General features: G+C 38.9%; 2 protein-coding genes, 2 non-coding genes and 1 pseudogene across 5 annotated transcripts; 3 read left to right on the top strand and 2 right to left on the bottom strand.

Annotated features, from left to right (window-relative positions):
* The first annotated feature begins 2,989 nt into the window (after window positions 1-2,989).
* LOC143550535 (E3 ubiquitin-protein ligase WAV3-like) lies at window positions 2,990-4,438 on the top strand. Its single transcript, XM_077041162.1, has one exon. The coding sequence runs from the start codon at window positions 2,990-2,992 to the stop codon at window positions 4,436-4,438; it is 1,449 nt and encodes a 482-aa protein (XP_076897277.1).
* Window positions 4,439-20,548: 16,110 nt separating this feature from the next.
* Window positions 20,549-25,548, top strand: LOC143550533 (E3 ubiquitin-protein ligase WAV3-like; annotated as a pseudogene).
* A 4,738-nt stretch (window positions 25,549-30,286) lies between these two features.
* On the top strand, window positions 30,287-36,471 carry LOC143550520 (protein ENHANCED DISEASE RESISTANCE 2-like). Of its 2 annotated transcripts, none has more exons than XM_077041151.1 (18): window positions 30,287-30,413; window positions 30,702-30,755; window positions 30,817-30,895; window positions 30,974-31,065; window positions 31,150-31,196; window positions 31,278-31,375; window positions 31,798-31,893; window positions 31,964-32,028; window positions 32,102-32,173; window positions 32,263-32,409; window positions 33,161-33,423; window positions 33,502-33,747; window positions 33,817-33,918; window positions 33,995-34,045; window positions 34,912-35,055; window positions 35,136-35,231; window positions 35,418-35,519; window positions 36,269-36,471. In XM_077041151.1, the coding sequence occupies exons 3-18, from the start codon at window positions 30,849-30,851 to the stop codon at window positions 36,368-36,370; spliced, it is 1,770 nt and encodes a 589-aa protein (XP_076897266.1). In that variant the 5' UTR covers window positions 30,287-30,413; window positions 30,702-30,755; window positions 30,817-30,848; the 3' UTR covers window positions 36,371-36,471. The 2 variants fall into 2 exon arrangements, with proteins under 2 accessions (XP_076897266.1, XP_076897265.1); XM_077041150.1 differs by having other exon boundaries at window positions 31,275-31,375.
* A 702-nt stretch (window positions 36,472-37,173) lies between these two features.
* LOC143550553 (U4 spliceosomal RNA) lies at window positions 37,174-37,326 on the bottom strand. Its single transcript, XR_013138339.1, has one exon. It is a non-coding gene; the product is annotated as a U4 spliceosomal RNA (small nuclear RNA).
* Window positions 37,327-38,561: 1,235 nt separating this feature from the next.
* On the bottom strand, window positions 38,562-38,715 carry LOC143550554 (U4 spliceosomal RNA). Its single transcript, XR_013138340.1, has one exon. It is a non-coding gene; the product is annotated as a U4 spliceosomal RNA (small nuclear RNA).
* Window positions 38,716-72,089: the final 33,374 nt, after the last annotated feature.

Here is a 72,089-nt window from a genome sequence, read left to right as displayed (position 1 = left end):
TTGTAACTCTTAGGTTTGTTGGCTCGTTCCAGACTTCATCGGGCACGGCCTTAGGGGAAAAGGAGGCGTACATGCCTAGTCGTGCTTGCACGACGAACACGTCGCTAGTAGCGAGCTGTTCCCGTTCGCCTGATGAGTCCAAGGGATGACGAAACCAACAGGCCCTGATCATAAGCGGACCGATTGGCTGGCCTTTGGGCGCTTTGAAGGGGGGAAGCGTCCCCCTACGCACGTTCTAAGATGAGATCGCGATTCATAAGAAGCTGCATATATTTGCTTCCTATTTCAAAGCTAATATTTTTCTACAAAATGGTTGACAGACCAGAATTAGTATAAAGTAAAACAAAATGTTTTAACTTTAAAAACTCACCGTCTGTCAGGCCCAGCCCCAAGGGAGGGCGAGGGGGGCGACGGACCCGGGCTCACTCTCCCAAAAGGTCCGTAATTGTTAAAAAATAAAATTTCTATTTTTATATATACTTTTATTTTAACAAAATGACCTACAAAATGACTCTTTGGTTGAGTGGAAGGTGTTTTAATACTATGGTAACAAAGGTTATTGGTTCAATTCCCATAATTAGTGTTCTTTTTTTATAGAAAAAAAAACTTTTATTTGTGTTTTACATGAGTCATTGCTTGTTCATTATTATTTGTTTGTTTTAGGCTTTTAAAGTTAACTTTATTGATAAAATTGTCAAATTATCTATTACATAGTTGAGAACGCGATTTTAGGGCCTCGCTTTTTTACTTGTCCTAGACCCTAAAATTTTAAGAGGTTCTCAGAAACAGTCCTTCATTCTTCAAGTTACCAAGGCTTTCTTCATTGATTCCTGAATTCTCTTCTCAATATCCACATGCGTGGAAGATATTAGTCTTATTTGTTTTTCACCCTGTATCACAATTTTTATCCATTCATTAAAAATTAAAAAAACTTTTAGTGTATTTGTAAAGATAAAAATACACATACTAGTGTTCAGATAATGGTATGAAAGAAAAAACCGGCTAATCCCGTAACCATTTTGCAGTCAAATTATCGAACTGAATGCACGCATGTCAGGTATGTTTTTTTTTATCACTCCACGAAGATTTAATTCATTCACTATTATTATTCTTCAATCATCCATATTAGTTAGATAGTCACCTGGCTAGGAGAAGAAGAGAGATCATCAACCGTGGTTAAAAAATCCATGTAATGGGGACTTTTGACAACAAAATGACTGACCTAAATACACAACACCAAAAGATTTATGTATTATTAATAGGTGTATTGTTTTTTATTTACTACCAATTATGTTTTTTTGGTCACTGTTGGTTCAAATTAATGAATTAGTTGTTGACGGTACCATATTTTAACGTATTTGTTCCCAACGGTCCACGACTAACAAAATCCTAACGTTGTTAGTTCTAGAACATCAGAAAAAAGTTTTTGGTCAGAAATATCATGTTTTCGTACAAATAATGATATGCCGCTTATACCTAATAATAATATCATGTTTTCATACAAATAGTTTATTCGGGTTCGTCCGAAACCTAGAAATAAACCCAAAAACTACCCGAATTACTTCGGTCTGGGTTCACTTTGACTTTTTCTCGGGTTCGGATTTTCGAATTGACCGGGTTAGTTTGGATTCAGGTTAAGGTTTGAGTTTTTTCAAGACGGGGTTTGGGTCAAAAGTAACAACTCTACTCCGGATGATGTTACAATGATTATTATTGTGATTATAATAGTCTTGACAATATATAAAATTAAAATATGTAACGTTTTACCAACTATGTATTTTCTTATTAAAATTTCTAGCATTATCTATATTAGATAAAAAAATTCAAACTTTGTAATCTCTATCAAACAGAACTCCTAAGAATCATAATCTTATAATCTGTTATAAGAAGTTGAAGATATCATTTACGAGTTTAAAAAGGTTATTTGAAGATCTTTTTATCTTATTCTACCTATATAAATATGATAATTTCCTTTTTATAAAACTTATTCCCCATTACAAATTTAGAAAAGATTTCCACACGGTTAATTTCTACACTTTATATTAACCAAGACCGACCTAATTTTAGTATTTTACCATTATATATGTCCTCTTCTTAACCTAACCGTCCAAACCACGACTTAATTAAAAACCCATTATCGATCGCCTTTCTTGCAATCACATACGTTTTGCCGTCATGAACTCCGAAGCCTCTAGCGAATCTTCAAGTTCTCAGGTTTGTTTTTCTAAAAACTTTAATTTTTTTTAACTGCCTCAAAACTTTAGTTACTTTTAATTTTGTTTAATTTGTTTTTATATGGTTGTCATGGACATCCATGATATATGCATGATCTTCACCAGCCATAGTCATGCATATATACCCTATTCATACTTTATGAACCCGAATCTTAATTTGTTGTACACAGCTTGCTTGAATTAAAATTTAATAATTAAAACTTTTTTTTTCGGTTATTTTGAATTATATCATACTTTAGGTTTCTGTTAATAGTCTCGAACGTTTCAATCCGTGTTTTTTTATTCATTATTATTTTTATAATGGTTATGAAAGGGACACAAAACCTTATTTTGATTTAGGACATCAAACTCGTTGAGCCGGCCCTGGTTTCAATCTAGCTTCGAAGCAAGGGCTAGGTTTTACTAGTTTTAAGTTATATATATTTTAGGTTTTTATTTTTCTGTTACTAGTTTTATATCAGTAGCAAAGAGGTTTTGTGTCAAAACACAAATTCATACGCATGTTCATGTCACACAAGTTAACAGCCGGCCAAAGTCCCCTTGTTTGATTGTTTTTGTGTTTTGAATTTTTTTAAATTATATAACAAAACTGCATACAAAGACTTTTGTGCTGACTTAATTTTAATTTTGACCATGCAGATATGTGCAATATGTTTATCCTCAATGAAAGCTGGTGAAGCCAAATTCACATCAGAGTGTGCACATTCATTCCATTTTCATTGCATTGCTTCAAATGTAAATCATGGAAACCAAATATGCCCGATTTGTCGAGCAAATTGGAAACAAGTTCCACAACAAGCTGGTTTGCATCCGGTAAACAACCCGCTTCCGCAACAGCAGAACTTTACCAGCTTCTTCTTCCCCGTCCCAAATTTACCGCTTCCGCAACAGCAGAACCCCTTCAGCCCCTCCCCCGCCCCAAATTTACAGCGTCCGCAACCGCTTCCGCAACAGCAGAACCCTTCAGCCACTTCCACGTCCCAAATTCACCGGTCAATGGGCCTGCTATGTTCAATGATGATGAAGCATTGGATCTACATACTTCAAACAATAATAATAATATTAATAATGCATCGGGCGGGTCATCTTTGCAAAGGGTGTTAATGAAAACATACACCGAGGTGCCTGCGGTGCCTCGGTCCAGTACCGTGGATGATTTCGCGGTTTTGATCAACTTAAAAGCTCCGGTTATGGCTTCTGAACGGGCCCCAGTGGATCTTGTGACTGTTCTTGATACTAGTGGTAGTATGACAGGCAATAAGCTGTCATTGCTTAAACGGGCCATGGGTTTTGTGATACAAAATCTTGGACCGGGCGATAGGTTGTCGGTTGTTGGGTTCTCAACCACCGCGCACCGCCTGTTTTCGCTCAGGAAAATGTCGGATACTGGGAAGCAACACGCGCTCCAAGCTGTCGATTCGTTGGTGGCAGATGGCGGGACGAGTATAGCCGAAGGGTTGAGAATGGGGGCGAAAGTCTTGAATGACCGTCGGGACAAAAACCCCGTGGCGAGTATGATTTTGTTATCAGACGGGCAGGATGGTTATTGTGGGACAATGAGTGGTGGTTGGGGTTCGAATTCGGGTGGAGGTCAAAGCCGGTCAAACTTACGGTCACTTGTTCCACAAGGTATCGATGTCCCGGTGCACGCTTTTGGGTTTGGGACAGATCATGATGCTGTGTTAATGCACTCGATTTCCGAGATGTCGGGTGGGACGTTTTCGTTTATTGAGACCGAAAGTGTAATCCAAGATGCGTTCGCTCAGTGTATCGGTGGACTCTTGAGTGTAGTGGTCAAAGGTTTGCAAGTGATAGTTGAAAGTGCGAACCCGAGCATTGGGATCCAATCTCTAAAAACCGGTAGTTATACGAGTCATTTGGCAGCTGATAGGAAGTCGGGGCGCATAGAGGTCAGGGATATGTATGCTGATGAGGAACGGGATTTTATCGTCTCGGTCAACATCCCGAAGGAAATGGAGTTGACTTCTTGCAATGAGACCTTGTTGTTGAAGGTACATTGTTCGTATACCGATCCGATGACTAATGAGACGGTGAATTTAGTGAGCGAAAATGTTACATTCGAAAGACCGGAATGTGTTGGTAATGAAAATGTTGTTTCAATTGAAGTTGACCGACAAAGAAGCCGGTTACAGTCAGCGGAAGCCATGGCACAAGCAAGAGCCGAGCGGAAGAAGGTGATCTGACACTTGCGGTTAGTATACTCGAGAACTTCAGGAATGTTCTCGCTGGAACCGTATCGGCTAGATCCAGAGATAGTCTCTGTATGGCACTAGATGCCGAGCTTAAGGAAATGCAAGAGAGAATGGCGAGTAGGCATGCGTATGAAAGTAACGGAAGAGGTTTCATGTTGTCGGGTCTAAGCGCACACGCCTCGCAAAGAGCCATGGCTCGTGAGGCCTTTTTCGGTTCCTCCTTTGGTGCTGCCATGCCCCAAGTTTATCAAATCCCAGCGATGGGAGCGATGGTAAAAAGGTCCGCTGGGTCATCCAAGTGAAGCATATGGAATTTGCAATTTGATCTATGATTTTATATAATCGAAACAAAGAAATAAAGTTATGGGAATCAGGGCATAATATGTTGAAAGAGTGGTTGATTTTCTTGTTTTCATGCTTATTTATTTTTTTTCTTCCGTCTCTTAGACTATAGTTTTCGCATCACCTTTATGTTACATGTAGGGTATTATTATTTTTGCCGGTACTTTTCTTTTTCTATGTTATTTCACTATTTTTTCTTAGCTGCACTTTATGCTATATGCTTTATCTAGTTACTTTTTTTTTCTTTTATATTTATTTAGTTGCCAGCTATGTAATAGATATGTTTGTTTGCTTGGTTGATTTTGAATGTTGGGTTCTTGTGACGTTGATAAACAAAAATGGCTAATTTGGGGTATATTAGTATATTACACAAGTTTGTTCATGTGCATTAAAAAATCAAAATTTTAATACTAAATGAACTTAAATAACTGAATGAGTTGAGTATCTAGGAATAATATGTTACTTGTGTCGTTATTCTTAACATGCTTATTTTTTATTTTCCTCAAATCAAAGGTAGTTTTTAAATGAGATGGGATAAAGTTGACCAAAGTTAAATCGATTAATTTAATTTGGCTTAGCCTGCAATAGAAAATCATCAACAACATGGTCATGGGCTCATGGCCTATTCTTTTTCTATCTACTTGGTATTTTGAAGCCCATATTTTCAAAGCCAACAATCCACCCAAAATAAGCCTATCAATGATCTATCATGCCTTTCATAAGTTCTGGTATTGGATATTTTGGTTGGCAAGATGCGTTAATTAGGAAAAAAATATATACTCACACCGGTAAGATAAACTAGTAATAAGGGTTAAAAGCAAATTCAAGTGTCCAACAGAAAGTCAGGTAATCTCTAAATACCACTAGTTTTGTTTTGAGATTATATATATATTTTATACTTTATATCATAAGCACTTTGATCATTCTGTTATATTTAGCAAAAGTTCACGTTAATACTCAAACTCATGACCAGGTAGAGATTAATATCAAACCAAATTAATTGAATCAATTCATATTAAAAGTAGTTGTTGGAACTATAGAAAACCTTGGAGAAGAGTATATGAATGTGGTGGATGGTGACTAGACTTTTTTTTAGGGTAAACTTTAAAGTTTGGTTTAATTGATATTTATTCTCTTCCACTTCTTATTTAAATTATTACCCTGCATACTTTATGATTACACAAATAGTCGCACAACTCGATATCTTTTTACAAAATTTCATAAATTTGGGATATGAAGAAGCAAATCCCAAAAAAAAAAAAAAAAAAAAATGGAGATCGGTGTAAAATTTCCTTGAAGTTGAAGGAGAAATCAACCAAATCTCTCTAAGGTTTTTTTAGGTTTGGTTAATATGGGTTTCGGTATCTAAAAACGCAAAAGGAATAATTTTCTTTTTTTAAGAAAAGCAACAACTCTAAAATAAAGTAACATAACCCGATAAAGCAATGTATTATTCGATTACAGTTGTTATTAGGCATAAATAGAAAAAAATATGTAACAATAAATAGTTGATCATCCATAATAGATAGGATTGGAACATGTGGAATGTGTAGAGTGTTTCGGTGTACCTAATACTGATATGACGCATATACTTAATAATAATATCATGTTTTCCAACTAATAGTTTATTCGGATTTTTCGAGTTCATCTGAAACCTAGAAATCAAACCCAAAACCAACCCAAATTACTTCAATTCAGATTCGGGTTAGCTTTTTCTCGGGTTTGGATTGGATTAGTTTGGGTTCGGGTTCAGTCAAGCTCGAGTTTTCTCGGGATGGGTTTCGATCAAAAGTGACAACTCTACTCAATATGATGTTACAATTTCCCATCAATTTAAAACACCCGTAAATTTTTTATACGATATTTAAAAAAAATTACCATAATACAAGCATTTTTTTCTTTAATATGAGTGTCACATTGCTATATAAAATTTTAAAAAAAAATTATACATAACATAATTCGTATAACACAATTGGATAAAACACAATATGGTAATGCATAATTTAGTGAAATACAATTTGTAAAACACAATCAAGAATAACAGAATGACCATACCTGTAATATCAAAGAGTTATTTCATTGATCCTAACTTTTAAAAACCAAATTGTGTCAGGCTTTATAATAGATTGTGCTTTTTCCACAAACACAAATTGTTCTACGTGTAAACAAAAACAAAATAATGAATTAAATAACTTAACTCGCAGATGTGTTTAAGAAAAAAACAATGAGTTCACATGGAACCCACCTAAAAGGCTAAAACACAATTGTGTGTGAGGTTAACAAATATACGATCGGTAAGGTACGATTTGATGATTGACGACCCCAATTCAGTTAGTGTTCGGATATACCATTTGAAGCTGTGGCTATAGTGGTTGTAGTGGCGACGAGCATATCTGAAATGATTCCGGATTGTGAAAATGGGTTTTTGAGATTTAGATAATGGACCAAAACATCCTCCTTACAAACAAAAGTGATATTCTTTATTTCAACCAAACTCAACTCTATTAAACACAACTCCAAAGAATAAGAATCTTATAATATTTTATAAAAGATTATGATCTTTTTTTTTTAAATCTTATTCTACCTCTATATATATACTAATGATAATTTCCATTTTTACAAAACTTTTTACAAATTTAACGGTTTCTACACCTTTATATTAACCTAGACCGACCTTTTACCATTATATATATTATACTAGGTTAGGTACCCATGTTTTACATGGGTTTGACAAGTTAAATTATGTAAGTGATAACTTTCGATAAATAAAGTTGAGTAATACATTAAATACGTATGAAGTTAAATTATAACAACTATTCACAATCTTAAAAATAAATCATAAATCTCTATACTTCTTTTGATACAATATTAGACGATACCCTAGAAATATGGTAACAACTAAAGTAAAATAGAATTATGAGTGCATAAATGGTACAATCGGAATAATACGAACCAATCATCAATAGAAGAAAGCTTTTGATCAGTCGAAGAAGGTGCAGTAAAATAGAATAAATAAGGTTTTGATCGACAATATTTTTATGGATAGAAAGAAAGAGATTACGGTTATAGGGGAAAAGAAGGCGGTTTGGATTCAGTTAAAGATCCACGTGTTTTTAACAATGAACCCGCTAAGTAAGTTTTATGAGCTAAAATGTTTCATATATATGTAAATGTTTTCTTATATATATAAAAACGATATAATTTATATTAGATAAGTTAAATAATGAAAATGTTGAGTTTATAGAAATGTTTTATAAGCAGATCTAACGTTTTTTAAAAATAAAATACGTTTTGTAAAAACAATTAGAGAAATCATTAAACAAAAAATATATTAAAAGAACTTTAAAAATGTATACTAAATAGGAGAGAGAGGCGGGAATAAAAAAGTAAGAATGTATAAAAAAATGACATGTGAATAGAAAACTTTTATATATTATATAGTACATATATAGATTGTCTCATTATCAGCTTTCATGTAATCACATACCTTTTGCTATCATGAGTTCCCGCCGACGTTTTACCTCTTGTAGATCTTCAAGTTCTAAGGTTTTTTTTCTCAAAACTCTAGTTATTTTTAATTTTATTTGACTTGTTTCTATATTTTTATTCTTGTCAAAATTTTATATTTTATTTTAGTGTAATGTAATAATGTTTAATGAGCTGTTATGGACATCCATGATCCATGATCTTCACCATTGTCATGCATATCTACCCTATTCAAGGTCGACTCAATGAATGGAGAGGCCTAAATTGAAACAAGATTTTGTGGCTTTTTCATCACAATTGTTAAGAATAAAAAAATTGCTTATTACAAGTTTTGAACTCATAACTGATATTTTAATAACAACCAAACCTATCACCACATCAATACATTACTTCGAGTTTTCTTTACCTATTATAATTTAAAGTTTTTCTTTTAGATTTGGAGGCCTTAATTAAGCGTGAGTCTAAAACCTTAACTTGTTTTCGTTTTCTTACGAGCCACCCTAACCCTATTTATACTTTAAGCACCGCTTGCTTATATTGAAGAATAATATTTAAACTTTTTTGTCTTTTTTTTCCGGTTATGTCAAGTTATTATTTTATTAGTTTTATATTAGTATGCAACGAGGTTTGTGCCAAAAGTCAAAACCCCAAGTACACAAGTTCACAACCGGCCAAAGGCTTTGTGTTTTGACTATTTTTAAATTATAGTACAAAACCGTATACACAGACTTTTGTGGTGACTTGAATCTTAGTTTTGACTATGCAGATATGTGCAATATGTTTAGCCTCAATGAAAGCTGGTGAAGCCGTATTCAAATCAGAATGTGCACATTCCTTCCATTTTGAATGCATTGTTTCAAATGTTAATCATGGAAACCGAATATGTCCGATTTGTCGAGCAAATTGGAAACAAGTTCCACAACAAGCCGGTTTGCATCCTGCAAACAACCCGCTTCCACAACAGAAGAACTTCTCCCACCTCTTCCCCGCCCCAAATTTACCCGTCAACGAGCCTGCTGCGTTCAATGATGATGAGGCATTGGATACACAAACTTCAAGCAATAACAATATTAAAGGTACATTGTTCTTATACCGATCCGATGACTAATGAGACGGTGAATTTAGTGAGGAAAAGTGTTAAAGTTAAAAGACCGGAAAGTGTTTGTAGTGAAAATGTTGTTTCAATTGAAGTTGACCTAGTCAGCAGAAGCCATGGCACAAGCAAGAGCCGCAGCGGAAGAAGGTGATCTGGCACGTGCAGTTAGTATACTCAAGAACTTCCGGAATGTTCTCACTGGAACCGTATCGGCTAGATCCGGAGATAGTCTCTGTATGGCACTAGATGCCGAGCTCAAGGAAATGCAAGAAAGAATGTCGAGTGGGCAAGACGAGTATGAGAGTAATGGAAGAGCTTATATGTTATCGGGTCTAAGCTCACACTTCTCACAAAGTGCCTCGACTCGTAGGCGCAGGGCCTCAACTCTCGGTTCTAGCATGGGTCAAGTTTATCAAACCCCCACAATGACAGCGATGCCAAAGCGGTCCGCTCCGTCATCAAGGTGAAGCTTATGGAGCTGCTAAGCTAACACTATAGTTTTTGCACCACCTTTAAGTTACTATTCTTACTGGTACTTTCTATATTATGGTTACTATATATGTTTGTTTGTTTGCTTGCTTGATTTTGAATGTTGGGCATATGTTTATTTGGGTTATGGTGATGAACAAAAATGGCTTATTCGGTTATAGTTTAAAAATCAAAATATAATACAAAATCAACTGAAATAATTGAATGAGTTGAGAAATTGATTGTTAACTTAGTTATAGTTTTTCTATAACCAAAGTTTGTATTTTGTTTATGATTATACATTTTTTCATAAAAAAGACTTTCGTTACACTTATATGTGAATAATATGTTACTTGCTATGCTTTTAAAACACGTTTATTTTTTTTTTCCTCAAATTAGAGGTAGTGGTTAAACAAGATGGGATAAAGTTGGCCCAAGTCAATGACTAAACTGGTTTTGGCTTCGCCTAGAATCTAAAAAATGAGTGTTTTCGACTTGTTAGCAAACCGTACGGATACATCAAGTTTCTTGTAAACAAAAGTTAATAATGATGATTAAAATTTCATGATAAAGCAAAATGAAAAGTTGGTTGTTTAGACCATTCGTAGTCACAACTCTTTATTCTTGGGTGTTTTATGTCACGTGGCGTTTAATCGGTATTTTAAACTTTTGCAAAAAAGTGTTGTAGTCAAAGCTCTGCTCAATTATTTCTCAGTCATTTTTTTTTCTTTTTTTTTAAGTTAAAACCAAGTAATTTCATTAAATAAATAAAAATTACATTAAAATAATAAAACTACATTTAATTAAAAAAAACTACATTAAAATTAAAATTAAAAAGTACTAAGAAAAACGGCACCTAACTTGTGCATGTATACCATCAAGTTCGTGTCGAAATTAGCACCGATTGGATACGGGTATTGAGAGGTTGGTTGCATCGGTTGAGTGGTGTTCGGTTGTGGGTTATTTGTGTCGGGTTGCCAGGATGAGAATTGACCAAAACCGAAGCTTGAATGGATACATATTTGTTGTGATTTAAAAGAAAACTAGGATTGAGCTCATGTGTTACACGGATTGTTAAAAAATAAAATAAAAAATTTAAATTTAATAATATACATATTAACATATCTTATGGATTCATAAGATATAAATAATTTACTAAAATACATAGATTAGTAAGAATAATTTGTATTTGCATTTTAAAAGTAATAAAATGAAAGGTTGTGAATTTATATCAATTAAGAAAAAGAGAAAACTAACATCAATTAATCCTAGTTGAGTTAGTAAGCCATAAGTATTTTAAAAGTAAGGTATTGAGTTTAATTCCCACTAACAACATATTTTTCATTTTATCATTCATTAAGGAAAAATTGTAAAAATAAAAACTTGTATATAAAGCAACACAATTTTTCACTTATCATTCAATTAGACCCTCCGCTAAGTGTTCAAGTTTCTACTTTTACAATTTGTTTCTTCATGGAAATGAAAAATAAGGTATTGAGTTTAATTCCCACTAACAACATATTTTTCATTTTATCATTCATTAAGGAAAAATTGTAAAAATAAAAACTTGTATATAAAGCAACACAATTTTTCACTTATCATTCAATTAGACCCTCCGCTAAGTGTTCAAGTTTCTACTTTTACAATTTTTTTCTTCATGGAAATGAAAAATATGTTGTTGGTGGGAATAGAACTCAATACCTTACTTTTAAAATGTTTATGACTTACCAACTCAATTAAAATTAATTGTTGTTAGTCTTCTCTTTTTATTAATTGGTATAAATTTACAACCTTCCATTTTATTACTTTTAAAATGTAAATACAAATTATTCTTACTAATCTATGTATTTTAGTAAATTATTTATATATTATGAATCCATAAGATATGTTAATATGTATATTATTAAATTTAATTTTTTTTTATTTTATTCTTTAACAATCCGTGTATTACACGGGTCGTATCCTAGTTACTGCACTATGGCATAACTTGATCCGCTCCAAAAATGTTGGATATTAGGAAGCAATATCACTTCTTGCCTCAAGGGTATAGCCATATGACTGGTAGTTAGCACCATCTTTTAGTTTGAGTTGATTCGCAACGGAAAAACATTTGTTCATTATAATAATAAAATATAAATATTATTTTATAATAAAGGGAATCAAATACCCTTGATTTGATTACAAAACATTGTTTAAACTTTCATCGAAACTTATTGCACGCATCTAAAATATCCGAGCCATTAAAATGGACTATCACCTAAGGAATCGTCAATCCCTTCAACAATCTATCCTGACTATATCATATTAATCCTATTTACCTGAAAATACGTTTTGAAAATACATCAATACATAGCATGTGAATAATGCTGACGACTAAGAAAAATTTTCTTATATAGCTGAGTTACAAACATCAATAACTCTGTAATGACTCAATGGGTCTGTTTCCCAAGTTTTAGCAACTATACACACAAACTCAGCCGATGCACCGATGGCTTATGGATCGAATAAATAATGAAACATAGAAAATGTAAAATAATTAATCAGTGGGGTAAAAAAATATATGTACAGTGCACACTGATTGATTCTAGATCGAAAGCGCATCCTGTTTGAAATAAAGTGGTGTCTTTTCCCCTACGACATAAATGGATTTTGTTCTTGTTACACGATGCATTTTTTTTAATGAGTTCAATTTTTAAAAAACCTATGGTTTCACTCGACTTTTGATAACCTGTTTACATATACAAAACAAAAAGCTATGGCCCATTTGGCACCAATACCTTTCAAGTGGCTCCACCCTAATCATTTGGAGAGGAAAGATTTAGACACCTTAATACTGATATACTACAAGCTATTGGTATTCATGCATATTATTATCAGAGCATGTTTGGGATTGAGTTTGAAAAATGTTTATGGACTTATTAGCTTTTTCAAAAAGCTATTTTAAAAAGCTAGGATTTGAAGCTTTTGAAAAACTGTTTTTAACTCTTTTAAAAAACTTAAATAAAAAAGTTTTTTATGATTGCCAAACACATCTTAAACCAATAAGCATGTTTCAAACTCAATCCCAAACATGGACATAGTTCTTTTAAGATAGCTACTCATTTGTAGCTCTACTTTTAAATTAGACCTTGGATTTGATAATACCGTCGAGCATGGCTTGATCTTATCCACTTCTAGAAGCTCATGACATCATAGTTGATACCATCAACAAAAAACAATGCTATGATATTTTCTACACAATTTCTTTGAAACTCGTATCCATGACCAAGTACAATGATCGTTGTCATGTGTAATGTCGGTCATGAACATCGCATTCATGACAACCTCAAGGGTTAAGCTGGTTGATTTAATACTTTTTTTAACCTATATGTCAAATTATTAGACAGTATTGAATTATTTTGCAATCGGTAGACCCAGAAAATTTGTCATATTTGTATCTTGAGTGACTTGAGAAATATTCATTAGTCCAGAAAGTGGATTTTGAAATGGTTATCTTAGCCTTTATGAGCGGTTTCGATCCAGAAATTTTGTCATATTTGTATCATGGTACTTTTGAGTTCTAACCATCAATTCATCAACACATACACATATGTTTAACACCTAGACCTACCAGGCTACCACTTTTTTATGATATATGATATATAATATATAATATAGTTATATGACATTTTCTAAAACAACGACTAGACAATTACATATTCCTACCGGCCACCCCAAATCTCACTATTTATATATGTCAAATTCAGCATGTAAATACAATCAACACCATCACCTTTCGATCATTGTTTACTTTCAACATTTTCTAGCTGTCTTTTTGGTGAAATGGATAGCGAATGGATCAAAGTGGAGATGGCTTTGGGGTCTAACTCCTTTGCTTATGTGCCTACGACTGATACGGATCAAGTCTTGAAGAGGTAGGTCCCAGCAGAACCCAGTTGAACCCGCAAGACTCACCTTAAAAAGGGACGTCTGCAAAGTTGGACCCGCAAGAATCACCTTAAAGAGGGACGTCTGCGCAAAGACCAACTGGATCCGCAGGACCCACCGTGCTTAGAGAGATGACGTCCTTACGCGCAGTACGCAAGCTGTTCCCGCAGGAAAAGCCTCCCAATGGTGACGTACCCCGCCTGTTCCCGCAGCTGCGGATACTAGCCATCAGGGAAGACTACCCGCACTAACAGCAAGGCTACACGCACAAGGCACTAACTCAAATAATTCAGTAATGTCACCTGAAGAAGGAATGAGCAAGCCGGGAATACTCCCGCCCAAATGAGCCAGTCCGTACGCTACTGGAGGATCTTTTGTACTATACCTGCCAAGGTATGGACAAAAGATCTGACCAAAGCAGCGACAGCACACTGACAACAGTACGACGAGGAGCACGCTCTAGTACTTAATGTCACTATCAGCCACTGCATACTCACCAACCCCTGTCGTGGCACGTACATAGCCTGCAGTTGGTGGAAAAGGAATAGTACACAGCCGGCCATGTCACTATCAGCCGCTGCCTACCCACCAACCACCAGCATGGCACGTGCGTAGCCCACAGTTGGTAGAAAAGGAATATTATACAGCTGGCTGTACCTGCTTGGAAACCTACCTTCGGCTATAAATACTCCAACACCTTGGAACGGTATCATTATCTTATATCTCCATATATTATCTGATATCTACTCTAGCAATTTCTCTTAATATACACTTATATTCGAGAGCAATCTAGTCTGATTCTCACGCCGGAGGGTGGTCACAAGGAGGTACCCCCCCTTCTCAGTGACGATCTCACGGTGTCTGTTTTGCAGGTCATCAGAGGAATAACCATCTTTGCCGGACCTAACCCTCGTGGAAACAACTATTTAACCCCCAGATTATCCGTAATCTGCCCGGGGTCACTTAGTGTTTCTTCATTGGCGCCATCCGTGCATAAAAGCTAGAACTAATTCTTTTTCAGTTTTTTCAAAACTTCTGGAAAGATGGTTAAGGTTACTCCGTTGCCAATGCCAACGAGTGACCAAGAAACTCCGGTAACCACAGACCCCAGCTACTGGGGGGAACACCGGCGAGTACACAAATTTTACGAACACTACCCAGGTTACCCAAGCCGGGGCAAGTGCAGTAAATTTTACGAACACTAACCCGGTTACCCAAGCCGGGGCAAGTGCAGTAAACAATCCTCCCCTGGGAATCATTGATACCCAGGTGGAAAGACGACAGACGAAGCTCCCCCGCCAAACACTTGATCAAGTTAAAGCGTGGGCGGAAGCACGTCAGAAGGAATTCCAAGCTGAGTTGGATGAACGCTTACGTTCACTCCAACAGGCTGACGAATTCGGAAGCACTCGACAACAGCTCAACATGAGCAATGAGTGCGAGTACAGGGACGATGATTCGGAGGAGTCCGACAGCGACGCAAACCCTCGCCATAGGGCGAAAGGGAAGCGTAAGGAAACGGACTTCCAACCAAGAAGGAATTTTGGAGAAACCTTCAAACAAAGGAACGCGGGGGGAAACCCACGTGACTTCTCCAAAACCTTTAGACCGACTGTTGCAAATGAGGGAACGTCCAAGTTTGCAAGGGACATTGCGGAAGCAATCGCCCCGAAGAGTGCTAAACGGATGTCCAACATCGGCACTTATGATGGTATATCTGACCCAGACGATCATTTGAACAGATTCATAGCGGGGGCAACCGTCAGCAATTGGACGGAACCCACGTGGTGTTATATGTTTCAAATGACGCTTGTTGGGGCAGCCAGAGCGTGGTTCGACCGTCTACCGGTCCACCACATCTACGATTGGGCTGACTTCCAGCAAAAGTTCAGCCAACACTTCAGTCAACAAAGAAAGTATACCGAAGAGCAATGGACGATCCTCAACTGCATCCGAGAAGAAGATGAGTCTTTACTAGACTTCATCACGCGCTTCAATTCAAAGAAACTGAGTCTGGGCACCATAAGCGAAGATCTTGTTCGCGCAGCTTTCATCCAAGGCGCCGAATACCCAGAGCTTATCCGCACATTGACGGGTAAAGACGGCATGCCATTCACATGGGATGCCATCATGACAGCAGCTAAACGCTTCGCGGAAACGGAAAAGCAACTGGGTAGAGATCTTCCCCAGAGCACAAACCTCTACACTCAGAAAACAAGAGAAAACAACGTCCTTACCGCCCGACTAAACAAAAAGAGGAAGCTAGGCATTTGGCAGTCAAGGGTAAACTTTGACACCTCATCCGGCTCACACCCTCGGTTAGGCGGAAGGGATAACATGCAGTTGTCGAACCGGAACTCCAGATGGACGCCACTCACCAAAAGCGTCACCGAGATATTCGCCACCGAGAGGCTCCCATGGCCAGAGGCTCCAATTATCCGACAGCGTCCAAACGCTGATCAAAGCAAATCCTGTGACTTCCACAGGACAAAAGGCCACACCACCGAGGAATGCTTAGACTTGAAGGACGTCGTCGAAGCATTTGTCAGAGATGGGAAACTCACGTACCTCGTGGCGCAATGAACGCTGAGCAGGCTAATGCGTGTAGAACCCCAGTTGGGGAAAACACGAATGAAACTGCAGCTTCAATGTTGGAGACTACATACTGCGTAAACAACGAGATTCCGAACCAGGTGCATATCGGCTCGAAAGGCTCGATGACACCCCCATCCCAAGAACATGGAAGAGAGCTCAATTACACAGGTTGCATATAGATCAATTCCAAACTTGTAAAGAAAAGACCCAGAGCCACTTCTAATGGAAATGATTCTCCTTATTACATTGACGCCGATGGTCTTACATTTATACATAAACTTTCCAAACTGATATGCCGGTATTCACCGCATAAATAAGTGGGGAAGTAAGTCGTTGCGTGTGGACGGCGCCAAAACCCGCATAAACACAAAACGGCAAAAATTTCAGAGATGAGGACAACCTTCACGCAGGTCAGTTATAGGTAAAGTTTGGTCATCCCACTAAATGAAAGTGACGGTCCTACCCGCACAATCATGATAGAGGAAACTGAACATTAACTTATTGACAACCGCGCGTCGAAAGGTTTAACTTATTCAAAACACTGATATGCCGGTTTTCACCGCATAAATAAGTGGGGAAGTCGTTGCGTGTGGACGGCGGAAAAACCCGCATAACCACAAAAAACGGCAAAAAATTTCTAACGAAAACCTTCACGCAGGTCAGTTATAGGTAAAGGTTGGTCATCCCACTAAATGAAAGTGACGGTCCTACCCGCACAATCATGATAGAGGAAATTGAACACTAACCTATTGACAACCACGCATCGAACGGTTAACTTATTCAAAACACTTGGAAAATTGCTAAGTTCAACTAAAGTATGCACGAGCGAATCATATATTGTTTATGAGGCAAAACAAGTGCCAAATTAAATTATAATATGCATGAGCGAGTCATATAACGTTTATAAAGCAAGTCATCCAGTGAAAGTGACGGTCCTACCCGCACAAACATTTATATTTCATAAAAAATTCAAACACTACAAGAATGGCCGGGTATCTACCCGCCTACAGAAATATAAATCTATCCTAACGGTGGGAAGGGATCTTAAGGTTCAAACTTCAGGACCACTCCCTCCAAACCCACTTGTACCCGCACCATCAGTTGGCTGTGGCGGTTCAAGGAAAGTCTTGAGAATGGTTAGCCCATCATCAGCAGCAGCAATTTCGTTCACCTTCTCCACCACCGGATGCGGGAAGGCAGAATACTGGTTCACTGCTTGGTCATAGGCAGATTCAGTGTCCACGTCATAAAGAGGGAAGTTGGAAGGCGGGATGCCCTTCTCAACAAACCCCAGACCAAGCAAGAAACCAGCCTTTTCCGCATCCTCATGAGAAGCGTTGAGGGCTGCGCTCATGGCATCGTCATAAGATGTGTTCGTGAAGATCCGATGCACAACCTACAAAAAAAATGTATATGTATCAAAAACTTTTCTAAGTATAAAGAAAAGCGTAAAGACATTATGAAGCTACGCATACCTGCGACAACGTTTCTCGTAAAAGCCATTCCTTGGTGATCAGAGCTTCCTGGAGGGCAGCTTGAGCTTGGTTGCGGGCGCGTTCGGCTTCATTTTTGTTAAGGTTGGCAAGCAACACTTCCTTAGCAGCAGCCTCTTCAACGCCCTTCAGCTTACGCTCGGTGTGGTCAAGCATACCCTTCTGGTCCAAGATCTCTTGGAGCTTTTTGGCATCTTCTAAAGCCAAAGCATCATGAGCCTGCTGAAGCCTCTCTAGTTTGGCTTTAAGCTCCTCATTCTCAGCGCGCAAGGCTCAGCAATGGCTTCAGCTCTGGTGGCCCTCTCGGTCGCGTTCCGCGCAGTTTCCTTAGCCAACCTAAGCTGTTCGTTAACAGCTTGGGTAGCCTTGGAACGGGCCTCGAGCCGGGCCTGAACTTCAACCTCGAGGGCCTTGAAGGCCTTTTCCTTCTCCGCAGCAACGGCGGAAAGTCTCCTGTTCTCCTCCCGGATAGCCCGCGCCTGAGCCACTTCCTGGCTACGCGCCGTCTTTAACTTTTCGTTTTCACGACAAAGCAACTCGACGCGCGGCTGCATCCGGGCAAGGAGAATCCGAAGCTCGTTAGTCAGCCTACCCTCCTGGTAGCTAGACATAGCTTCCCCCAACGCACCACTTGGGGCGGCGTGACGCACCCACTCGACGCAGTCCACAGCCCTCCGAAGGGTTGTTCCTCAGCGGATGTTCCACCGTGGAACATACACCTCATTGGAATCCGACACTGTAAAAACAAAAAACAGTTAGGAAAAGAAAAAAAAAAGGCCAAAATAACACTACGCACCTGTAGAGTCGACAACAGGCCGATAGCCGCCAAACCCATCACCCGAACCTAAGGAATATCCATCCAAGAGGTCAGGCAGATTGGAAGGAGGCAGAGATTGGTTAGAAGCCCCAACCCTGAACATACCTGCTGAATCGACCGGGGACGAGGTAGTCGCCGGTGCCGGAGGCACGGTTGAAGCCGCCGCGGTAGAGACCATCGGAGGTGAACTCACAACCGTGGCCGCCGCTGCGGAAGAGCCCGCAGAAACAATCACCACCGGCTCAGTGAAGGATGCAGTGAATATGGCACTGACAGCCGGCGGAGAGGACGTTACAGTTGGAACAGTTGCCTCAACGGGATGAGCAACTGAACCAATGCTGCAAACAGGCGCAGCTGCCTAGGTCATCGCCTCGGGTAGGTTGACCAAACCTACCGTCATGGGCCCAGAACTGCTCCTTCCCGCATCACTTTGGAATGCGGTTACATCCACGCCTGCATGAAGACAAGATATTAAAAACAATGGCGAAAAGAATTGCGGGTAAATTAATTAAAAAGTACTTACGAGTTTTCTTAATCTTGAAGGTTCTGACGGGCGGGGACGAACCCAATGGAACTGGCCTCTTCACGCCAGTCACCGTCGTAGAACTTGGTCGCGCGGAGGTGGCAGCTGTCTCAACCTCCGAGACAGTTGTCTCACCACCACCAGGGTTCCCCGCCACCTCCTCACTTTCGGTCTCCGAGTCAGACCGGTTCCCCTGATCGGCAGTGGAGGCAACCTTCGCCTTGCCCTTCACGCCGGCAGCTTTCTTCTTCCTCACGAAGAAAGGACCGTCTGCGGATTCCTCATCAGAAGATGACAAAATTAGAGAAACTCCAGCAGAGGTTTGAGCATGAAGAGGGCGAGGGTTAATGAAACCCTTACATGGCCGCGTGGCGCTCAGAATTTCGTGGCCTGGCGGGTAGACCTCCACAAACCGATCCGCCGTTTGCTCCAAGATGGGCAACTCGTTCTCGTCGAGAGCACGAGTACCCAACCGAGCGGGACCACCGCTCTCATGCGGTTGCAGAAGCGACTGCAAATTGTTCCCATCTGAAAATAAACAGAAAAGCAGTTAGAAGAAAAACCCTAAATCAGCAAAAAGAGATGGAGCATACCATGGGGAATAGAATTCGAACCGTATTCAAGAACGATGGGAATCTGTGGCGCCTCTGCCCCAGCATCCTTCCATACCCGGCTCATCCCAAGCATCACCATCCCAGACTCCGCAAAGCGATAAACCGGAGTCTGGATCCGGGAGATCTTGGTAAACCATTCCGCCTCCTGGTAGTTGGAGGCGTGAAGGTTCGGGAGTGCTCTCCCGTTCTTGAAAGTCATCCCTATGGGGACGACACGGGCAGAGATATAGAAGAACTCCCGCTTCCAAGACCGAAGACTGCGCTCGGTAGCACAGATCTTCAAACCCTTGATCCGAGTAATCAGGGTATACCAGCCCTGAATGCACCTCCAGGAGTAGAAGGTCATCAGGCGGTCGACGCGAGGCTCAACGCCCAATGTGGCACACCCATTCAAAGTGGCGAACCTTTGCGATCGCCATCGGGTGCACCTCCGTCAAATCTACACCGTGTTTCTCCAGAACACGGTACACAAACTTCGTCAATGGGAACCTGAAATTCCCATAAATGAAGAATGCAGCATATACCCCTATCTTTCCCTTGGGGGCATCGTACACCGTCTGGTGAGGCTCAGGAAACTCAGGCTCGAAAGGCTCGAGCATGAACTTCTTGACGATGTAGTGATACAGGTCGACGGAAAGAGCACACTGGCACTCGCCAGCAGTACTCTTATCGTCCTTGTCAGACGCTGACATCGGGTTCTCCGTGTACACGTCAGACTCCTCGGCAGTAGCCTCAGGATCATGAGTAGAAGACATCTTGGAGGTATGAAAGAGCGATTTCAGGAGAATGCTCGACGGAAAAGTTAAGAGTATTCGCCGGAAATCGCTTAGAAGAAGAAGTGAAACTGTGAGTTGAGATGCATCCTCTCCTCCCTTTATATACTCATCGCAATGAATGCGATGAATTTAATGCGGAGGAGAGAGGAAAGCGCAGGTGCAATGAAACTATGACACGTGGAAAGAGCACGCTGGCAACAGCTGTTGACAGGACGCGTGCCGTAAACTTCGCGCCTACGCGCCCGAAAACTCGCGCCCACGCGCCTGAAAAAGCGTCTAGAATGACCATATACTGTCACGTCGCCATAACTTCATGCACGTCCTGAAACTGTCAGAAGAAACCGTCACACCACGCTGACGTCCCTTCAACAGTTGGACTGTTCTTATCCTTTCACCAACTCTTCGAATTTCAAAAAGATTCAAAAATAAGAGGGAATACACCCCCTTACCTTGGCAACCAAGTAACTATAAGACGGGTGCGGGTACAGTGTCAAGGCAAAACCCTTCACATACTTAGCACACGCAGGGAATTGAAGCCAAGAATACCTTGGCAACCAAGTAACTATAAGACTGGTGCGGGTACAGTGTCAAGGCAAAACCCTTCACATACTTAGCACCCGCAGGGAATTGAAGCCAAGAATACCTTGGAAGTAAAGTGACTATAAGACGAGTGCGGGTACAGTGTCAAGGCGAAACCCTTCACATACTTAGCACTCGCAGGGAATTGAAACCAAGAAGGATCTTTTGGGCCATGCTTGTGGAAAGGGATATAACATCCCCGCATAGCGGGAACATTGAGAACTAGATTGTTTGATGCTCCAAGATGGAATTGGTTGTTTAAACATAATTGATCACTATGTCTAAAACTACCAAAACCTCGTGGAGAACCTATACAACTGAAACTCAACGCACCTGACTTGCGAGGAGGTTACACTCCTACCCGCATCATACCCAAAGATCAAGCAGAAAAGTGGGAAATTCTGCGTGACATTAGGAAACCCGCGGGAAGAATCCCCACGGAGAACCTTAAAACTAAATCCTTTTCGAAACCCCTTGCTTAAGTCCAAAAGTTCACCTCACTTATTAACAATTCATGAGAAGAACATTGGACTGGGGGGACTTGAAGAGGTAGGTCCCAGCAGAACCCAGTTGGACCCGCAAGACTCACCTTAAAGAGGGACGTCTGCAAAGTTGGACCCGCAAGAATCACCTTAAAGAGGGACGTCTGCACAAAGACCAACTGGATCCGCAGGACCCACCGTGCTCAGATAGATGACGTCTTTACGCGCAGTACGCAAGCTGTTCCCGCAGGAAAAGCCTCCCAATGGTGACGTACCCCGCCTGTTCCCGCAGCTGCGGATACTAGCCATCAGGGAAGACTACCCGCACTAACAGCAAGGCTACACGCACAAGGCACTAACTCAAATAATTCAGTAATGTCACCTGAAGAAGGAATGAGCAAGCCGGGAATACTCCCGCCCAAATGAGCCAGTCCGTACGCTACTGGAGGATCTTTTGTACTATACCTGCCAAGGTATGGACAAAAGATCTGACCAAAGCAGCGACAGCTCACTGACAACAGTACGACGAGGAGCACGCTCCAGTACTTAATGTCACTATCAGCCACTGCCTACTCACCAACCCCTGTCGTGGCACGTACATAGCCTGCAGTTGGTTGAAAGGGAATAGTACACAGCCGGCCATGTCACTATCAGCCGCTGCCTACCCACCAACCACCAGCATGGCACGTGCGTAGCCCACAGTTGGTAGAAAAGGAATATTATACAGCTGGCTGTACCTGCTTGGAAACCCACCTTCGGCTATAAATACTCCAACACCTTGGAACGGTATCATTATCTTATATCTCCATATATTATTTGATATCTGCTCTAGCAATTTCTCTTAATATACACTTATATTCGAGAGCAATCTAGTCTGATTCTCACGCCGGAGGGTGGTCACAAGGAGGTACCCCCCCCTTCTCAGTGACGAGCTCACGGTGTCTGTTTTGCAGGTCATCAGAGGAATAACCATCTTTGCCGGACCTAACCCTTGTGGAAACATCTATTTAACCCCCAGATTATCCGTAATCTGCCCGGGGTCACTTAGTGTTTCTTCACGTCTCGCCTTCGCAACCGATCCCCGGAGCTTCTGTGGCATCGTCTTCAACCTCACACTTGTCTAGAAGTTCAAGTAGATCTTCAAGTTCTAAGGTTTCTTCTCAAAATTCGAATTCTGTTTCATAATCTTGATTGATTAATTTACACTTGATTTTTGGTATTTCATCATCCATATTGAACATTAAGTATGCGTCATGACGTGTAATAAAGCTAATCCATTTTGACCAAGATTAAAATACAAAGGGTTTCAAAAACCCTCAAAAAATTTAATAACTTAAAATATAAATAAAAAGCGCAAAAAGTAAAATAACTAAACAGTTTTTCTTGTCGTCCTCGTTCATTAAAAAACTCGTTTTGTCCCGGTTCAGGTTCGGTTTTCTTGGTTCAATTTTGCTCTTTTTTGTTTCGGTATCTATTTGATTTCAATGTTTTCAGTTTTTGTTTGGTTTCGATTTCTCGGTTTCTATCGGTTTAGGATGGGTATGGGTCAAGATGGGTAAAGTTAACCCATCTTGAACAACAAAGGGTTTCAAAAATACCTTAAAAAATATTCAAAAAAATTAATAAAAAAATAATATATCAAATTATAAATTGAAAACGCAAAAAGTAAAATAACTAAAATGTTTCCCTCATCTTCCTCGTTCAACTAAAATATCTCGGTTATGTCTCGGTTCAGGTTCGGTTTTTTCAGGTTTTTTCCGGTTCGTTTTTGCTTCTTTTTTTTTTTTATTTCGGTATCTATTCGGTTTCGATTTCTGGGTTTCTATTCGGTTCGTGAGTTTTGTTTGAAATAAATTTGGATGGAGCTTATTTAATTTAGTCAATTCTAACCCATAAACAAACTCATTCTAATCCATAACCAAAAGTTACTATCATTTTCTCACTCCCTAAATACAACCATAGAGACATGTTAAAAATTTTGAAGCAGAATATGATACGGAACCTATTTGGATTCAATATATAAAAGTCAATTCAAATTCGAAAATTCGAATAATGAGCATCTTTGTCCATATAAACTTTGTCCTTGTAAATTATATAACCTTTTTTTCTATGACTTGAATTTTAATTTTGACTATGCAGATATGTGCAATATGTTTATCCTCAATGAAACTTGGTGAAGCCATATTCACATCAGAGTGTGCACATTCATTCCATTTTCATTGCATTGCTTCAAATGCCAAACATGGAAACCAAATATGTCCGGTTTGTCGAGCAAATTGGAAACAAGTTCCACTGCAAGCTTCAACCGGTACCCAAAATTCGTCACAAGATAATCCAGTAACTCGTCGGCCTTTGCCACGGCTTAACTCCAACCGCCACACTCCCACTGCAAATTCACCAACCAACGAGCCTGTCATGTTCGACGATGACGAACCCTTGGGTCTGCATACTTCAAGCACGAATAATAATACATCCCACGGGTCATCAAAGGTGTTACTCAAAACATACACCGAGCTTCCGGCTGTGCCACGGTTCAGTAACGTTGAAGATTTTGTGATTTTGATCCATTTGAAAGCTCCTGTTTCGACTTCTGCACGGGCTCCAGTGGATCTTGTGACTGTTCTTGATATTAGTGGTAGTATGGCGGGTACAAAGTTGGCGTTGCTTAAACGGGCCATGGGTTTTGTGATACAGAATCTTGGACCGGCTGATCGGTTGTCGGTGATCGTGTTTTCTTCCACTGCCCGACGCCTGTTTCCGCTAAGGAAAATGTCGGATGCTGGGAAGCAACACGCGCTCCAAGCTGTTAATTCGTTGGTGGCAAATGGTGGGACGAATATAGCCGAAGGGCTGAGAAAAGGCGGTAAAGTGATGAAAGACCGCCGGGAGAAAAACCCCGTGGCGAGTATAATTTTATTATCCGACGGGCGGGATAATTATAGTTTTGATGGCCGAACAAACCACCATTTTCGTTTTCCAGAAGGTATTGATGTTTCGGTACATGCTTTTGGGTTTGGGAAAGACCATGATGCTTCGTTAATGCACTCGATTTCCGAGATTTCAGGTGGGACGTTTTCGTTTATTGAGACCGAAACTGTAATCCAAGATGCGTTCGCTCAGTGTATCGGTGGACTCTTGAGTGTAGTGGTCAAAGGTTTGCGAGTGATAGTTGAAAGTGCGAACCGGAGCATTGGGATTCAATCTCTAAAAACCGGTAGTTATACGAGCCATTTGACAGCCGATAGGAAGTCGGAGCGTATAGAGGTCGGGGATTTGTATGCTGATGAAGTACGGGATTTTCTTGTCTCAGTCAACGTCCCGAAGTAGACGGAGTTGACTTTTTGCGTTGTGACCTTGTTATTGAAGGTGCATTGTTGTTATACCGATCCGATGACTAATGGGACGGTGAATTTAGTGAGCGAAAATGTTACAATCGAAAGACCGGAAAGTGTTGGTAATGAAAATGTTGTTTCAATTGAAGTTGACCGACAAAGAAACCGGTTACAGTCAGCAGAAGCCATGTCACAAGCAAGAGCCGCAGCCGAAGAAGGTGATCTGACGCGTGCGGTTAGTATACTCGAGAACTTCAGGAATGTTCTCGCTGGAACCGTATCAGCTAGATCCAGAGATAGTCTCTGTATCGTACTAGATGCGGAACTCAAGGAAATGCAAGACAGAATGGTAAGTGCGGATATGTATGAGCATTCGGGAAGAGCTTATGTGTTATCTGGCCTAAGCTCACACGCCTCGCAAAGAGCCACAACTCGTGGGAAACCGGCCAATGGTTTTAGCCTAGTTCAAGCTTATCAAACTCCATTGATGACCGAGATGCTAACTCGGTCCCAGGCTGATCCTTTACAACCCGCTCGGTCATTAGAAGCGCAACCTGCTAGACCAAGTTAACGCTTATCGACTACTGTGTTCGAATTCATGATTGTTGTAACATATTACTAAGCCTATTGTGATTTTATAGCATATATTGTATAATACAGGAACTATAGTGTAAATATTTACTTTTCCCTTGCATTGATTGTACTATTATTTATACGTGAGCAATACATAAAACCTAGTCAGGGAATTCCACAAACATCGATCGAAAACCCTATAAACCAATACTAGTATTGGTTTCGATAATATCGGTACCACGACCAATGCAATCAGGTTGGAATCGGTTCGGTTAGTCAACCATAAAAACGAATATGTATACCGATTTCAATAATAACAATACTGGGGTTGATGTTGTTAAAGTGATATGATACGGTTTGTCATGACACCAGTACGGTACCTTAGTCATGGTTTGTCCCACTGGAATTTTTCGGCATGTTATTAACGAAACAACATCCAAGCGTAGTTATTTTATAATTAAGGAGCTATATTATAAACAATACTTATGTGGTTATCAATATTCTTAGTTGTCATTACTTTTCCATAACTTTATAGTTTTTTATTGGCCACTAAACACCTTATACACCTTATATATAAGAGTTTTTTGTGTGAACAAGACATCTCACATGAAATTATAACTTTGTAGGCAAGGTCGGACGATTAGTTAAATTAACTTAAATGTCTTTCTCTATAACTAAAAACCTGAATTGTTGTTTAAGGTTAATAAATTTTATTTTCCGGGACTCAACTCAGGACCTTTAAACGTTTATGAAACTTTGTCTTAGAGAATGAGCTACGTACACTAACCCAAAGAAAAAAAAATACTGAATTAATTGTTTAAAATTGAAACCGAACAATTATAAAAATTCAAAACCTAAAGCGATGATTGTATGTTTGATTTTGACTTATAACCAAATCGAACAGATTCACCATGTTTGTTAATGAAGAAAAGTTATTCATGATGATTAAAAGTTTTTTGAGAAAAGGAAGTATAATGGAAAGTTGGTTCATGGTTGATTGTATGCTTGATTTGATGATGCAGTGTTCACCTTTTGTCACACAATGGCCCATGCCACAGTGGCCCCATATCAACAATATGATTATTATGGCCCATTTTCATTATGCTCATTTGACTAATTGACTTCAAACAAAGAATTTTTGTTCTTAAAAATTCAAAAATAAAAGTTTTAACTGTTATGTTGTATGTTTACACCAGACCTCAATGCAAAAGAAAGATCAAAAATTCAAAGGAGGGTCATATTGTCCACGGCACACGTGTAACCGTGCAGGAGTGTCGTACCAAGATATTGTCTCCTTTGTCCCCAATGGATTCCCAATCTTGTAACTCGGTGATTTTTTTTCACCCTACGAGTTGCTCCCCTAGGCAAAGAACGTCCTAATAAGAAATGTAAGAAGGATTCGTCCCCCACCCCAACAAACACAAACACAACTCACCGATGTGGTATATTACAAGACAAATGTGGAACAACTTCAAACTTACCAAATTCCGCTAAGATGTGGGATATTACCAAACCACAGTCGACATTATGGTTCGACATTGGAACGTACGGGGTTCTTAACGTATTACGATCAACACAATGTCCAAATGTGCCAAACCATTTACATCCATGCAATTACAAAGACAATATTGACCGTGTGTCCTCTGGTCCACTTTGTCAAAAACATATCCATTGCAAAGATTCCAAAAATTATTTTTGCCTTATGATGAACCTTTACTCACTAAACAAGATCATTTTCTCGTATAGTACTTAAGTAACTTTTTTATAAAATTGGTGTGACAATTAATTTTGACCCTTAGGTCCTGTTCGTTTCAAGGATTTGGAAGGAATTATAAGGAATAAAATCCCATGAATTGATATGTTCGTTTCATTAAATGAAAAAATGGGAATGGAAGCTAAATCCCATCAAATCCCACATTTCATGGGATTTTAAAATCCCACCTATTTTATAAGGATAGTTATGGAAAATAAAAACCCCTTCAAAAAAAATTCAAAAAAATTAATAAAAAAGTCATAACTCAAAATATAAATAAAAAACGAAAAATGTAAAAAAACTAAAACACTTCCGCCTTTGCCCTCATTCTTAAAAAAAAAAAAAAAACCCCGAAAAATGAGCCGAAACCGAAAAAATCGATCAAAACGAAACAAAAAAACTGAAACCGAACAGAAATGAAACTGAAAAAACCTACCACAACGAAACAAAAGGCCGAAAACGAATCCGTAACCGACCAAAAACAAACAAAAGAAACCGAAACCCAACCCGTCCGATGCGAAAACTCGTGTCAGCTCGAAACCAATTCCAATTCCAATACATATTAACCAACCAAACACATGATAGGGATTCTCAAACATTCCATTCCATTCCATTCCGATTCCAATTCTAATTCCAATTCCTTTAAAAAAAGTCCGTGAAACGAAAGCGTCCTTAAAAATTTTGATTCTAAAAGGTTTCTTCTAGATTTTTATGAAATAACTCGCAGCAGGTTTATGTTCCTAGTAACTTAGTAAGTATGATTTGAAGAAGCGTGGATCGACTCACTGGTAGACGATCTACTTTCCTCGGGTGTGATTATGCTATTTCACCGATGGTTTCTCTTGAATCTGATGGATCTGGGTTCTTCCACCTACAAAATGAACAGCACCGTAAACTTACCCCTCAGAAAGGGACAGAGGGTCCTCTTTGGGGTAACCCTCCGGTGTGAGAATAAGTATTTGTGGGAGAAGATAATAATATGTGAGAGTAAGGAATTTGGAGTGTATTGCTTAATAGCTGAATACTCTGTAATTGGATGTTATCTGATGTGTTCTCCTTGTGGAGTTGATGCTGTATTTATAGTGCTAGGGTTTCCACTGATTGGGCTCAGCCTTGTTGGCCTCCCCCAATTGCTCTGCGCCACGTGTCCTCTGGGACACCTGGTGCTTTCTCATTGGTTATAATCACGTGGTAGCACATGGTTTATGCTGAGTTGTCCACCTTTCATTGGCAGCTGTCGACATCAGCATATTCTTATTCCTTAAAAAGATACCTTCTGGAAGGTTGTCTGACGTGCACAATCAAGGTTGCCCTAATCCTGATTTGGATAAGGACGAGGTTGATTATGTGCATGTGTGATATGCGCTAATCCTGAGGATGCGCGAGGTCTTCTCTTTATTCTCACGCGCAGATGTTTCATGCGCAGATGTGATATGCACGAGCATGTGATATGCGCCGCGCGCCACGCGCATATGTGATATGCGTAAGCATATGTGATGCGTGAGCATATGTGATGCCTGGGCATATGATGCCTGAGCATGTGTGGTGCCTGGGCATATGATGCCTGAGCATGTGTGGTGCCTTGGCATATGATGCCTGAGCATGTGATGCATGAGCATATGTGATATGCGTCATGCGCATAGGTTTTGGCTTTGTGCCTTCATAGTGTCTTGATTTCAAGCCTCTTGTCTATATCTTGTGGGTTGACCCGCCTTGCTCGGTGTTGAGGCGGGTACATACCTCTTCATGATTGTAATAATATAGATTTAGGATTCTATTTTACCCATCATTCATTATTGTTTTGTTTCAATTGTTATGCCTTTGGCCCCCATTGTCTAGAGTGTGACAAAATAATTAATCGTCACGCATATCGAGACTAGAATCTTGGATTGCATGCACAACTATGCGTCTGTACAAGTCGTATAACCCTATACGACTCATGCATGTCTGGAGTGAAAAAACGACATCGAGGCCTATACGACTCGTATAGATGATGGTTGAATTGAATGGCTGGCAATTCCATACTATTATCATGTACCAACAATCTATACAAGTATGCCTATTCAACCTTTATAAATTCAAAGGGCTGGTATCCAAACATCACGTCCCTTTCTGAAATTGCAATTTGATATATCGTGAAGTTTGAAAAGTGCAAGCAACCCTTGAGCATTAACAAGTCTTCACGTTTGGTATTTTAAACACACTATTAATAACAAACCTACACTTTTACCTTTTCTTATATATATAAACAAATATTTAAAGTCTTATGAATTTGATGTAGTGGCTAGTTGGTCGGTACTTTTTAGTGGAGACTGAAGTTGCAATTTCGATTCTCACTTTGGCCATTTTTATAAGCATTTGAGTGAAGAAATGAATCAGGGTTTTAATCGCGAGTTCAAATCCCGTGCATAAGTGGGGTAGGGTCTCGCATCGTTAAAAATAAAAATTTTAAAAGAAGCGGTTTTTGTTTAATTGAGAATCCTTTGGCAACGTCTCCGCACCAGTTATACAAATTCAATTCAATTCTTATTCAGAGCATTCAACTTCAATTAATTACTGATTCAACAACATCAAATGGATTCGGAAATAATGCAAGGCTGGCTGTACTTAATTCGATTCAATCGATTCGGATTGCAGTACGCCAGACGAAGATACTTCCTTCTCCAAACTCACTGCCTTAAAAGCTTCAAATCAATACCCACATCAGACACTCAGGTACAGTTATTAGGGTTTCTTCATCAATGTTAACTTCATGTCTTTGGTTTTCTATTATTATTGTTATTTTAATATTTTAATTTATCAATCTATTGGATCTGTTGCGTGTGATCGTGAGAACCATATATGAATTATGAACCACTTAATGCTATACAGCAAGATATACAAAAATGAATATTTATATTATATTAATATAAATATGGGTATTTATATACCATGTATATATCATATATGTACCTCTTGATAATAATATTTGTAATAGTATTTTTATTTTTAAATTGGATATATTTTTTTCAAGATTTTGATTTTTTTCTTTTCAGGAGCCGCTAAGAAGCGCGATTGTAGACTCGTGCATACGAGTCACTGACAAAGGAAGAGAGAGTGTTAATAAAAAAGTATGTTTTTTTATCGTTATCTCATGATACTTGTTACGTGTTTGGATCAGATGCACATAACTGTAAACGTGAAAAGTGCGAGTAATTATGCTAACACTATATTGTTATTCGACAGTTTTTACTCTACATTTTTTGTAGTGTAATTACTCTAGTTCAAAAGTGTAGAGGACTAATAATTACTTTACTTATTCAGTTATTTGTATGTTTAGTAGGTTAATTTCATTTGTTCCGGATCCAGCCCTTGTTCTTTATTTATAATACTTTTGTGCTATATATTTTCAAATGCAGGTCTTTTTCATTTTCACCATTTACAATACTTCTAATCACAAAGATCACCTTAAGGTATTCATTGAAATCAAGTTTCCGCTTGTTGTTGTTGTTGTTGAAAACATTGATTATAAAGTTAGGAGCAAGCAGTCCAGAAGAAGCTGCTAAATGGATACATTCATTACAAAATGTTGCAATAAGCAGAATGCAGCCTTGTAGGTAACACATAACGCGTATTCGTTTATTTAAAAATATATTAATTTGCAGATCATATCATGAATTTGTATTCACAGATTAAATGACTCTGCTGACTGGACCTTATATGCAACAATCATGCCAGATGTGATAGCACCATCCCAATGGAAAATATTTGGTTGTCAAAATGGTATGAACTGGAACTAATATCTCAATTTAGAAAGATAATATTATGAACTGGAACTGCTAATATTTTTATTTCTATTTTTTGCAGGGCTTCGGTTGTTTAAAGAAGCAAAATATAATAAATCGAGCGAGGGGGTGAGTTTCATAAATGTTAATGAATATTGAAAGTGACATGACAATTTATTTTTTGGATTGTATTTGTGTTGTTTTCAGCAGCGGGCTGGCCAACCGGCTATAATGGCAGTTGGTGTGGTTGAGGGAACTTCAGAGGCCGTTTTCAAAATCCTCATGTCGATAGGTCCCTCCAGATATGAGTAAATACATACAAAAACTTCACATTTTCTGTTGCTTTTAGACTTAATTGTTTGTATGCATGTATGTATACATACCGGGGAGGGTTCTAGACAGAAGACAGTTTTTTGCGAGAACATGCAGAACACAATTAATCATTCATTTTTTCAATTTAAAAATTTTTTTAAATATAAAAATATGGTTGAAATACAATGTTTTTTCATCTCTTCTGAAATTTTAAAAAGTATGAACAAAATTTCATTTATATATAGAATTCACACGCGTGTAGTATATATATAATTCAAAATTTTTTTAAATATGAATGGATTAGTTTGATGGTTTTTTATGATAACAGACATAAAATTTTTAAAAAATATGAACTTTGTTATACACACGCACACACGCACACATAATTTTAAATTCCATGTGTTAACAATTTCTGCAGGTGGGATTTTTGTTTCCATAGTGGCACTGTGGTTGAGCATCTTGATGGCCATACTGATATAATACACATGCAACTATGTAGAGATTGGCTACCATGGTTCGAACACTTAAAATCCCTAGACTAAAGATCAACTAGAAATAAATATTAACCCATCCTGTGTTTTCAGGGGTATTAAACGAAGAGATTTACTCTTGAGACGATATTGGAGAAGAGAAGATGATGGAACTTATGGTATATCTAATATTTCTTTTTCTTTTGTTTTATTACCTTTAATTAAGCATATTAAATCTAATGCTTTTGTTAGTTATACTCTATCACTCGGTGATCCATAGTAAGTGTCCACTTCAGGATAGTTACACCAGAGCTTACATTCACAGTAAGTATATGTCATTAATTATACAATTCATAAGTAACTGGTTTGACAATTTTGCTTACTATTTAGTGATTATTTTTATTATTATTTAGGTGGTGGATTTGTGGTTAGCCCTGTTAATCAAGGAAAAGAATCGGTTGTTAAACACATGCTTTCCATTGATTGGAAGTTATGGAAATCTTATTTTCCAAAAAAATCTACGAGATCCTTAACAGTTCGTATGCTCGGTAGAGTTTCAGGTATTCTTGAATAAGATGAATAGATAATTATACCAAGTTATCATTCTTAAACACAAAATCAACATATTTATCAATGTATTCAACTCATGGGTAAATCTGCACGCTGCTGCGGAGGCGTTGGAATTTGTAAGTTTCGATTTCAACAACTTGTATCCACCCATGGTTAAACAATGTTTACATCAACAACTCGGTTTTGAAAAAAATCCATGATAAAACGTTGATAAAAATAAGCACGTCGCAACGAAAAATTAGGATTTTATAAGTCATCATATTTTAAAAGTTGTAAGAGGAAAACAAAAACAATTGTAAAAAAGAACGAATCCATGAAGCAGCTTTGACAACTTGTATGTTTGTGCTTTAGTACACACAACTATGTTTTGAATGAAATTTACACCAAAATGTTGATAAAAATAAGCACATGCAACGGTATATTCGGAATTTTATAAAGCATTATATCCTAAAAGTTATAAGTTTAAAACAAAATAAGAACCAAAAAATTGTGAGTGGTGTCAAAAGATGGTTAAGCAAAAAAAAAAGGAAAAGAAAAAACAAATGCAAAGTTTTTTAAACTTGAGGGAGGCATATTGTAACTGATTTCACGGTCCGTCTGATCAACATTCTCACAATTATATATAGAATTGTAGTTTAAAAGTTTGATACCTCCATTGTTTAAATTTTAATTCTATTAGTAAATTATTTACAAAACTGGAACTTCGATTCAAATGATTAAATCTTTTTTGGTGTAAATTAGCATTGAGAGAACTGTTTAGAGCCAGAGGAGGGGAGCTATGCTGTGATGAGTTTTTGTCTAGAGAATTCGGGTCAACTTGTATAAATGAACGGCAGCAGGTCAAACCAGAGGCTGACCAAATGAAGTCAACGGTTGACCAAACGGAAGAAGTCAAAGAAGCAGGTTCATCAAATGCCTCTGATGAGTTTTTTGACTTCCCTGAACCTTCAGAATCAGATGATGAACATGATTGGGCTTCTGAAACCTCACAACATTGCTATGTGGTACTAGTTATTAAACTAGTGAAATACATAATATTTATATTCTTTTTTCATGATTTTATTCAGTTTCCATCTATGCAGGAAAATTGTCAGCCTAAACTGTCATCAACTGCTGGATTTGTAAAAAAACTACATGATCTTGCAGTACAAAAAAAGGGTTATAAAGATCTACAAGATATATTATGGGAATCAAACCCATCATCGTCATATTATTATGGATCAACATTTGCAAAAGATTCAAATTGTATTCTGCCTTGCAGTTGGGCATCTACTGATCCCTCCACGTTTCTTATCCGTGGTGATAATTATCTCACCGACCAACGAAAGGTTTCTTTTCATTATTATCTTTTTTAAGCACGTAATTAACATATTGTCAGTTTAACAAGTTACTTGCAGTACAAGGCAAAGGGCACCTTGATGCAGTTGGTTGCTGCTGATTGGATTAAATCTAATAAGCGTGAAGATGATCTTGCGGGCCGGTTTGGTGGAATTGTTCAGGTTTGGTTCATGTTTCATGATACGTTAATTAGTTTAATATCTGAGTGAGTTATTTAATCTACATGGGTTTTTGCAGCAATATGCAGCACGTGGTGGCCCTGAGTTCTTCTTCGTTGTTAACATACAGGTATGCCTGTAAAGAAACAAACATTTAGTTAATCGTTTGGCTAGAAGTTCGTTTATGATCGTTTATTTAATAAACGAACGAACATGAACAAAAGTTATTGTTCATTTGGTTAAACTAAGTAACGAGCAAACATAAATGCATGTCTCATTCGTTCATTTATTCATGAACACCCGTTTGCATTAGTTCATTTAAATTTATATATGTTTGTTTGTTTGTTTGTATTCACTTATGTAGTGTGTTACTTTACGCTTGCTTAAGTTCATTTGTTTACGTTCGTTGATACATCTGTTTAAATTTTTAGGCCCATTATAACTGGTCTAGTTTTAATAATTTTTTTCCCAACACATTGTTGCTCACATTCATTTATAATTGGTTTTAGCTCAGTTGTGTTCGTTCATCTATATTCAGTTATGTTTGTTCGTTTACGCTACCCGTTCATTATGCTGTTAACGAATGAACATGAATGAACACAATATGTTCATTTTCTTAATGAACACGAACAAGAAAACCCTGTCTAGAGGTTACAAAATGGGCGGGTTGGAATATTGGATAACGGGGCAAACGGGTTTGGGACTTCGGGTTGTAACAACCGGAGATTGGGTTGACCCATAAACATCTTTTCCTACATTTCTATAAGTTGCGTGTCAATTACTGTTTTCACTCTTCTCCCTTTTGACTTTCAACACTATTTGACCCATTCGACTCTTTCTACCTTTTGACTTTCAACCCGGTTGACCTTTTCCTCTTTTGACTTTTAACATATTTGACTTTTTCCCCTTATGAATTTCAACACGTTTGATTCTTTCCTCCTTTCGCTAACTTTTTTTTATCTGACCTATCTGAGATAAATCACTACCCTAATACAGGTTCCAGGATCGACCACTTACAGTCTTGCTCTATATTACATGATGCGAACGCCTTTGGGATCGTGTTCGTTGCTAGAACGTTTTGTCAAGGGCGATGATTCGTTCAGAAATTCAAAATTTAAGCTCATACCGTATATATCCAAGGTTAATACTTGGTACCCAACATTATAGCATCATGGGATTTGCTTCAAAATGAAATTCAAAATGTTGACTTTGACTTGTAGGGATCATGGTTAGTCAAGCAAAGCGTGGGGAAGAAAGCTTGTTTGGTTGGTCAAGCACTTGAAATAAATTATTTTCATGGGAAGAATTACATTGAGGTAATGTGAAGTTTGACTTTTGAAAGTCAAACATTTAATTCCATTTTTTCAAATTGCATTGTCATCAAGATATATATATGACAATTACCATCTATAAAGAAAAACAGATGCTAACTTTTTTATAAGATCCAATATAAAAAATTGAATATAGAAACTAGCATGTTTTGACTTTGACTTTTTTTGCAGCTTGGCGTTGATATAGGTTCATCAACAGTGGCAAGAGGAGTAGTTGGTCTAGTTCTTGGTTACCTGAACAATTTGGTTATAGAAATGGCTTTCTTGATACAGGTGCATATGGCATCCATCACCTTCATAGACTTTTACTTAGGACCAGTTGTGTATGCATCAACTACACAAGTGGTCTGATTTGGTACTCTTGAACCACCTTCATTTGGGGTGGACCGTTATGGCCCCGACTGGTTAGTGGTAACACTATCAAACCAGTTCGGTGGTTCGACTTGATTTTCGAAAGTTCGCTTTTCTTTTTCCTTCCAAAATCTCATGTTTTTTTTATTTCAAACTCCAGCACGCAGGTATTTTATTGCGAGCCCACAGAAAAAATAAAATGTTCAATTTCTTCAATTTTAAGATATTAAAATATAAGAAAATTGTTGGAATGCAGTGTTTACTCATCTCTCATGAAGTTAAAAAATATATGAACAGGTTTCATTTATATATGTAGAATCTATAAATGTGTAAGCCATTTGTAGGTTATTATACCTACATATAACCTACATATGTGTAGGTAAACAATTAAAATTTAATGGAAAACATATGAACAAATTAGTTTAATGTTTTTTTTTCTTCTGTACGCCTAGACATTCGTTTTTAAGAATTATAAATTTTAAAAATTCAAACCTTTATGAACATTTAAACGATTAAGATTTGTTCCTTTTGTTCTTGCAATGATCTAGTGTCTATGATGAAGTTCACCCTATGTATATTAACACTGGATCATGAATGATGACTGGTCCGGTTTCGAAAACCCTGACAGAGAGCACAAAATACAAGCATTATTAATGTTCTTTCATTTGCAGGCTAACACACGAGAGGAGCTGCCTGAAACCCTATTGGGAACTTGCCGGTTGAATCACATGGACGCATCCAAATCAATACCCATTGACTACATGAACATCTAAGTTAAAGATTTTAATTCAAGGTATAGTCTATTCTTTAATTCAAGCCAAATTGATGCATTACATAGCACAATGAAAACATATTTTTGAGTTGGTTACTCTTTGTTGTTTCAATCAACACTTGATTCTTGAAATTTGTATTGTATATATAATCATTCGCTTCAACTCGGTTCTTTGCATAACCTGACAGTCCTCGAAGAGCCAAATTCTTTTCCTGTGTGTTATCAATCACTTAAATCATGTCATCGACTCTCTGCCTAAAGCTCGAGCTTGGCTTGTTGATAACATTCCAAGATGGTGTTGGGTTAATTAAATTTATTAAATATTAAAATATTTAATTTGTATACACACAACCATTTTTATATGCATTTATAATTATAATTGTATTTTTGTTTTATACAACTAAATTTATTGCATTGTTTGTTTAACCCACAACCTTAGTCAAGTCTACCATGGGCTTTGGCATGTTAATTAAATAAGTTCAAACTTAATCTCTAGCTCAACTTGTTTCAAGATTTTAGCGAACCGAATACACAATTATACAAACTCGTTTCCCTCTTGTGGATGGATGGTATCGATTACCTAGTCTGTATACTTTTATTTAAAAATGAACATAAATCTTAGAAAACAAAAAAATCATGTAAATCTTTTTTTTTTTTACTTATCAATTTTTACTTAAGGTTGAATAGATTGTTATCATAAATAAGATAAATATATAAATTTAGATAACCATAAAGAATTAAGGTCGAATAGATTGTCACCATAAATAAGATAAATGTATAAAAGTTTAGAACTAAATATTGTAGGACTTTACCCTTAAGAGGGAGTCCTTCCAAAAATTCTCGATAGCTAAGGGAGACCCAAAGCCAAAGAGGGGGTTTGGAAATAGTTTTCAACCAGCAATTGACGCGCCTCGGTTATTACCTCATTAGCTGCGTCATTGCCCCAAGTGCAAAGATACCTTAACCCTTATCCTCACCCTCATTTTATACACCGGTTGCCTGCTTCCTTTTTTATCCTCCATCGATGTGGGATCCACGGTTTTAAGTTTTAACTAAACACCTTTTAAGTTGCCAATTCCGCTTGCATATTGAGCTCATTCATTTCTTCACCCACATGAAGCCCATTAAGCAATATCACTCCTTTGATTCTTTGGTCTATTTAAAGATTTTTTGTTAAAAATATTTATATATTTTTTATTTTACTAGAGCTATTTAAAAGTGTTAATGTTTATAGTTTTCCTTTTAATGCTTGAACTATTATCAGTTCTCCATTCTTCAATCCTTTTCACCATACTTGTATGATCTCGAGCTAAACACATAAATATAAGCTTGTTAACATGAAATATGAGAGAAAGAACAAAAACAACTAAAGGTTCACTAACAAAAAAAAAGTTTTATTTGAGGTATAGTTAGTTGTTTAAGTTGTAATTAAGTCACCATGTTTACTCATTTTCGTAAATGAGCATAAACGTCCGTACACTAATTGTTTAGTATATACGCTTGATGCCGTTATAGTATCATAAGGACATAAGCCATCCAAATTTAACCAGCCAGCTCTTAAAATCCTAGTTGTACATATCTAAATCAGGATCACATGTAACATTTGCTTTTAACTGATATAAGACCAATACAATGAATCTTAGTTTTGTTTTTTATTGTAACACATGGGTGGAATAATAGCGCATGTTCCCATGTCGTTTAGATCATTGTATAAATAACTTTGAATTATATAGAAACCTTATTGTAAAAAATCATAAATTCATACAAGTCTATAACTTATGCACCCTTATTACTCATCGTAAATTTAGGGTGACGATTCCTGACACAACTCAAAACACCAGCACGACATATTTTAAGAGTGTTCATGTCAAAGCTGATGTCTACATAAATATGCGGCTAGTGTTTTAGTTCATCGTTTTGACCCGAAACCCGTTAACGATACACCTCTAGCTTAGTTAATGTAATTAAAATAGAGTAGCGCGCACACTTTTAAGAGATAAAAACGGACTGAAAGATTCAAAACCGACCAAAATCGAATAAGTATATAAATAAAAACAATACCCATTCTCATCTACAATATAATAATAAGCATTTATACCTTAAACAAGTCTCCAATTCTTTTTTACACTTTAAATTGTCTAGGCTTCCTTATAACAAATTAAATTTAAAAATTTTAAAACTAAATATTGTAGGACTTTACCCCCCAAGAGGAAGTCCTTTTAGAAATTCTCGATGGCTAAGGGAGACCAAAAGCCTAGGAGGGGGTTTGGAAATAGTTTTCAACCAGCAATTGACGCGCCTCAGTTATTACCTCATTAGCTACATCATTGCCCCAAGTGCAAAGATACTTTCAGAATCACCCCTAACCCTTCTTTTATACACCCCGTTTCCTGCTTCCTCTTTTATTCTCCACCGATGTGGGATTAATCACAGTTAACTCTAAACTATATACACCTTTTAAGTCTCCAAATTTTTCTGCACTTAAAACTAAACAATCTATCTTGCATATTGGGCTCGCTTATTCCTCATGAGGCCCAATAAGCAAGATCAATTCTTTAATATATATAGTGTGACTTTTAAGTCTTTCTCACCTTTTAAGAATTTTTTTTACACTTAAAATTCTAGTCGTACGTATCACCATGTAGCAAATAACAATTGGTTATCACTACTTGCATATGTATAAGACAATGTGCAGTGGCGTGTTATGGGTCCCAAAAGCCCCATACCGCTCCAACACACCGCCCCCCATGGGGTTTTTGAGGGGCTTTTTGTGCTTAAGCGCTTTATACATAGCGTGTAACATCTCGAATTTTTCGTATTTGTTTAAACCGATTCGAGAACGTAATTCGGATCTTTCGAACTATTTAAAACTTGTATTTATTGGTTTTTAACTTGGTTTAACTTATTTTATAATTTCATAACTTTCAATTATGCCAAATAGCTCTTATCAACCTTTAAAATCACTTAAAACGGCTAAAAAATCGTATTTTCGGGAACTACAGGGACCAGTTTTGCCAATTCTTTCCTATTTTCGATTAAATTAACGGAACTTAAGCTCCAAGATATGTCAACTAATTTTATAAAACATTCAAATTTCGTTTTATTGCTGTCCAAACCAAAATCTTTAAGTTATTATACCTAATTTTACCATTAATTGATTATTCGGTTTCCTAAAATAGTTATTTCTTAATAAACAAGTCTTAACCTTTAATATTTAAACAAGGCATATCCTAAAACCCTAATATAATCTGTAAATTCAGCCCCCAACTCTAAAAAAATTCGTTCATGATGGTTCATGGCGTTTTCTTCAAGAACTTTCATCTTCCGGTTTAACTTTCAAGCTTCAAGACCATTTGACCTCGATTATCTCTTGTTCCATTCATCGTTAGGTTAAGTTGTCTTCTTCAATATTGTAGATTTTTATCTGTAGAATAAAAGCCCTCAATCAATTTTCCCGATTGAGGGAGTCTCGGTGGTCAATTGGACTCAAACCCGTGTAAGGGCAAAATAGTCAACAAGTTTGACTACTTGTTTTCTCATGCTTCTGGTTGAATTCAATGTTCGATCCAGAAGACTTTTATTCTCGTAACGTAATTTTAAGGCTACTGATCAAAACCTGACTTCCGACTCGCTGTTCGGATTCTGATCAGTACCAGCTCGCTTAAATCTTAAAACAAACATAACTTGAGTTCTAAACGTCTGTTTGGATTGATTCCAGCGGCCACGAGTTTGTTTTTATTTATATTATCATATCCTAAAATCTCAGATTCTGAATTATATATATCGTTTGACATGTAGTGGACGACTCGCTTATTCGTTAGCTCATTTAATTGCATTTAGTAGTCGCTTAAGGTGAGTTTATTATTCCCCTATTTTACTCGATTTTCTAAATTTTTTGGAGACATATGCGTACGTATTCATATTTCATACTATATATATATATATATATATATATATATATATATATATATATATATATTCAAACAAATGCATACATGTTATTGTGAGTGATTTAATCAAACATACGTGCTACTTGTTTACTTGTGTTACCATTCAGTCATTCGTATATTGGGATTACTATTCAATCAATCATATAGCGGGTGTTCCTGCTGGTGACCAACGCCCGATTCACTTGGCAACGGTCCACATACTTGTTTGTGTTTTGATTATATTTACCGCACTTATCACGTCATGCTTATTTATTTTGTTGTGTCAAAACTGGTGATATTCTCACTCAACTTACGTATATGCAGGTTGCTTGTATTGAAGATTGAAGTTTGAACATGTAGACAAGACCTTAGGATATAATCAAGATAAACATTAATTGAGCTTATATTCATATTTGTATATTGTTTGTTATAATTGGATAATGTGTGTATTATTTGAATAAAATAATTAATTAGATATTGTCACATTTTATATATGATAGTATCTTTGAGCTGTCAGCAATCGGATCACGCCTCAGCATTTCCGCCTTAGGTTGGGGTGTGACATAGCGTCTCTCACAGTCTCTTCGACCAATCATTTGTAAACTTACAAATTCCAATCAATTAAATAATTATATTATTTTTATATTATAAAGTCCAGTAATTATTAGGTAACGGTTGGAAGGGCTTTATATTACTATAAAACTATTTGTATAACGCCTCATTGCTGACTCGGTATCCACATATCGCAAATGTCCAAAGATGAGACTCCATGACTACATGTTGTCTAAGAACACCACAATAAATCTTAAGTTTTGTTTTCGACTGTATACACATGGGTGGAATAACAATACCTGTTTCCATGTCGTTTAAATCATTGTATAAATAACTGTAAGTTAACATGAAAACCCCACTATAAGAAATCTTAAATATATAAAGCATATAACTTTTGCATCCGTAAATTTATGGGCGATGATTCTTGACACAACTCAAACTTGAACACAACATATCTTAAGTGTTCTCGTCAAGGAATATGGCCTATAACATTTATAAATACGTGGGTCGTATCCGGTTTACCGGTTTAACCTGAAACCCATTAACCTGATATGTAGGCATGTTCCTTGGGGCGTTCATATTCGGATATGAGTAATTTGAATATTCGAAAACTTTTGATAGTGAATTACAATATCCAAATCCGAAATGATTCGGATATCCGACTTTCGAAAATTTCGTCTTTCATGTTTATGATAATACGAGTTTTGGTACTTTTTTTTCGTATATCCCTACTTCACTACAAGAAAACGGGGCTAATGCAACCCTAGCAAAAGGTTGCATTAGGCTTTGAAAAAGTTGCATTACGCCTAATGCAATCTTTTACCAAGGGCTGCGTTAGGTGAAGTTGCATTAGACATAATGCAACTTTTTTGTTAGATAACGCAACCTTTTCAAAAAGGGTTACATTTACTATTCAAATGCAACCTTTAGGATGCAACTTTTTTACATGCTAATGTAACTTTTGTTACTTTTAAACGCAACTTTTCAAATTACAAAGGCAACCTTTGTTACCTTAAAAATGCAACCGTTTTCATATCAAATGCAACATTTTATTGTTTGAAGCAATAAAATTTTCATTACACCAACAAAATAATAAATAAATATAATAGATAATCGAATATTTTAATTTAACATATGTCCAATCTCAAAATAGCAACCTAATCAAAATAAGGTTGTCAACAACAATTATAAAAAGTAACGAAAACCTCCTACTTATCTCTAAGATCTTGAAGTACGCTAGTAAGCAACTTTTCCATAATATTTCGCATCGTAGCCTCAAAGTTTGCTCATTAGTTGTCAAAATCTTTTCACATAGCTTCTAACTCAACTTTTTTCCCCTTTAATGGTCCTCTTCAAGTTCTTTTCACATTTCTAAGCAATTGTGTTTTTTAAACTTCAACATTCGTTTTAATGATTTCATAAGTTGACCCTAAAGCTCCTTGATGTGCAATACTTCCTCTATGTTACCTACAAAAAAGAATCACTGTGTTAACGCATGATGCTGACAAAATCCATATTAAACATGATTATTGCTTAGTATTTTACACAAGAGAATTACACAAGCAGATTATGAATGAACTCTTTTGCAAGCTGCATAGTTCCATCCATTAATTTGACTCTCAGATGAATAAAACAAAAATAAAAGCATGAAAATGTGAATAGCGTGTGACATCAGGTGTTGTTAATTTGGTAACCCATGACAAAACGAAGTTAGTATGAAAACTTGTGAATAAACAAAATATCATGAAGATGACTTACATGAATTTGAGTCTGGACCATGTCAACTAAAAGTAAAAACTCTTGATATGCATCTGTTAAAACACAAACTTCACAAATATTAATATGAGCATATCAAACAATTAATCATGATCAACAGCATAAAATAATAATTAACCACAGAAAAATTAATATTCTAGGTGTAAAAACAGAAGGATGTATCACTAACAACGAACAACATCAAACTGGCTAGAGAAGTTTCTTTTGCGTGAGTTATCGGAGACAAGAATCAAGTAAGATACAAATAAGTGTTCCCTAATTTACTAATTACATACAATAAATAGTCAAACGTAAGCCAAAAACATAAACTACCAAACAATAAATCCTGAAAGCATAACCTTATGTGAAAATAAAATTTAACCAATGTGTTATAGCAAAAAAGACTAATGAAGAAACACTAAGTGACCCCGGCAGATTACGGATAATCTTAGGGTCAAGTAGACGTTTCCCACGAGGGTTAGGTCCGGCAAAGATGGTTATTCTTCTGATGACCTGCAAAACAGACACGGTGAGCTCGTCACTGAGAAGGGGGGGTACCACCTTGTGACCACCCTCCGGCGTGAGAATCAGACTAGATTGCTCTGAATATAAAATGTATATTAAGAGAAATAGCTAGAGCAGATAAGATATGTGATGGTATAAGATAGTATATGATACCGTTCCAAGGTGTTGGAGTATTTACAGCCGAATGTAGGTTTCCAAGCAGGTACAGCCAGCTGTATAATATTCCTTTTCTACCAACTGTGTGCTACGCACGTGCCGTGCTGGTGGTTGGTGGGTAGGCAGCGGCTGATAGTGACATGGCCGGCTGTGTACTATTCCTTTTCCACCAACTGCAGGCTATGTACGTGCCACGACAAGGGTTGGTGAGTAGGCAGCGGCTGATAGTGACATTTTGTACTAGAGCGTGCTCCTCGTCGTACTGTTGTCAGTGAGCTGTCACCATGTGATTGGTTCATGGGCTGCTTTGGTCAGATCTTGTCTATTTTGTCCATACCTTGGCAGGTATAGTACAAAAGATCCTCCAGAAGCGTACGGACTGGCTCATTTGGGCGGAAGTATTCCCGCCTTGCTCATTCCTTCTTCAGGTGACATTACTGAATTATTGAGAGTTAGTGCCTTGTGCGTGTAGCCTTGCTATTAGTGCGGGTAGCCTTCCCTGATGGCTTGTATCCGCAGCTGCGGGAACAGGCGGGGTACTTCACCATTGGGAGGCTTTTCCTGCGGGAACAGCTGGCGTACTGCGCGTAAGGTCTTCATCTCTCTGAGCATGGTGGGTCCTGCGGAACCAGTTGGTCTTTGCGCAGACGTCCCTCTTCAAGGTGAGTCTTGCGGGTCCAACTGGGCCCTGCTGGGACCTACCTCTTCAAGTCCCCCCAGTCCAATGTTCTTCTCATGAATTGTTAATAAGTGAGGTGAACTTTTGGACTTAAGCAAAGGGTTTTGAAAAGGGTTTTTAGTTTTAAGGTTTTCCGTGGGGATTCTTCCCGCGGTTTTCCTAATGTCACGTGCAGAAATTCCCGACTTTTCTGCTTGATCTTTGGGTATGATGCGGGTAGGTGTGTAACCTCCTCGCAAGTCAGGAGCGTTGAGTTTCACTTGTGTAGATTCTCCACGAGGTTTTGGTAGTTTTAGACATAGTGATCAATTATGTTAAACAACCAATTCCATCTTGGAGCTTCAAACAATCTAGTTCTCAACTTTCCCGCTATGCGGGGATGTTATTTCCCTTTCCACAAGCATGGCCCAGAAGATCCTTCTTGGTTTTAATTCCCTGCAAGTGCTAAGTATGTGAAGGGTTTCGCCTTGACACTGTACCCGCACTCGTCTTTAGTTACTTGACTTCCAAGGTATTCTTGGCTTCAATTCCCTGCAGGTGCTAAGTATGTGAAGGGTTTCGCCTTGACACTGTACCCGCACTTGTCTTACGGTTTGTTGGTTACCAAGGTATTCTTGGCTTCAATTCCCTGCAGGTGCTAAGTATGTGAAGGGTTTCGCCTTGACACTGTACCCGCACTTGTCTTACGGTTTGTTGGTTACCAAGGTATTCTTGGCTTCAATTCCCTGCAGGTGCTAAGTATGTGAAGGGTTTCGCCTTGACACTGTACCCGCACTTGTCTTACGGTTTCTTGGTTACCAAGGTAAGGGGGTATATTCCCTCTTATTTTTGAATCTTTGAATCTTTTTGAATCTTTTTGAAATTCGAAGAGTTGGTGAAAGGATAAGAACAGTCCAAACTGTTGAAGGGACGTTAGCGTTGTCCGACAGTTTCTTCTGACAGTTTCAGGACGTGCAGGCAGTTATGGCAACGTGACAGTATATGGTCATTCCAGACGCTTTTTCAGGCGCGTGGGCGCGAATTTTACGGCACGCGTCCTGTCGACAGCTGTTGCCAGCTTGCTTTCCACGTGTCGTTGTCTCATTGTGCCTGCGCTTTTCCCTCTCCCCCGCATTAAATTCATCGCATTCATTGCGATGGGTATATAAAGGGGGAAGAGGATGCATCTCAACTTACACCTTCACTTCACCCTTCTTCTTCTAAACGATTTCTGGCGAATACTCTAACTTTTCCGCCGAGCATTCTCCTGAAATCGTTCTCTTTCATACCTCCAAAATGTCTTCTACTCATGATCCTGAGGTTACTGCCGAAGAGTCCGACGTATACCCTGAGAACCCGATGTCCGCGTCTGACAAGGACGATAAGAGTACTGCTGGCAAGTGCCAGTGTGCTCTTTCTGTTGATCTATACAGCTATATCGTCAAGAAGTTCATGCTCGATCCTTACAAGCCTGAGTTTCCGGAGCCTCACCAGACGGTGTACGATGCCCCCAAGGGTAAGATAGGGGTTTATGTCTCATCCTTTCTATATGGGAATCTCATATTCCCATTAACGAAGTTCGTATACCGTGTTCTGGAGAAACACGGTGTACATTTGACGGAGGTGCACCCGATGGCGATCGCAAAGGTTCGCCACTTTGAATGGGTGTGCCACATTCTGGGCGTTGAGCCCCGCGTCGACCGCCTGATGACCTTCTATTCCTGGAGGTGCATCCAGGGCTGGTATACCTTGGTCACTCGGATCAAGGGTTTGAAGATCTGTGCTACCGAGCGCAGTCTTCGGTCTTGGAAGCGGGAGTTTTTCTATATCTCCGCTCGCGTCGTCCCCGTAGCGATGACGTTCAAGAACGGGAGAGCACTCCCCAACCTTCACGCCTCCAACTACCAGGAGACTGAATGGTTTACCAAGATCTCCCGGATCCAGACTCCGGTTTACCTCTTTGCGGAGTCTGGGATGGTGATGCTCGGGATGAACCGGGTATGGAAGGATGCCGGTTCTGGGACGCCGCAAGTACCTATCATCCTTGAATACGGTTCGAATTCTATTCCCTACGGTATGCTCCATCTCTTTTTGCTGATTTAGGGTTTTTCTTCTAACTGTTTTTCTGTTTATTTTCAGAGGGAAACAACTTGCAATCTCTTCTGCAACCGCGTGAGAGCGGTGGTCCCGCTCGGCTGGGTACTCGTGCTCTTGATGAGAACGAGTTGCCCATCCTGGAGCAAACGGCGGATAGGTTCGTGGAGGTCTACCCGCCGGGCCACGAGATTTTGAGCGCCACGCGGCCAGGTAAGGGATTCTTTAACCCTCGCCCTCTTCATGCTCAAACCTCTGCTGGAGTTTCCCTAATTTTATCATCTTCTGATGAGGGATCCGCAGATGGGCCTTTCTTCGTGAGGAAGAAGAAAGCTGACGGCGTGAAGGGCAAGGCGAAGGTCGCCTTCACCGCCGATCAGGGAAATCGGTCCGACTCGGAGACCGAAAGCGAGGAGGCAGTGAGGAACCCTGGTGATGGTGAGACCACTGTTCCGGAAGTTGAGACAGCTGTCACCTCCGGGCAGCCCAGTACGACGACGGTGACCGGCGTGAAGAGGCCGGCTCCATCGGGTTCGTCCCCGCCTGTCAGAACCTTCAAGCTCAAGAAAACTCGTAAGTATAAAGTAATCTTACCCGCAATTCTTTCCGCCATTGTTTTTAATATTTTGTCTTCATGCAGGCGTGGATGCAACCGCATTCCAGAGTGGAGCGGGAAGGAGCATCTCTGGACCCGAGGCGATGACCCAGGCGGCTGCGCCTGTTTGCAGTGTTGGTTCAGTTGCTCATCCCGTTGAGGCAACTGTTCCAATTGTGACGTCATCTCCGCCGGCTGTCAGTGCCATCTTTACTGCATCCTTCACTGAGCCGGCGGTGATTTTTTCTGCAGGCTCTTCCGCAGCGGCTGCCACGGTTGTGAGTTCACCTCCAGTGAGTTCACCTCCGATGGTCTCTACCGCGGCGGCTTCAACCGTGCCTCCGGCACCGGCGACTACCTCGTCCCCGGCCGGTTCATCAGGTATGTTCAGGGTTGGGGCTTCTAGCCAATCTCTGCCTCCTTCCCATCTGCCTGACCTCTTGGATGGATATCCCTTAGCTTCGGGTGATGGGTTTGGCGGCTACCGGCCTGTTGTCAACCCTACAGGTGCGTAGGGTTATTTTAGCCTATTATCTTTTTTTTTTCTTTTTTTTTTATCATTTTTTCCTAACCGCTTCTTGTTTTTGAAGTTTCAGATTCCAATGAGGTGTATGTTCCACGGTGGAACATCCGCCGGGGAACAACCCTTCGAACGGCTGTGGACTGCGTCGAGTGGGCGCGTCACGCAGCCCCAAGTGGTGCGTTGGGGGAAGCCATGTCTAGCTACCAGGAGGGTAGGCTGACGAATGAACTTCGGATTCTCCTTGCCCGGATGCAGCAGCGCGTCGAGTTGCTTTGTCGTGAAAACGACAAGTTAAAGGCGGCGCGTAGCCAGGAAGTGGCTCAGGCGCGGGCTATCCGGGAGGAGAACAGGAGACTTGCCGCCATTGCTGCGGAGAAGGAAAAGGCCTTCAAGGCCCTCGAGGTTAAAGTTCAGGCCCGGCTCGAGGCCCGTTCCAAGGCTACCCAAGCTGTTAACGAACAGCTTAGGTTGGCTAAGGAAACTGCGCGGAACGCGACCGAGAGGGCCACCAGAGCTGAAGCCATTGCTGAGCCTTTGCGCGCTGAGAATGAGGAGCTTAAAGCCAAACTAGAGAGGCTTCAGCAGGCTCATGATGCTTTGGCTTTAGAAGATGCCAAAAAGCTCCAAGAGATCTTGGACCATAGGGGTATGCTTGACCACACTGAGCGTAAGCTGAAGGGCGTTGAAGAGGCTGCTGCTAAGGAAGTGTTGCTTGCCAACCTTAACAAAAATGAAGCCGAACGCGCTCGTGACCAAGCTCAAGCTGCCCTCCAGGAAGCTCTGATCACCAAGGAATGGCTTCTACGAGAAGCACTGTCGCAGGTATGCGTAGCTTCATAATATCTTTACGCTTTTCTTTATACTTAGAAAAGTTTTTTATACATATATTTTTTTTGTAGGTTGTGCATCGGATCTTCACGAACACATCTTATGACGATGCCATGAGCGCAGCCCTCAACGCTTCCCATGAGGATGGGGAAAAGGCTGGTTTCTTGCTTGGTCTGGGGTTTGTTATGAAGGGCATCCCGCCTTCCAACTTCCCTCTTTATAATGTGGACACTGAAGCTACTTACGACCAAGCAGTGAACCAGTATGCTGCCTTCCCGCATCCGGTGGTGGAGAAGGTGAACGAAATTGCTGCTGCTGATGATGGGCTAACTATTCTCAAGGCTTTCCTTGAACCGCCACAGCCAACTGATGGTGCGGGTTCGAGTGGGTTTGGAGGGAGTGGTCCTGAAGTTTGAACCTTGAGATCCCTTCCCACCATTAGGATAGATTTACATTACTGTAGGCGGGTAGATACCTGGCCATTCTTGTAATGTTTGAATTTTTTATGAAATATAAATGTTTGTGCGGGTAGGACCGTCACTTTCACTTAATGACTTGCTTTATAAACGTTATATGACTTGCTCATGCATATTTTGTTTTGTCTCATAAACAATATATGATTCGCTCGTGCATACTTTAGTTTAACTTAGCAATTTTCCAAGTGTTTTGGATAAGTTAACCTTTCGACGCGTGGTTGTCAATAGGTTAGTGTTCAGTTTCCTCTATCATGATTGTGCGGGTAGGACCGTCACTTTCATTTAGTGGGATGACCAATCTTCACCTATAACTGACCTGCGTGAAGGTTTTCCTCATCTTTTCCTTAGAAATTTTTGCCGTTTTGTGTTTATGCGGGTTTTGCCGCCTTCCACACGCAACGACTTACTTCCCCACTTATTTATGAGGTGAATACCGGCATATCAGTGTTTGGAATAAGTTAACCTTTCGACGCGCGGTTGTCAATAGGTTAATGTTCAGTTTCCTCTATCATGGTTGTGCGGGTAGGACCGTCACTTTCATTTAGTGGGATGACCAAACTTCACCTATAACTGACCTGCGTGAAGGTTTTCCTCATCTTTTCCTTAGAAATTTTTGCCGTTTTTTGTGTTTATGCGGGTTTTGCCGCCTTCCACACGCAACGACTTACTTCCCCACTTATTTATGCGGTGAATACCGGCATATCAGTGTGGTCAGATCATAAGTATAAATGTAAGACCATCAGCGTCAATGTGATAAGGAGAATCATTTCCATTAGAAGTGGCTCTAGGCCTTTTCTTTGCAAGTTTGGAATTGATCTACATGCAGCCTGTGTAATTGAGCTCCCTTCCATGTTCTTGGGATGGGGGTGTCATCGAGCCTTTCGAGCCGATATGCACCTGGTTCGGAATCTCGTTGTTTACGCGGTATGTAGTCTCCAACATTGAAGCTGTAGTTTCATCCGTGTTTTCCCCAACTGGGGTTCTACACGCATTAGCCTGCTTAGCGTCCATTACGCCACGAGGTGAGTGAGTTTCCCATTTCTGACGAATGCTTCGACGACGTCCTTCAAGGATACGCATTCCTCCGTGGTAAGGCCCTTTGTCCTGTGAAAGTCACAGGATTTGCTCTGATCAGTGTTGTGACGCTGTCGGATTATTGGAGCCTTTGTTCTGAAAGTCACAGGACGTTGTTTTCTCTTGTTTTCTGAGTGTAGAGGTTTGTGCTCTGGGGAAGATCTCTACCCAGTTGCTTTTCCGTTTCCGCGAAGCGTTTAGCTGCTGTCATGATGGCATCCCACGTGGATGGCATGCCATCTTTACCCGTTAAGGTGCGGATGAGCTCTGGGTCTTCCGCGCCCTGGATAAAAGCAGCGCGGAGAAGATCTTCGCTAATAGTGCCCAGACTTAGCTTCTTTAAATTGAAGCGCGTGATGAAGTCTAGTAAAGACTCATCTTCCTCTCGGATGCAGTTGAGGATCGTCCATTGCTCTTCGGTATACTTTCTTTGTTGACTGAAGTGTTGGCTGAACTTTTGCGGGAAGTCTGCCCAATCGTAGATGTGGTGGACCGGTAGACGGTCGAACCACGCTCTGGTTGCCCCAACAAGCGTCATTTGGAACATGTAACACCACGTGGGTTCCGTCCAATTGCTGATATGAATCTGTTCAAATGATCGTCTGGGTCAGATATACCATCATATGTGCCTATGTTGGACATTTGTTTGGCACTTTTCGAGGCAATTGCTTCCGCAATGTCCCTTGCAAATTTGGACGTTCCCGCATTTGCAACAGTTGGTCTGAAGGTTTTAGAGAAGTCACGTGGGTTTCCACCCGCGTTTTTTGGTTTAAAGGTTTCTCCAAAATTTCTTCTGTGGAAATCTGCTTGTTTACGCTTCCCTTTCGCCCTATGGCGCGGGTTTGCGTCACTGTCAGATTCTTCCCAATCTTTATCATACTCGCACTCATTACTCATGTTGAGCTGTTGTCGAGTGCTTCCGAATTCGTCAGCCTGTTGGAGTGAACGTAAGCGTTCATCCAACTCAGTTTGGAATTCCTTCTGACGTGCTTCCGCCCACGCTTTAACTTGATCAAGTGTTTGGCGGGGGAGCCTCGTCTGTTGTCTCTCCAACTGGGTATCGGTGAATCCCAGAGCACTTGCCCCCGCTTGGGTAACCGGGGTAGTGTTCGTAAAAATTGTGTACTCGCCGGTGTTCCCCCCAGTAGCTGGGGTTGTGGTTACCGGAGTTTCTTGGTCACTCGTTGGCCTTGGCACCGGAGTAACCTTAACCATCTTTCCAGAGGTTTTGAAAAAACTGAGAAAATTAGTTCTAGCTTTTATTCACGGATGGCGCCAATGAAGAAACACTAAGTGACCCCGGCAGATTACGGATAATCTTAGGGTCAAGTAGACGTTTCCCACGAGGGTTAGGTCCGGCAAAGATGGTTATTCTTCTGATGACCTGCAAAACAGACACCGTGAGCTCGTCACTGAGAAGGGGGGTACCTCCTTGTGACCACCCTTCGGCGTGAGAATCAGACTAGATTGCTCTGAATATAAAATGTATATTAAGAGAAATAGCTAGAGCAGATAAGATATGTGATGGTATAAGATAGTATATGATACCGTTCCAAGGTGTTGGAGTATTTATAGCCGAAGGTAGGTTTCCAAGCAGGTACAGCCAGCTGTATAATATTCCTTTTCTACCAACTGTGGGCTACGCACGTGCCGTGCTGGTGGTTGGTGGGTAGGCAGCGGCTGATAGTGACATGGCCGGCTGTGTACTATTCCTTTTCCACCAACTGCAGGCTATGTACGTGCCACGACAAGGGTTGGTGAGTAGGCAGCGGCTGATAGTGACATTTTGTACTAGAGCGTGCTCCTCGTCGTACTGTTGTCAGTGAGCTGTCACCCTGTGATTTGTTCATGGGCTGCTTTGGTCAGATCTTGTCTATTTTGTCCATACCTTGGCAGGTATAGTACAAAAGATCCTCCAGAAGCGTACGGACTGGCTCATTTGGGCGGAAGTATTCCCGCCTTGCTCATTCCTTCTTCAGGTGACATTACTGAATTATTGAGAGTTAGTGCCTTGTGCGTGTAGCCTTGCTATTAGTGCGGGTAGCCTTCCCTGATGGCTTGTATCCGCAGCTGCGGGAACAGGCGGGGTACTTCACCATTGGGAGGCTTTTCCTGCAGGAACAGCTGGCGTACTGCGCGTAAGGTCTTCATCTCTCTGAGCATGGTGGGTTCTGCGGAACCAGTTGGTCTTTGCGCAGACGTCCCTATTCAAGGTGAGTCTTGCGGGTCCAACTGGGCCCTGCTGGGACCTACCTCTTCAACTAAGAAAAACGGAATACAAATCATACCTGTGTGAGCAACAACCAACAGTCAAAATCAAAACAATATGTAGTTCATGAGTGTTGGGGCGACAATGGAAGTGGACCGATTCAAATGTCAAGTAAAACAGGCCGGATAGGCTGGGGAGGGCAGTGACTCAAAACAAGTTCGGGTCTAAACAAATTGCTATCCGCCAACCATTGCATAACTTCTGCATAATTGGGATACATATGGTTATCATCTCTAACAAGCATCACCAAAAACTGGTTATAATATAGTAATATAACCAATAAGTCACCAAAGTAGTGATTATAAAGCTAAAAGTTCAATTGTACATACCATTATTCCAATCATATTGTCAAAAACTAAAACTTGTTGCACCTTGAATAAAAAATTTACCAATATCTTTATTGTATGATTTTAAAATTAAGAATTCATCAACACAAATAATATGAACTGGGACAATCATTTGTCTCTCTCAAACAACAATTTAAATTTTAATTCTTCAATGAAGCAAACTTTATAATAGTTAATAAAAAAATCATGATATCATACAAATCAACATAATTAAGGATAACTAGGGTTGTAACGAAAGAAGAGAAATACAAATAATCATACAAATTGTACTACTTGTTTACCCATGTACTCGCGATTTAGCAAATAGACTCCACTTCAATTGATTGGAACATAGCCCTTGATGCCTGGGAGGATGGAAAGCGATAAGCAACAGAGAATCAATATAGTTTTAAGGTTGAAACAAATATAAATTTGGGGGAGGGAATAGCGGATTTGGAGCGGGAACAGTTGGGGATTATGGTTTGGGAAATTTTTCACTTTTACCTTGGAAACTTTTTTTTTTTTTTGAACATTCAAGCTTTCCTCCTACTATTTACATTATACCGCCAATGCCAGGAATCGAACCCTGGACCTCTCACCAAAAGGCCAAAGCCTTTACCATCCCACCAAAGTGGTGATGGCTTTTACCTTGGAAACTAAAAATATTAATTATTAATGTATAAAAAAATTAAAGTAATAAAAAATCAAGTATCTATTCAGATAAAATTTGATTATCTATAATAATAGTTATAATAATAATATATGTTTAAGGTTACGTATAGATATTCTATTTTAGTATGGCAATTTAGTTAACTTTTAATTTAATTTATTTTTTTAAATTTAGTTTAACTAATTTTTTTTTTTAATTTTTAACTTTATCTTGTTAAAAAAAATGTTATCGATGCAAGTGCATATATAGAAATTAATAGTGTGTTCTATTGTCATTTAACTGATTATATAAATTAATAAATTCAAAAGTTAGTAATATGTAATGTATATATTAAAAAGTTTAACGTTATGTTATCCAACCTTTTAAATTAAAAGTTGCCGTATGCTTTAAAAATTGTAACCATTCCAACAAAAAGTTGTAATTTTAGTTGAAATTCGCAAACTTTTTAAGAAAAATGTTGCTTTACATAATCTAACGCAACCTTTGTGTTGAATGAAGCTATTTCACAATCAAATGCAACACTTGCAAAAAGGTTGCTACTGTAAGGTTGCAATAGCTCCATTTTCTAGTAGTGCTTCTACCTAAGTTATTTTAATCTTCAAATATCAAATTAATTTATAACGTAAACATCAGTAGTACATATGGAAGACAAACGAGCAATAAGCTGCGCATCCAACCCCAAATTCTTGAATTGCAAAAACAAGTCTTTTAAAAACTATATTGATGGATCTTTAACTCATAACATTACAATTCATGACCCATTTGACTCGGTTAAATGGCTCCGTACCCCGACCATGCGAGAATACCAAAAATATCAAAGGCAAAAGATACAAACACATGTTAGTTGTCAAGTCACGCCTAAGTTAATACAATTAAAATAGAGCAACGACACATTTTTCTTAAAATAAAAAACAGACTAAAAGATTCAAATCGACCGTCGATCTCATCTGCAATATAATAATACAGTATTTAAATATGTAAACTACAATATTCACATCTTTTATCTTCAAAATTTCACATGTTAACAGGGAAAAATGAAATTATATATTAACCGGAAGAAGTGTGTCGTGTCGGTGCCGACAGTATACACACCGACAGGTTGACTGGTGGCAAACGGTAACATGTTTCGGACATATCTAATCTTAACCGGAAAGTAAAGGTCATATATCAAACTTTTAAGGTATCTATTTAATTTTATGAGTCACTAAAGCACTGTTCCGTTTCACCGACGGTGGCCTTTTCACCACCTCACTCGTCTCGTGACTCTGACATCGTGATTCTGACGGTGGCTTTTTTACTACCGTGAGTTTTAGTAATTTGGTGTATAATTTTCTTCATTTCGTTCTAGCGGCTTGCTAGTCCAGTGGCAGCGTTTAATAAATTTTGTCGGTCGTTCAAAAAAAAACTTGTTTGCGAATGTTTGTTGGTGAAAAGTTGGTTAGCAAATGAGCTAGTGGTGGAGTGGTAAGAGAGAGACTTGGTGTTCTGTGTGATCCAGGTTCGATTCACGTCTCCATTCATTAGTTTTGTCGAGTAGGCGTTCACCAGTTGGATCTTTGAACTGAACGAGTTTTACCTCGTTGTATTGTCGTGTCTTCGGGCAAATGTTCATAGACATTGGCCTTGGGTGAGGGCTTTCTCCGGATCGAATGACGAGTGTATTCCGATATGATGAATTTAGCTAGCTAGTAGTCCATACGAATGATTCGTTGGCCGTTAAACATAAGTTGATTAGCATTTATTTTCGTTATTATTTATATCACATGAAGAGATGCATGCACAATTATAATTAAGAAAAAACATTTAAACATCATTATTGCGTGTTCTGTTTTCTTCTTATGTATCTATTAAGTAGTATAACTCGAATGAACTCTCTTGCAATGTCCATTAACTTTCTGAAAATGTTCATATAAAAAGTAAAACATGAAGAAAGACGTGTCATGTCTCTAGTTGTAACATGGGTATTGGAGTCTTCGTTTATGATTTTAGATGGTTAAAGTAATTTTTTATTTGGTTTTTTTTGCGTGATATTGTTTTACGGTCAATAAGAGATCTTATTTATGTTATGCGTGTGTAAAGCCCTAAAATTTGGCAAATTAGGCTTTAATAATTCGATCTCACTTTATGTTTGAATATAATTCACATTGACGATGCAACCGATGTAACCAATGACAATTTAAAATTCCATTTTTCTTTCCAAGAGCAATCTTACTTTGTCTGAAATCAATTAAGATTGATAATGTAACAATAACAATTCTAAATTTCACTTTTCTTCCTACAAACAGTCACTCTAATGAAAAAGTAACTTTGTTCACCCATAATTAACAATTTACTTATTTTGATCCAAATCCAGATGTTCCATATTGTTTTAAAACACTGAATTGAAAGTTGTGAGTTGAAAGAGTTACTTCTTCGGAATACTGAGATTTTCTTTGCTAACTAAAGTGGAAGTTAGGAGTAAAACCAATCACATTGTCAATATAAGTTATTAATTTGATTTCTAAATCTATACATTATAATGCTAGAACCTCTAAATTACTTTTTTTAGAACACCACTTTGGACTATGTTAATACAAGCCTTTTGGTATATGGTCCTAGCTAAACTATATTTAAGTTTTGGGTTTCAATTTCCTTAGCTTGAGAATGTTTGGTTGATCGGAGGTGGAGATAAAGTGTAACACTGTGGGGTACGAGGTTTGAATGGCTTTGATTGGTTGGTAAATTAACACCAAAATAAATATTTAATTAATTGGAGTGGTGATGGAGCGTAAGCGGGGAGGTACAGGATCACACACATGCACGTGATATCCAGCGAACACAAATTAAAAAAAAAAAAAGTAAAAATAATAAAAAGAAGAAGAAAGAAAGCCATGATCTTGACCGTTCAACGTGAACTAAGTGAGTAGTCACCCACTTCACCCCACTATTTTTTAATTTATGGATATGTTTGTTAAAACTCCAAAAGATAAACCGCTTTTGCACATTATAATTAAAAGAGAAATAAAAAGAACTTGTATAAAATATAAGGAACAATGTTGATGCTTAAAGTTTTATATATCATTATTGTTTTCCCAAAGGTGATGAAAAGATTTGCTTGCAAAGAAAGTCTTCCTAATTCCTAAACACATTTTTAAGAATTGTTTTCTAATCAGCTACCTCACTTTATAGTCAAATATGTATTTTGAAAACATTTTCTTAGTTTTTCCTTACCGTGTATGTATGTTTCCACTAAGAATTTAATCATGAATTCAGACGCAATCAAACCCAAAGTGTTGTTAATATTCATAAAAGACAAGATTGTGTGAAGCAGGTGTAGGAATCCGTTCGCGTATAAAATAAAACACTTTTAATAAAATGATTACAATACAAGGAATCAAACCTATCAAGGAAAGCAAGTAAATTACAATACGAATTATACCGGAAAAATCAAAATTACAATACAATTGAAATAAAATAATGCAAGAAAGGTGTAGAAGAAGAATGGTGTCGTAGTCTTTGTAGCCGATGACCGTGTTTTACGCGGGACCCTTAAAACAAATTCTGGGTCTCTCCCCATTTTGTTTCCCAGGGTACAACGGCCTAAGCATATGTACTGCCGGGGAGGGCTCGAGCACCCGAATAGTACCTTAAAGAAAATGATGAAGATGATCTTTTTGGAGAAAGTTGTAGAAAACACAAGAAAGAATGTGTTATTTGGTGTGTTTTTTTGTGTGTCTATAACTGAGCTCCCTTGCTATTTATACTAGTAAAAAGTTGAAACCATTCAACCATCATTAATGAAAAATTGAAACACTCCAATCAACATTAACCAATGCATTTAAGTTTTGACCAAAACTTAATGACATTTTGAATGGCCTTAACTAAATCAAAGGTGTTTTAACTAATCATAAGAATTCAAAATTAAAAATATTTTATTTACACAAAAAAATTTCCCACAGCATGAATATACTTATAGCGGTAATAATCTCAGCGCATCAATGTCGTTGATATAACTTGTCATTTGTATATGCAGGAGACTTTTAAACCTTTTCTCTGTCTCATTTTGTATAAAAACGTTATAACATTTATCTAAGTTTGATAAAGTAATAAAACCTTTCTAAGTACATTAACGGCACTAGGATGTCACACCCCAACCTAAGGCGGAAATGTCGGGGCGTGATCCGATTGCTCACAGCTTGAAGATACTATCATAAATATAAATGACAATATCTAATTAATTATTTTGTTCAAATAACACACACAATAATCAATACAACGATACAATTCAAATAAATAGATACAACCATTTAATTTCAAGTTTGTCTTCATTGTAATTCTAAGGTCTTTCTAAATGTCCAAACTTCAATCTTCAATCAACCTGCATATGCGTAGAAAATGGAGTTTGTCAACAACAAATGTTGAGTGAGATGATCACCAATTATGAAACAACAAATAATACTATATATATATAGAGATGATTGAGAAATGATTAATGACAAATGCACAAACCAATCTATGTGGTAATAATCAATCAAACCTTAACAAACCAAGATCAAGTATATTCGTGTGCCAATGAATCAATGCCAAGCGAATCGGGCATTGATTACAATGACTAAATTGCCGGTTTACCTTTGCCAAGCGAATCGGGCTCCGGTTACTAAGACGGTCGTATGATCATACTAATGAGAACCCTCTACAAGGGGATATGTTGGACCTCTACGAAACGTTATCAAGTACACAATTAAACATGTAGCAATTAGCAAATAGCATTCAACTGATATTCACACAATAATTATGTTTGCGATTTTTGAGTATATATATAGAATAGAAAATATGAGTAAGTACGCATATGTCCCCAAAAAGTTAGAAAACAGTGTATAAAAAGGGGAATGATCAACTCACCTTAGACGGAAGACAAGTGATTAATAAATTCGACAAACGAACTAATGATTTAAGCGAGTCGTCCAATACACGTCCAACGAGATTAATGATCAGAATCTAAAACTTTGTGATATGAAACTATAAATAAAAAAAAACTTAATGCCGCTGGAATCAATCCAAACAGATGAGTAGAACTCTAGTTATGTTGATGTTAATGTTTAAACGAGTCGAGTTTGACCATAATCCGAACTTTGAGTCGGGAGTCGGGTTTTGAGCAAAACCCTTAAAATTTAATTACGAGAAGAAAAGTCTTCTGGACCGAACATTGAATCCGACCAGAAGCATGAGAAAACGCAAAGTCAAACTTGTTGACTGTTTTACCCTTCATCGGGTTTTAAAGCAATTGACTAGTCAATACCCTTCAATCTCAGAAATTGATTGAAGCTTATTGACTAGGGAATATGTATGAACGATTTTACAGTTTACAACTTACCCGAAAAGTGAAAGGATTGATGAGAAACGGAAGTCAAAGATCCTAAAGCAAGCAAAGTCAACGAACAAGTCTTGAATCTTTAACGAATATGTAAAAACCGAAGGGTTGAAGGATGAACAGAAGTAAGGGACAGCTGGAGGATGTTCTTTAGGGTTTGATTAAAGTTTACAGCAGATGAATGGGGCTTGTTTATATAAGAATAGCTAAAACGAACTAAATATGGGCTTTTGGCTCGTTTAGGCAAGTAAATACGGTTTAAAGGAAAGAATCTTCGATTTATTCATAAAGATCTTATCTTGGGCAAGGGAAAACGAACTAGGACTTGTATTTTAGTTATATGATGTTTACTTGGACCTTAATTCACTCAAACATGCTTAAAATAAATGATTTTATACCATAAACGAGTTAGGAAACGATTTCAAGTTTAAGCGATCTGTGCAGGTGTGCCCCCGCGCTGCGCGACCACCATGGGGGGTGGCCTCCGCGCTGCGCTCCGGTGAACCAAGGGAGAATTTCATTTTTATACTTTTAGTCCTTTAAGTTTGATATTTTGTCATTTATTGAACTTTGTATGCATTAAATAAGAAATGAACTACTTAGGAAAGTATAAGGGTGTAAGTTGAACATAGGAAACTTAAGGTCTTATAAATACTTGATTTTTGGTTAATAATAAAGATATAAAATATTCCCGAGTCGGGTTATACGCAAACGAATACGGTTTCGAAAAATCCGAGATGTTACATAGGATGACCCTTTCATTGTCAAAGAGCTCGGGATGCCACTTCAGCAATTACTTTAATCGTCTTAAAACAAGTATTAAAATGAGTTGGATTATGCTAATGCCATCAGAATAAAAGCTTTCATATAACTTTCAAGAATTGTTCAATACTCATCTTTCTAATACATTTATAAATTGAATTTTCCATTAACCAAAACTGTCATCAATAATTCCAATTCATGTCATCAACACAAATTCATACATCACAAATGCAACTCCATTTGAATCCATTTGATCCTAACTATTTCATTTATCAAAAACCGTTATGTTTAAGGAAATTTTATCCGTTTACAACTTTCATAAGACCACCCTTTAACCTCCTGCGTCTCCTTTTTCAATTTCCTTTTTATGTTATTTTATCAAAACCTTTTCCCATCACAAGAAACTTTATAAACTTACAACAACTGTACCTAGTACATCCTACAAATAGCAAAAGTTGTTAATAGTGTCTTGGAAATGTGGGATGTATACAATTCTTACCTTTAAGTCATATCCGTGAGAATAGAGAAGATGCTTCCGGCGAGAACCCCAACTCCAACCCCAACCAATAACAAAATAAATGGTGAAAGAGTGACGTATATAGTAAATACAAACACATACAATATCATAGAACACATATGGACAGAAACATAGGAAGACTATCACACTAGAACACATCCAAAGCTTTATTAACCCAAAACATTCAAAAAAAAACGTTTTTCCATTCCACTTGACATCATTTATTGGCATATAGTTGAAACAGTCAATAGCTTAGTTAGATAAACTCATCCATATAACCTAGTAAAGATGAACATACTTGTATAACTTCATTTACCCCCAAAAATCGCATGAAAACGTATCCGAACACACAAATAGCATGTGGCACATAAACACGTCTAATTCACATAGTAATGTAGTTACATTATCCCTGTCATGTCCTACCATCAATTTTCACATATGCACTCATGCCATTGAACCTTAAGATAATGCGCAATCCCCTTGATTATGCCTACTTGACACTGGCATGCCCATCACACATAAAAGGATGAATACAAATGTCACACACATAAACTAGGGTAAGTAACTACCCACGCAAATCATAATGAATAACAATATCCTTGTGACGTGTTCACATGTTTTGATTTTATCGACGTTTCGTTAGAGTTGAAAAGAGGATTCCTCGCTTCTTTCTCTCATTCTTGTGCACAAGACTTTCATCGATCTCACATAGCTCGTAGGGCCGGCCCTAGGGGGGCTGGGGGGTCGACGGCCACAAGCCCGACACCCCGCTAGGCCCGATTTTTTTTTAAATTATATATATTTTCATTAAAACAATATGTACATTTAGTGTTTAAACTCATTTGCATAAATATTAGATTGGTCTAGTGGCAAAGAGGTATTACTCCCAACCAAAAGTGTAAGGCCCCGTTACCGGTAACCCTACTTTCGTGTTGGATTTACTCATAAACACAGTTCTAAATATCAGAGTTAATTAAAACATTTACGCGGAATATAAAACTTTCATAAAACTTTACATAATTCATAACTTGTCTCAAAACATTTATTGTCTTTCACATTAGAGCATTAAAATTAACACATCATAGGTCTTCAGATGCCAGATTCTTGTTCAGTGCCATGTGTCTCCTCAAGCGAGCTGCCTCATTCTACTCACCTGCGTGCATACTAAAAGTCAGCTACGCTGAGTGAGTTCTAGATAATCACATAATCATACCATTCACATAACATTATATTCTTTCATTCATACTTTCATACTTTTAATACTTTCTTACTTTCTTATTTTCTTTTGTATTAACTTACATTCATTTCTTACGTTATAAAGAGCATTACGCCCTACATTCCTCGAGTATTATTAGGGCTTGGTACCCTCTTTCCTCGAGTATTATTAGGGCTCGGTACCCTCTTTCCTCGAGTATTATTAGGGCTCGGTACCCTCCTTCCTCGAGTATTATTAGGGCTCGGTACCCTCTTTCCTCGAATATTAGTAGGGTTCGGTTCCCTAGTTCTCGAATATTAGTAGGGTTCGATTCCCTCTTTGTTACCATACAACCATACCTCATACCTCGAGTATTATTAGGGCTCGGTACCCTTTCCGTAACCATACAACCATACATTATCATTTCTTTCTTCTATTATCTCTATCATGTTCATACACATAAACATACATAACATACTTACCTTATACATAGCGTTACAACCTGACAGTACGTGCAATATCCGAAGATCGTTCACGTACCATCAAGCAATCATTCATACATTTCACATTATCCACATAAGGCATACACTTATCTCTTAGGATAAGTGTATTAACAAACATGTTGAGTATGCACACAGCCCCGAAAACATAACACATAAATGGGGCTAGAAACTCACCTGAACACGGTTACGTTCTCCGTTGATCGTAATCCCTTTCTTCAGTTGTGCACGGCTGACTGTATAACAAGTATACATATCAATTTAACTATCACTACTTATAACATCTTTCTAGTCTTAATTACTACCCACAATGAACGGGGGTCCGGGGGCAGCGCCCCTGGCAGCGGGGTCTAGGGGCGGCAGCCCCTAGCAGGGTCCAAGGGGCAGAGCCCCTGGCTGGGGTCGAGCTGCCAGGTCAGCTTGAAAAAATTTTATTTCCATTAACTGTCTTAACACATTTTTCATTAGATTTTAAATTTATTTTCTAGGCGAACTTGGCTTTAGGCGAAGTTAAACCTTAGGCGAACTTGGCTTCAGGCGAAGTTAAACCTTAGGCGAACTTGGCTTCAGGCGAAGTTAAACCTTAGGCGAACTTGGCTTCAGGCGAAGTTATCCTTAGGCGAACTTGGCTTCAGGCGAAGTTATCCTTAGGCGAACTTGGCTTCAGGCGAAGTTATCCTTAGGCGAACTTGGCCGTAGGCGAAGTTATCCTTAGGCGAAGTTACGCTTGAAGGCGAAGTTCATCAGGCGAACTTAATCTTGCAGGCGAAGTTATCGCGCTGCAGATCTGTTTGCCCATAAATCCTTCGTTTCTTAGCCAAATAACTCGATTTTGGTACCCACGGAATCGTATGATCGGCGCCTACAAATCCCAACCATCAAATCGGCCTAAAATCGACGTTTTAGGGGTCCGATTTGGGCAGTTTGGGTTTCGGGTCCGGTTAACCCATCCAATCCTAACCATTTTCAGTAATATTAGCTTTGTTGGATTTGTTCTTACCTTACCAACTCAGATCTATCAACAAAATCTCGGGTCTCGGCTTCGAATCTTGATCGGTTAGAATGTGTGTGTTTTGAGTGTGTGAAGAAATAGATGTAAATGAAGATATTTTTGGGATTTTGGGGGTATTTATATCCCTGAAATCCCATTCTTATTTAACCCATCTCAATTAATCCACGTCCAAGACCCGCTCCCTACCCGATACTAATTAATTACGCGAAACACTAAACATAACCTCCTTTATTCATCAATTAAAATTTTTAGGATGTTACAAGTCTTCCCCCCTTAAAAAGGTTTCGTCCCCGAAACCTAACTATTACATAAACAAACTAGGGTAAAACTTGCGCATCTCATCCTCCGCTTCCCAAGTAGCATCCGATCCTTTGCCGTGTTTCCATATCACTTTTACCAAAGGTATAATCTTGTGACGAAGCTGCTTTTCCTTGCGATCAACGATCTCTATCGGTTGCTCGATGTAGTTCAATTGTTCATCAACCTCAATGTTCATTAATGGCACGTGAGACGTGTCATCAGCTAGACACTTCCTAAGATGAGAAACATGGAAGGTTGAATGAATTCCTTCTAACTCATCGGGTAAATCCAGTTTATAAGCTACTTCACCCACACGACCTACAATCTTGAACGGTCCAATGTACCTCGGACTCAACTTTCCTCTTTTCCTAAAACGGATAATCCCCTTCCAAGGCGAGACTTTGAGCATCACATAGTCACCCACGTTAAACTCAATTGGTCGTCGCCGCTTATCTGCATAAGACTTTTGTCTGTCTTGAGCGGCTTTCATTCTTGCTTTGATCTGATCGAACTTTGAAGACGTTTCTTGAACCACTTCTATGCTTCCCATTTCCTTCTGACCAATCTCACCCCAACACACCGGGGTTCTACATCGTCTACCGTACAGCATCTCAAACGGTGGCATACCAATACTTGAATGGTAACTGTTGTTGTAGGAGAACTCTGCCAGATGCAGATGATCATCCCAACTTCCACCAAAATCTAAAACACAAGCACGTAGCATATCCTCAAGGGTTTGGATCGTCCGTTCGGACTGTCCATCGGTTTGAGGATGATACGCCGTACCGATGTTCAACCTCGTCCCCATAGCTTCATGAAATTTCTTCCAGAACCTCGAAGTAAACCGTGTATCCCTATCAGACACGATCGATAACGGTACTCCATGCCTGGTTACCACTTCCTTGATGAACAAGCTTGCTAACGTTTCTGACGAGATGGCCTCTCGTATGGGCAGAAAGTGAGCACTCTTGGTCAAACGGTCCACAATCACCCAGATGGTATCATGTTGCTTAGCTGTATGAGGTAGCTTAGTTATGAAATCCATGGTGATGTGTTCCCATTTCCACTCCGGTATCTCTAGCGGTTGCATCTTCCCATAAGGCTTTTGGTGCTCGGCCTTGACTTGTAAGCAAGTTAAGCACTTACTAACATAATCCACTACATCATTCTTCATTCCTGGCCACCAGTAATCTCTTTTCAAGTCTTGGTACATCTTTGTAGCTCCAGGATGGATTGAGTACCTTGACTTATGAGCTTCATCTAAGATTCGACTTCTAAGATCACCATGGCGTGGAATCCACATACGGTCAAATCTAGTTTTAACTCCATGAGTGTTTTCCATCAACTCATCTTGCTGGCCATAAATCATTTCTTTCTTTACTAACCCTTCGTCTACTAACACTTCTGACTGCACTTTGATGATTTCTTCAAAAAGACTTGAGTTCATGATCAACTTGTATGACTTCACTGTTGCAAGGACTTCCTCATTCTTACGACTTAGCGCATCAGCGACCACGTTAGCTTTACCGGGGTAATACTTAATCTCACAGTCGTAATCCTTTATCAATTCTAACCATCTTCTCTGCCTCATGTTCAATTCTTTCTGCTCGAAGAAGTACTTTAAACTCTTATGATCTGTATAGATAGTACACTTAGTACCGTACAGATAATGCCTCCATATCTTAAGAGCATGCACTACAGCTGCTAACTCCAAATCATGCGTCGGATAAGTACTCTCATGGACCTTCAACTGTCTAGACGCGTAGGCTATCACCTTCCCTCGTTGCATCAACACGCAACCTAACCCTTGATGCGAGGCATCAGCACAAACAACAAAATCCTCATCACCATCGGGTAAAGTAAGGATTGGAGCTTGCGTGAGTCTCTTCTTCAATTCTTCAAAGGCTTCTTCCTGAAACTTTCCCCAACTGAAAACTATCGACTTTCGGGTCATACCGGTCAGCGGTGCGGCTATCTTGGAGAAACCTTCGATGAATCTCCTATAGTAGCCAGCTAACCTTAGGAAACTTCGCATATCCGTCGGATTCTGCGGAGTCTTCCAATTCGTTATCGCTTCAATCTTAGCCGGGTCCACGGTTATCCCCACCGGATTTATCACGTGACCTAAAAATTGCACTTCCCTTAACCAGAACGCGCACTTCGAAAACTTGGCGTACAGCTTCTCTTTCTTCAGAGTCTCCAATACCTCTCTCAGATGCTCAGTACGTTCAGATTCGTTCTTTGAATAAATCAATATATCGTCAATGAAGACGATAACCGACTTATCCAACATCGGCCGACACACCCTATTCATCATGTCCATAAATGCTGCAGGAGCATTTGTCAGACCGAATGACATTACGAGGAACTCGTAGTGTCCATACCGCGTTCGAAACGTTGTTTTAGGGATGTCTGCCTCCTTCACCTTCAGCTGATGGTAGCCTGATCTGAGATCTATTCGTGAGAACCAACTTGAACCTTGCAGTTGGTCAAACAGATCATCAATCCTTGGCAAAGGATATCTATTCTTTACCGTAAGCTTATTCAACTCACGATAGTCTATGCACATTCTCATACTTCCATCCTTCTTTTTCACAAACAAAACCGGTGCGCCCCACGGAGAAACACTCGGTCTGATAAAACCCTTGTCTAGGAGTTCTTGCAGTTGGGACATCAATTCTCTCATCTCAGACGGTGCTAGACGGTAAGGCGCTTTCGCGACAGGTTGGGCTCCTGGTATTAAATCTATCTGAAATTCTATTTCTCGCTCCGGTGGCAACCCCGGAAGATCCTCAGGGAATACTTCTGGGTAGTCGCGCACAATAGGAACATCTTTCATTTCTTTCGTCTCGGCCGTAACGTTGACAACATACGCCAGGTAGGCACCACACCCTCGCCTTAGTAAACCCTCAGCTTTTATCATCGAAATGACATTAAGCCCGGAACTTTCCTTATCACCATAGACCGTTATCGCGCTACCATCCAATGACTTTAACCTTATAATCCTACTCTTACATACTATCTGAGCCTCAAATTCAGACAACCAATCCATCCCCAAAACCACATCGAACCCTCCTAAGGTCATAACATATAAGGTAACAGGGAACTCATGTCCCTCCAATTCTATCCTACAGTCCTTAACCATTTTCATTACTTTAACCGAAGTGTCACTTGCGGTTTCTACTATAAGAGTCTCAGACACTCGGCAACATTTCATTTTAGCTAGTTTACTAAATGGTGTGGCTACGAAACTTTTGTTTGCGCCCGAATCAAATAAGACAGTAGCGGAAACACCGTTCACGAGAAACGTACCTGTGACAACATCCGGAATCTGCTTGGCTTGTTCTTGAGTCAGCATGTAGGCTCTAGTTCTTGGCCTGGCTTGATCAGCATCTTTCCTTCCACTACCTCCAGCTTCACTCTCGGTACACTCCCTAGCAAAGTGACCTGTCTTACCACACTTATAGCATGCAGGCTTAGAACTGCACTCATGAGCATAATGACCTGCCTTCCCACACTGTAGCAAACATTCGACCCAAATTTACATTCTCCGGCATGTATCTTTCCACACTTATGACATGTATCCGAACCCTTTCCCCACCTACACTCACCACTGTGCGCCTTGCCACAAGTCTTGCACGACCTGTTCTCCCAAACTCTCGGCTGTTTGTTCTTAGGGTTCCACATCTGGGTACCAGGTCGTTTAGCAGGAGCGACCCATTTCTTCTCTTTCTTCTCATCTCCCACCACCACATCATCCGCAACCAAGTCTGCATAAACCATTTCTGCGAGTTCGACAGCAGAATCGAAAATAGTAGGTTTACTTGTTCTGACTAACATGCGAACTCTCTGTGGTAATCCCCTCACATAACACTTGATCCTTTTAGCTTCAGTGTTGACCATATCGGGCACCAACCTGGACATTCGATTGAACTCGGTGGTGTACTCACGGTGTGTCATTGTCCCAGCTTTCAAGTTTAAGAATTTCATCTCCGCCCTTTCAACCTCGGCGTCAGCACAGAACTTCATCATCACTAACTCCTTCAGATCATCCCACTTCATCTCTTTGATCTCTTCACGGGTCTTCCTCTGCTCCACACTCTCCCACCAATACATAGCCTCATCTACGAATGACTGAGTAGCATAACCCACAACTTGGTCGGGACGGCATTCGCTAATGCGGATAACCTTGTCCATAGCGGTTATCCATTGGAGAGTAGCGATTGCGTCTCCCAACCCGGTCAGCTTTGGCGGGTCGCATCCTTTGAAGGACTTATAGCTGCACTCACCTTGTCCTCTTCTCCTATCATCGACTTTCACAGACTTATCCCCACTCGAGGCCCCTCTTTCACCTTCCCCATCCTTCCTACCATCACCACCCGCCCCTTCAGCAGTTCGTTCACGGCTTCCAGCAGATCCTTCGGGATTCAGGTTCTTCACAGCAGCAACTACAGCCTGAACAATGGCTGCTTGAACTGCAGGGCTAAGTTGAACTTCCTCATTGTTGTTCTGGTCTCCACCAGCTGCGCTTCCTTCATCTTCGGTGTGGGAAGCTTCTTCTACCGAGGGTTGCCGGACAAGACGAGGCCTGCCACGACGCCCAGTGCGACCCCCAGTTTCAACAAATTCTCCAGCTCCAGCCATTTGTATTCTAAAGGGGAAAACACAAACATCATCACTCAAGAAACTATTTAGTACAAGGATAGTAAGGCTAACAGGTAATAACAGTGGCCAGTTGTGACTAGCTGATCACGTTACTTTCCGTGTCCTATACACTTCCCTTTATGAGTCTATTTGTGCTGGTTCTACTTAAGCAGTTTGTCAAAGTAAACAATCAATTATTCCTATCCCTGCCGTTCACATATCTTTCCTTTCTCATTAACATATATCATTTAATCATACACCTTACCTTTACTGTTCTTGCTTGAGCAACACATGGCATTCTTGAACTGGCATCTTCTTTCCTTTCTTACTTATATCCCATACTCTGTTCGAGTCTAAGCATGTAGAATGCTTAAATCTCTCGAACTTTGCTCTGATACCAACTTGTAAGGCCCCGTTACCGGTAACCCTACTTTCGTGTTGGATTTACTCATAAACACAGTTCTAAATATCAGAGTTAATTAAAACATTTACGCGGAATATAAAACTTTCATAAAACTTTACATAATTCATAACTTGTCTCAAAACATTTATTGTCTTTCACATTAGAGCATTAAAATTAACACATCATAGGTCTTCAGATGCCAGATTCTTGTTCAGTGCCATGTGTCTCCTCAAGCGAGCTGCCTCATTCTACTCACCTGCGTGCATACTAAAAGTCAGCTACGCTGAGTGAGTTCTAGATAATCACATAATCATACCATTCACATAACATTATATTCTTTCATTCATACTTTCATACTTTTAATACTTTCTTACTTTCTTATTTTCTTTTGTATTAACTTACATTCATTTCTTACGTTATAAAGAGCATTACGCCCTACATTCCTCGAGTATTATTAGGGCTTGGTACCCTCTTTCCTCGAGTATTATTAGGGCTCGGTACCCTCTTTCCTCGAGTATTATTAGGGCTCGGTACCCTCCTTCCTCGAGTATTATTAGGGCTCGGTACCCTCTTTCCTCGAATATTAGTAGGGTTCGGTTCCCTAGTTCTCGAATATTAGTAGGGTTCGATTCCCTCTTTGTTACCATACAACCATACCTCATACCTCGAGTATTATTAGGGCTCGGTACCCTTTCCGTAACCATACAACCATACATTATCATTTCTTTCTTCTATTATCTCTATCATGTTCATACACATAAACATACATAACATACTTACCTTATACATAGCGTTACAACCTGACAGTACGTGCAATATCCGAAGATCGTTCACGTACCATCAAGCAATCATTCATACATTTCACATTATCCACATAAGGCATACACTTATCTCTTAGGATAAGTGTATTAACAAACATGTTGAGTATGCACACAGCCCCGAAAACATAACACATAAATGGGGCTAGAAACTCACCTGAACACGGTTACGTTCTCCGTTGATCGTAATCCCTTTCTTCAGTTGTGCACGGCTGACTGTATAACAAGTATACATATCAATTTAACTATCACTACTTATAACATCTTTCTAGTCTTAATTACTACCCACAATGAACGGGGGTCCGGGGGGCAGCGCCCCTGGCAGCGGGGTCTAGGGGCGGCAGCCCCTAGCAGGGTCCAAGGGGCAGAGCCCCTGGCTGGGGTCGAGCTGCCAGGTCAGCTTGAAAAAATTTTATTTCCATTAACTGTCTTAACACATTTTTCATTAGATTTTAAATTTATTTTCTAGGCGAACTTGGCTTTAGGCGAAGTTAAACCTTAGGCGAACTTGGCTTCAGGCGAAGTTAAACCTTAGGCGAACTTGGCTTCAGGCGAAGTTAAACCTTAGGCGAACTTGGCTTCAGGCGAAGTTATCCTTAGGCGAACTTGGCTTCAGGCGAAGTTATCCTTAGGCGAACTTGGCTTCAGGCGAAGTTATCCTTAGGCGAACTTGGCCGTAGGCGAAGTTATCCTTAGGCGAAGTTACGCTTGAAGGCGAAGTTCATCAGGCGAACTTAATCTTGCAGGCGAAGTTATCGCGCTGCAGATCTGTTTGCCCATAAATCCTTCGTTTCTTAGCCAAATAACTCGATTTTGGTACCCACGGAATCGTATGATCGGCGCCTACAAATCCCAACCATCAAATCGGCCTAAAATCGACGTTTTAGGGGTCCGATTTGGGCAGTTTGGGTTTCGGGTCCGGTTAACCCATCCAATCCTAACCATTTTCAGTAATATTAGCTTTGTTGGATTTGTTCTTACCTTACCAACTCAGATCTATCAACAAAATCTCGGGTCTCGGCTTCGAATCTTGATCGGTTAGAATGTGTGTGTTTTGAGTGTGTGAAGAAATAGATGTAAATGAAGATATTTTTGGGATTTTGGGGGTATTTATATCCCTGAAATCCCATTCTTATTTAACCCATCTCAATTAATCCACGTCCAAGACCCGCTCCCTACCCGATACTAATTAATTACGCGAAACACTAAACATAACCTCCTTTTTCATCATTTAAAATTTTTAGGATGTTACAAAAATGTTATGGGTTCTAGTTTCATATGAGACATGTTTAATTCACTTTTTATACAAAAGTTTTTTACACAACCTAAATTATAACTAAATAAGCTCATATCAAAATTAAATTGTTTAAACCCAACAAAATACCTCTGTTATTTAAGGTTCAAAAATTTTTTTGTCTTCGGCCCAAAATTTTTTTTGCTTTCTCGGAGCCGAGCCTGACAGCGTACATGATAAAATAAAGAGAATTCGCGTAAATTTTATTTGAAACTACAAACAGACAAGCTAGTCTTCAAAACTACTTTACAGATTCGTTATTATATAATGGAAGGTCGTGTATCCATATCATTTTACAAAACAAAACTTTTTATCTTTGTTTACACAAACTTATTCTAAACCAGACGACTATAATTCTTCCATCACAAAGCCCGGAAAACAAAATTTGTTTGGTTATAAAATTCGGTGTGTCAATTTACAAAATAAACATTTTGTCTTGTTTGTTTAAAATCTAATAGGGGCTATATTTTAGTATTCTTTTTAAATAATGAGTCTCCAATTCCGAAGCTTAACCACGTGACCGTGTGTGTCCTTGCTGGCATCTCGCAGATTTTTTGTCATTCTCCCGGTATGTGGGCCCCACCAGTAGCTCAAAATGTCGGCATATTTTGTTTTAATAATGTAAATTCTATTAGCTTATTTTCCTAATCACTAATTTAAAATGATAGACCCACACCATTTGATGTGGTGGTAAAGATGATTTAAGGTGAATTAAAAGGTCTCATGTTTGAGCCTTTCAAGAAGTATTTAAAGAAAGTTTAAAATGCTACCTTAGCTCACTTGACATTGTAAGAGAAGTAAATATTTGAAATGAGACAAAAAGGTTTTAAATTTGAATCTAATTTTAATCAGGTTTATATCACAGTCGACATTTGGACTACGAGTTTTTCCTAAAACATGGGTTTGAGCTACCGGTTATTGTTAGGATTCTCTTTTGATATTAAGTTACCCTAAACAGTTAAAAAACTCTAGTTGATGCGAGTTACTTCGGAAACAAACAGACTAAAGTCAAATTCATTTGGGGTATTCTCTCAATTCAAAAAATGCAACGGGATCAAGTATGAGTTGTCGATCAGAACATATATGGATAGAACCTATAAAGGGGACTCGAAAAATAAGTAATTTATGCTGGGCTATTATCCTTTTTTTAGGCTTATTAGAATTCTCGTTGGTTGGAAACTTGAGTTATCCCGATAGGAATTTGACATCTTTCTTTTCCGTCTAAGCAAATCAGTCTTGAAATTCTCAATTCATATTGAATAAAAAATAGTTTATATTTTGACAATTTATGTTCATAAAAAGTCCAATCTAATTATTGCCACGTCATTGGAAGGGAAGTCAGGAACATGGGGAGGGTGAAGATAGTTTCTGCCACGCCGCAATGAGGCTGACATAGTGGGTCCCACAATAACAAGCGCGTACGTGTTTGCACGTTAATTGTATTTCTTTCCCCGCCCTTCATGCCGGATATATCTTGCTGCTATCTCCTAATTACGCTTTTGCCCTTCCATCATGATATTTTTGTTTAAACCCGTTTAATAGAGTGGGTAATGTAAAGGATTAAGTAAGGGTATTCTCACCATGCCAGCAACTTAAGTGGTTAGAGAGAGACTTGGTAGTTGGTATTTTATATGATTCAGGTATTCTTTTTTTGCATCATTTAATTTTGGTCGCACGGGGGTGATGATGGAAGACTAAACGAGTAGGTGACGTTCATCAGTTGGATTCTTGAACTGAACGAGTTTTATCTCATCGCACTGTCGTGCTTTCAGGCAATTGTTTATGGGCGTTAGCCTTAGATAAGGTTTTCCCCTGAATCGAGATGCGACTATATCCTGATGTGATTTGGGGGGGGGGGGTAGTTATTCACAGCATCCATCAAGCTACTAAAAGTGCCTAAATTACAAAGTGTCTCTTATTTTTACAAAAATCTATCCCGAACTACACAAATTATCAGGACTCGGGACACCCTGCCCTAGTTATCCAAATTGCATTTTTTTCCTAAATTTAAAACTGTTAAAAAAAACATTTTATTAACTCGAGAGTTAAAAAAACACATGAGAAAAACTTTTCATAAATAAATGAAAATTAGAAAGCATCTAAAATCTAAAAATCCCAAGGGAAATGAAGATTTAGAATGCATGTAGCATGGTCTCAATTTTGAATCCAATTCAAATAAGATTTTACAGCAGTGCGCCTTCGAGCGACAGGTATTCCCTATAATAGAAGATGGTGGGCTTGGGCTACACACCGTTATCCGCAGTCACGAACGTAAAATGTCACCTTTTGCCATTGGATTATCCCGGGTAGGCAGACTTATCCGTTGGGCGTCAAGAAAAATCATCATGTAATCTTGTGTATCTAATTTTATTCGATTTATATAATCCACAAGTTTTTTAACCTTTTGTTTGTATATGTAGATATATTGAAAATTAGTTTTTTAGGCGAAGTCCTATTGAAGAAAATCATCATTCATTGAGTACATTCCAAGTTTG

This window comes from Bidens hawaiensis, unplaced genomic scaffold (genome assembly GCF_021521415.1).
Source record: "Bidens hawaiensis isolate Kalapana, Puna unplaced genomic scaffold, B.hawaiensis_p1.1 tig00016045_1, whole genome shotgun sequence".
Classification (NCBI taxonomy): Eukaryota; Viridiplantae; Streptophyta; class Magnoliopsida; order Asterales; family Asteraceae; genus Bidens; species Bidens hawaiensis.
This window is presented reverse-complemented; position numbering and strand designations above follow the sequence as displayed.

Coding starts and splice junctions, on each gene's coding strand:
- LOC143550535 (XM_077041162.1), top strand. CDS start 2,990: ATGCCCGATTTGTCGAGCAAATTGGAAACAAGTTCCACAACAAGCTGG.
- LOC143550520 (XM_077041150.1), top strand. CDS start 30,849: ATGGATACATTCATTACAAAATGTTGCAATAAGCAGAATGCAGCCTT. Junction 33,748..33,816: donor ATCTCACCGACCAACGAAAG/GTTTCTTTTCAT, acceptor AGTTACTTGCAG/TACAAGGCAAAGGGCACCTT. Junction 34,046..34,911: donor TCTTCGTTGTTAACATACAG/GTATGCCTGTAA, acceptor ACCCTAATACAG/GTTCCAGGATCGACCACTTA.